General features: G+C 43.5%; 3 protein-coding genes and 1 long non-coding RNA gene across 6 annotated transcripts in view; 3 read left to right on the top strand and 1 right to left on the bottom strand.

Moving 5' to 3' along the window:
• The first annotated feature begins 15,427 nt into the window (after positions 1 to 15,427).
• On the top strand, positions 15,428 to 24,334 carry LOC106570240 (membrane progestin receptor alpha-B). Of its 2 annotated transcripts, XM_045694754.1 has the most exons (4): positions 15,569 to 15,694; positions 19,757 to 19,827; positions 20,388 to 20,635; positions 20,755 to 24,334. In XM_045694754.1, the coding sequence occupies exons 3-4, from the start codon at positions 20,448 to 20,450 to the stop codon at positions 21,671 to 21,673; spliced, it is 1,107 nt and encodes a 368-aa protein (XP_045550710.1). In that variant the 5' UTR covers positions 15,569 to 15,694; positions 19,757 to 19,827; positions 20,388 to 20,447; the 3' UTR covers positions 21,674 to 24,334. The 2 variants fall into 2 exon arrangements, with proteins under 2 accessions (XP_013997816.1, XP_045550710.1); XM_014142341.2 differs by lacking the exon at positions 19,757 to 19,827 and having other exon boundaries at positions 15,428 to 15,694.
• A 5,000-nt stretch (positions 24,335 to 29,334) lies between these two features.
• LOC106570239 (SH3 domain-binding glutamic acid-rich-like protein 3) lies at positions 29,335 to 32,994 on the top strand. Its single transcript, XM_014142339.2, has 3 exons — positions 29,335 to 29,530; positions 30,960 to 31,127; positions 31,300 to 32,994. Exons 1-3 carry the CDS (start codon positions 29,486 to 29,488, stop codon positions 31,363 to 31,365), a joined length of 279 nt encoding a protein of 92 aa, XP_013997814.1. The 5' UTR covers positions 29,335 to 29,485; the 3' UTR covers positions 31,366 to 32,994.
• A 3,185-nt stretch (positions 32,995 to 36,179) lies between these two features.
• LOC106570250 (uncharacterized) lies at positions 36,180 to 37,729 on the bottom strand. Its single transcript, XR_001320630.2, has 4 exons — positions 37,256 to 37,729; positions 36,884 to 36,950; positions 36,647 to 36,790; positions 36,180 to 36,443 (listed from the first exon to the last, which is right to left on the bottom strand). It is a non-coding gene; the product is annotated as an uncharacterized lncRNA (long non-coding RNA).
• A 7,350-nt stretch (positions 37,730 to 45,079) lies between these two features.
• The window catches only part of LOC106570238 (trafficking protein particle complex subunit 9), a 361,123-nt gene continuing 335,957 nt past the window's right edge, over positions 45,080 to 70,245 (top strand). The window contains exons 1-10 of one of the 2 annotated variants that reach the window (XM_045694752.1): positions 45,080 to 45,277; positions 46,122 to 46,266; positions 46,683 to 46,781; positions 47,169 to 47,524; positions 53,743 to 53,888; positions 54,197 to 54,334; positions 55,337 to 55,363; positions 56,922 to 57,043; positions 58,372 to 58,497; positions 67,844 to 68,060. In XM_045694752.1, coding sequence (XP_045550708.1) covers positions 46,138 to 46,266; positions 46,683 to 46,781; positions 47,169 to 47,524; positions 53,743 to 53,888; positions 54,197 to 54,334; positions 55,337 to 55,363; positions 56,922 to 57,043; positions 58,372 to 58,497; positions 67,844 to 68,060 — 1,360 coding nt within the window. In that variant the 5' untranslated portion in view covers positions 45,080 to 45,277; positions 46,122 to 46,137. The remainder of the gene's footprint in view (positions 45,278 to 46,121; positions 46,267 to 46,682; positions 46,782 to 47,168; positions 47,525 to 53,742; positions 53,889 to 54,196; positions 54,335 to 55,336; positions 55,364 to 56,921; positions 57,044 to 58,371; positions 58,498 to 67,843; positions 68,061 to 70,245) is intronic. The other variant, XM_045694753.1, reaches the window with a different exon arrangement.

Genomic DNA, 70,245 nt, shown 5'->3' with positions numbered 1-70,245 from the left:
ATTTTTGTTCTGTATAGATGCACTGACTAACATTCCCCCAAAAGTTCTGCCAAATCGTGGATTTCAGGTGGTTTATGGGACTTTTAAATCCATCAATATTTTCTTTATATTACATAAATAGACAGTTTTGGCTTATGTTCAAGCCAGCACAGAGAGGAGTACTCAGAGGTGGGGTGGGAGTGCAGGTTGCAGGCAGAAGCAGAGGAAGACACAGCTTTTAAAGAAGTTATATTTCTATGGTGATGCAATACTGAAACTGGAAGCAGAGAGGAACCCATGGGATGTGGCTGGGTTCAGTGTACTCCATGCAGCGTCCTATTAAACATGACAGGTGATATATTGTGCGAAGGGCAATAACAAACTACTCAGCAAAAGCAGGCAGACATTGATAAATGAAGGAAGGAGGAAGGAACAGCGGGCTGGTCGTAGTGGAACCAGGGGAATTCTCCAGGAAATGCCACCTCAATATCCAGCGAACACTGGCCCCCAACCATCCTATCCAATTAAGCCACAGGATCTGGAGAATAGCGCTTGCTGGAACTTCATGGCAGCTTGAGGTTCCTTTTCAAGTCAAAAGGTTTGAAGTACTAAATGTCAATATGTGAACCTCTCATCCTCCCAACACTCATATTTGTGATTAGCTTTTATTTTTTTATTTCACCATTATTTTGACAGGAAGTCAATGCTGAGACCAAGGTCTATTTTCCAGATGAGCCCTGTTTAGCTGGTTGGGGAAACATGAAAGGTTTGGTGAGGGTCTATTACAGGTTTTTGTAATCGCTTTGGTACTATTTTCACAAGTATGTGGTACAATTTCACAACTCTTAGTACAAAACTCAAAACAGATCATCAAAAAGGCTGTTTTTCAAAACATTAAGCACATTTTCAATTGACCAAGTAAAACAAATAAAATTACAATGTAACTTTTTCACCAAACCTAATCAGTGTTTCATCTAGAAATACCTTCCAAATGAAGTAATTGTCTTTCACTATGCAATGCTCACAGTACTTTTCAAATGATTCTCTTCTCATTTGTTTAAATAGATTTGACCATCAGCGCAACTGCGCTTAATTCACTTAACCATTTGGTAAACCTATAGATTTTAAACTGATTTGTCTACTATATATGGATTTAGAACTACATAATACATAAATAAAATGTGTGTTTGCAAAGTATAAACATCTAAAGTACATGTAGGACACATGATAACCATACATAATGACTACTTGTTACTGCTAATTGATTTCACATAGTGGTTACCACAATTGGTCACCATATAAAAGGGTGTGTTTGAACACTTGCAATTTCTTTCAACATGGAGCAGGATAGACAGCAAGGGAGAGGAAGAAATGAAAGAGCTTGTGGACAAGAGGCCCATCAGAGAGGTGGGCATCAGAGAGAGGGAGGCAGACGGAAGGGAACTGTTGTGTCTAATGAAGTCCGGGCCATCGCTGTTGACCATGTGGTAAACAGAGGCCTTACCATGACAGAGGCTGCCAGATTAGTTCACCCCAATCTGAAAAGATCAACTGTCAATTCGATCATGAGAACATTTCGCCAAGAAAACCGGTAAGTCAGCAGGATATGGGCCTCCCAAGTGGCGCAGTGGTCTAAGGCACTGCATCGCAACCGGGAGACCCATGAGGCGGCGAACAATTGGCATGGTGTCGTCCGGGTTAGGGGAGGGTTTGGCCGGCCGGGATTTCCTTGTCCCATCACGTTTTTGCGACTCCTTGTAGTGGACCGGGCACCTGTAAGCTGACTTTAGTCGCCAGCTGTAAGGTGCTTCCTCCGACATATTGGTGCAGCTGGCTTCTGGGTTAAGCGAGCAGTGTGTCAAGAAGCAGTGCGGCTTGGCAGGGTTGTGTTTCGGAGGATGCATGGCTCTCGACCTTCGCCTCTTCCGAGTCAGTTTGGGAGTTGCAGCGATGGGACAAGACTGTAACTACCAATTGGATATCATGAAATTGTGGAGAAAAATTGGTAAAAAGTACAATTTTTTTTTTTTAAGTCTGCAGGATATGCACTATGCTTTACCATTACATTCACAATAAATGACATATTGTAATGCATGTAAATTCACAAAACATGTTACAGTATTCTTACAGTATGATCTATTGACAGTATACTCTATTCTACCCTCAGAATTGACAGAAGAACCCATGGTGATGGCCGTGGCAGTGTGCTGACCGACCAGCAGCTGTGTGTGTGGTGGAAAAGGTGAGGGAATTTAATACGGCTGTTCGAAATAAAGCAAGGCTTTGAGGATAACAATGACACCTTTGCCAATGTGCCTACCAACAATCGCCTGCCTTCTGACGAGGCACAACGTATCTATGAAACACATTTACTTGGTGCCCTTTGAGAGAAAAGACAACCGGGTGAAACAACAGCGAGGTGAGTATGTTCAGGTACAGCACTATATACTGTATAACTGTTAATATTTGCACCAGATGCTACTTCACAATATCGTATTGGAACTATACTTTAAAAATCACTAACCAAAATATATTTTTAGAGGGTGATGGTGCTTGATGCTGCTGTGAACCATCACAAGTATATCTTTGTTGATGAGGTGGGCTTCAACCTGGCAAAAACTCGGCGCTGTGGGCAGAACCTCATCGGCCAACGGGTGACCCTCCAAGTGCCTGGACAATGTGGAGGAAACATCTCCATGTGCGCAGCTATATCTGAAGATGATGTGGTAGGATGTTGGCCATTTCTTGGATCCTACAACGCTGCACACCTCATTGTTTCTCAATTAAACAGGCCTGTCAAGGTTAAGGAGTCACCTATGTCATTGTGTGGGACAATGTCAGGTTCCACCATACAGAGGTGGTTCAGGCATGGTTTTGGACCAATCCCAGATCTGTGACCCTATACCTGCCCCCATACTCTTCATTCCTCAAACCTATTGAGGATTATTTTTCTGCATGGTGGTTGAAGGTGTACGATCGCCATCCCCATGAGCGTGCCACCCTGCTTCTGGCAATGGATGAGGCATGCGACGACATCAATGTAGACTAATATCAAGCTTGGATTTGCCATGCCAAAAGGTTTTCCCTGCGGTGCATGAACAATGAGGACATTCACTGTGACTCTGCAGCAGCTAATGGGGATCCTAATAAAAATACCGAATGTGGATGACAATTTTTGGCCAAATGCTCCAGGCAGGCTTGATGCAAATTAATGTGTGCTAAACGTAATGTTTTATTTTCATTCATTGAATTTGTTTAATTTACATTTAACAAAAATATAAAACGCAACATGCAACAATTTCAAAGATTTTACTGAGTTACATTTCATATAACTTCTTCAGGCTAGGGTCTATTTTTCTCCACTTCCTGTCTGACTGACGTGCCCAAAGTAAACAAAAATATAAATGCAACATGCAACAATTTCAAAGATTTACATTTCATATAAGGAAATCAGTCAATTTAAATATATTCATTAGGCCCTAAGCTATGGCTTTCACATGACTGGGAATACAGATATGCATCTGTTGGTCACAGATACCTTTAAAAAAGGTAGGGGTGTGGATCAGAAAACCAGTCAGTATCTAGTGTGACCACCATTTGCCTCATGCAGCGTGACACATCTCCTTTGCATAGAGTTGATCAGGTTGTTGATTGTGGCCTCGTCATGGTACCTCTATGCATTCAAATTGCCAACAATAAAATCAAATCGTGTTTGTTGTACGTAGCTTATGCCTGTCCAGTGGTGGATTTAGGTACGGGCGACATGGGCAGCTGCCCAGGGCGGCATCTTGCCGGGGGCAGCACGGGCCGCCACCCACACAAACAAATGCAAAATGGTGACATTTGCGTGATCGGTTTTCTATTGCTCATTTGCACGTCACGTCAATGATATCATGTCACCGTGTGGGACTGTGGGTCAATTAACCTTGTCGGAGTGGGCGCCATGATTCTAGTTTGTGAGCTAGGCAGGCTGCTTACTGCCTGGGAAGGTCTCCCACTCAGAAGTACGAGATGGGGAGGAGGGTGGGGGTAGGTTGACTTCAGGTCTCCCCACTGGAAGCCCGAGGTATGGCGAGAGGGGGAATCTATCAAATAGCACACCTCTAACTTTGTACAGTACTAATGCAATTAGTCAAATCAGTCACACTACGAAATGCTACCAAATAAACCACAATTCATTCATAATACTGTGAATATATAGTTTCACAGACATATTGTTGCATTTTTTTCTGGTTTGTGTGAAATCGTTCAGAATAATATAAAACCAGTCTGCACACCACCAAGGTGAATTGGTTTAGTCGTGATTCTTGGTTGACAGTGTTGGTGGATGGGTAATGTATTGATGCTCGAGTGCCAAATCAACACATTTGTTTCCATTTGTCTTTGTTACTTTTTTTTTATATTTATGAGTCTTACTTTAGTATATATTATATTTATATGGTTTTAAATGTAATGATTATTTATTTGGTGTTGTTCCAAATGTCTGAATAAAAATTACAGTTAGTGCAGAATGGTGCTTTTTTGGTGGGGGGAGGCTGAAGGGGGGGGGGGGTCACCCAGGGAGCCATACAGGCGAGATCAGTCACTGTAGCCTGCCCATACCATAATCCCACCGCCACCATTGGGCACTCTGTTCACAAGGTTGACATCAGCAAACCACTCAGTCACACAAAGCCATACACACTGTCTGCCATCTGCCCAGTGCAGTTGAAACTGGGATACATCCATGAAGATTGCACTTCTCCAGCGTGCTAGTGGCCATTGAAGGTGAGAATTTCCCCACTGAAGTTGATTTGGACGCCGAACTGCAGTCAGGTCAAGACCCTGGTGAGGACGATGAGCACGTAGATTAGCTTCCCTAAGATGGTTCCTGACTGTTTGTGCAGAAATTCTTTGTTTGTGCAAACCCACAGCTTCATCACCTATCCGGGTGGCTGGTCTCAGACAATCATGCAGGTGAAGAAGCTGGATGTGGAGGTCCTAGGTTGGCGTGGTTACGCGTGGTCTGCAGTTGTGAGGCCGGTTGGACGTACTGCTAAATTCTCTAAAACGACATTGGAGTTTGCTTATGTGTCAAGGCTGGCTCAAGGAAGCAGGAGAGGTAGAGTCAAGCGCAGGAGACAGTAAATTCTTGAACACACTTTTAATACGTATGCACAAAAAATAAAGAAAGTCCAAACACGGCAGGGCAGGGCGCCAAAAGATACCACGCTCCAAAACCCTTATTAGACGTCCAAAATAGGGACGCAGCCCATAAATACCTCTGCGATGATAAAACACAAAACAACCACAGGCAGAGGGGAAAACAAACACACGTTCCTCAAGATTCCACAAACCTGACAAGGAACAATCACGCACAAACACAGACATACTTCGCTAGACTAAATAACCCCCCTACTAATAACTAAACCAAAACAGGTGCGTGCCTAACCTAGACCTAACCAACAGAAAGTGAAACAGAGGATCGATGGCAGCTAGTAGGCCGGCGACGACGACCGCCGAGCGCCGCCCGGTCGAGGAGGGGCGCCACCATCCGTCGGTGTCGTGACATTATGGTAGGGAAATGAACATTCAATTCTCTGGCAACAGCTCTGGTGGACATTCCTACAGTCAGCATGCCAATTGACCACTACCTCAAAACTTGAGACATCTGTGGCATTGTGTTGTGTGACTAAACTGCACATTTTAGAGTGGCCTTTTATTGTCCCCAGCACAACGTGCACCTGTGTAACGATCATGCTGTTTAATCAACTTATTGATATGCCACATCTGTCAGGTGGATGGATTACCTTGGCAAAGGTGAAATGCTCAAAACAACATTTGAGAGAAATAAGCTTTTTGTGCATATGGAACATTTCTGGGATCTTTTATTTCAGGTCATGAAACATGGGACCAACACTTTACATGTTATATTTTTGTTCAGTGTATTTATTTCAAAACGTTTTTCCTTTTTGATTTAAATTCAAATCACTTCCTGAATTGACTGCCTTCAATTCAAATTGACCCTACCCTAATTTCTAAGTCTTAGTTCTTCAGTAGTAATATAGTTTGGAAAGGAATACCACCCATTAGGTTTTTTCAGATAATGATGACTATGTCATTCCTGCCATCAGTCTTCTTTGAGCAACCTCTCCTCCACATCTTCCTATTCACACTAAACACTCCACTTATTTTCTTCCTGGAAGTCACTTTAGTTTGACACTTCAAGGTTTGCTAAGGTTACAGTCAAGCGATGATTGCTGTATTATCTATGGCACTATGTATGTCTACCACACTTTAAACCAACCTCCTCATATCACTGTTTGTCCCCTATACTGTTTGTCAATGATTCATCCTGTACTGGTATTTTGGCCCCTATATGTCAATGTCCTCCTATTTGTCCTATTATGCTCTTTACATGTTGCATTTCTATTTTTGTTCAGCATAATTTCTTACATTTGATTAGACAGTACAACTATGTTGCAATTATATCTGAAAAATATAATTGTTTTTGCATGAGTGATTGTAGAAGACGTCATTGATCACACCTTTGATTACATATTGAATAGATATTATGGAAATTATAGATTTTCTGTACATTTTGTTGGTTAAAGTGTATAGCCTAAAGTGAAAACTGTGTAATGTACTGTACTTTACAGTACTGTAGCATATTACTGTCAGCACTCCTAAAGGCGATTTGAAACACGTGTCTTGCATTTTTTGCTTTTGGATTAACTGGTAGTTAAAATGAATACATAGAAAACATATCCTTATGTTGTGTTTTGGTGATTAAACTAATGTTCTCATTACATTTCACAATAAAATTATTTTTAATCAATGGTTGTGTAGTGAGAGATGTTTGCAATCCAAATGAATGCAAAATGACAGGTTTTGAATGAAAGACTGGCTGCGTTACAAGTGTGACCAGTTTCGAGTTTTGTACTAAGAGTTGTGATAATGTACCACATACTTGTGAAGAGTACCAAAGCAATAAAATGAAAACTGTAATACACTGAAGAGAAAGAGAGAAATAAAGAGAAGGCTGAGGGATCTGTTTTAAGCTAATAGCTAACATTCTGTAATATGTGAAACTCTGCAACCAAATATCATTCTACATCCATAAATAAACCCACTCATCAATGGATTTGCTGTCTTTGTCTCAATTGAGATATCGATTGTGTTGGAGCTTTTAACCTTTATAAGACAGTGATTGAGGTTTTTGGGAATCACAGTGTATCAATCAGTGTACTGTAGGTATCAGACACCAAACCCGTTACCCAACCTCTAGTTTTGTCCACCAGCCGGCACTTGTTGACAATTAACCTGGAGACGAGGTTACCTGACTGACACCTATAGGCTTCCCAATGAAACCACCACTCATATATATCACAACGTGAAATAGGAAAATAGGCAGTACAAAGCAATCCTTAGAGACCACAGTATCCTCACGGTTGGGTCGATGAAAACGTTCATTTCCTTTGGCGATCTGTTTGTGTTTATGCTGCAATTTAAAAGGGGTCATATTGTTTAGGTTGTATAACAGCTGACAGATGTTTTGTGATGATGCTGTCAATACAGACCGGCTCATTGGTTTTCAACATCATCAATAATGAGGAATATTGATTGATAAGGTCCCAAACGTTTTGTTATGAATGTTTTTGCATGGATGGTCATTTCAGGAAGATTAATATATAGAGCAATATATTGCAAGGGGACAGAGCAAGATGTCCTTGGAAGTGTATGTTAAGGTATAGAGTATTCCCATCTAAGAAGTAGATGCACAATGGATGGCCATTACCCTCATTCTAACTCAAACATATTAGCTCACATTGTTGTTATTGATTGATTACCATCAGAAATAAATCCTTGACATGATTTACAAATATAAGAAATAAGAGGCCAATATATGAAAAAAAAGAAGATGAAAAATATGTTAAAAAAAGGGCCATTAAAAGGGACCTAATCAAATGGATTGGATAGATCTTATCATTTCCACAAGCTGCTCTATTTCACAACTCATGAGCGCCAAACACAACCCTACAGAAGATGCTGGAGATATTTATGCTCAATAAAAGTTGAGTACATTCTAAACATCTGGATCGTACAAAATTATATAGAGTCAAAGCTCCATTTTTATCTCACAACCAAGAGAATGAAGAGATACAAATATGTGGGCTCTGCTCTCTCTACATTTCTGCATGTAACCTTCACTGAGTATACAAAACATTAAGAACGCCTGCTTTTTCCATGACATAAACTGACAAAGTGAAAGCTATTATCCCTTATTGAAGTCACTTTTAAATCCCCTTAGTAGATGATGTAGATGTAGATGAAGGGGAGGCGAAAGGTTAAAGAAGGATATTCAAGCCTTGAGACAATTGAGACAGTTTGTGTATGTGTACCATTCATAGCGTGAATGTACAAGACAAAAGATTGAAGTGCCGTTGAACGGGGTATGGTAGTAGGTGCCAGGTGTACCGGTTTGTGTCAAGAACAGCAACGCTGCTGGGTTTTTCACACTCAACAGTTTCCTGTGTGCAACAAGAATTAAATCAAATCATTGGTCCACCACCCAAAGGACATCCAGCCAAATTGACACAACTGTGGGAAGCACTGGAGTCAATATGGGCCAGCATCCCTGTGGAACGCTTTCGACCCCTTGAAGCATCCATGACCCAACAAATTGAGGCTGTTCAGAGGGCAAAAGGTGTGTGTGTGTGGGGGGGGGGGGGGTTTGCAACTCAATATTCAGAGGGTGTTCCTAATGTTTGGTGTACTCAGCGTACATCCATGTGAAAGGAAACAGTGCCACACAGTGGATATATTTTAAATCATTTCAAATGTTCAAATAGTTTGGCACAAAACAGCTTTCTGAGGAAGGGTTTTCCACACCCAGATTAAGCCAACTCCTGGACAAAAACAAAAAAAAGCTCAATGGAAAATCTGAATCTGTGAAACCAGCCCTAAAAGTTATGTAACCTTAGAATCCGTACGGCAGCCAAGCTTGTGTCTGACCAGACGATTCTTTAGGTGTTTCAGATATTTTAACATAATTCTTAAATACAAGGCAGAAAAATAACTGAAAACGCCCCAAGCAATTATCTGAACAAGAAAAGCTTGAATACTGGCTAATGGCGACAGTAACCTACACTTATATGTTTTCTAGGTTGCTGACAGCTGACCATTAACAAATACCTTGAAAGCAGAGGATCAGTAATGGAGGGTAATTCAAGTAAACCCAGTTTACCTTGTCCATAGACTGCTTACACGGTAAAAAAAAACAATGTGTAATTTTGTAATTTGCATTTACTATCCCTTTAACTGTATTTTGCATTTGGGGTTAACCCACCTGTTGTGCTAGATAAGTGTTTTGGGTATACCTACCTACTTACCCACAGAATTTAGGCTTCACCCACCTATGTTTTTACCAAGAAATCTCTCAAGGGATACTTCGGTATATTCTCTATACCATGAAGCAAAATACACTACATGACCAAAGGTATGTGGACACCTGCTCGTTGAACATCTCATTCCAAAATCACAGGCATTAATATGGAGTTGGTCCCCCTTTGCTGCTATAACAGCCTCCACTCCTCTGGGAAGGCTTTCCACTAGATGTTGGAACATTGCTGCAGGGACTTGCTTCCATTCATCCACAAGAGCATTAGTGAGGTCAGGCACTGATGTTAGGCGATTAGGCCTGGCCTGGCATTCCAATTCTTCCCAAAGGTGTTTGATGGGGTTGAGGTCAGAGCTCTGTGCACGCCAGTCAAGTTCTTCCACACCGATCTCAACAAACAATTTCTGTATGGACCTCGCTTTGTGCATTGTCATGCTGAAATAGGAAAGGGCCTTCCCCAAACTGTTGCCATAATGTTGGAAGCACGGAATCGTCTAGAATGTCACTGTATGCTGTAGGGTTAGGAAGCGTGATTCATCACTCCAGAGAACGCGTTTCCACTGCTCCAGAGTCGAATGGCGGCGAGTTTTACACCACTCCAGCCGACACTTGGCATTACGCATGGTGATCTTAGGCTTGTGTGAGGATGCTCGGCCATGGAAACCCATTTCATGAATCTCCGACAAACAGTTATTGTAATGATGTTGCTTCCAGAGGCCGTTCGGTAGTGAGTGTTGCAACCGAGGACAGGCGATTTTACGCGCTGCACGCTTCAGCACTTGCCCGTCCCGTGAGCTTGTGTGGCCTACCACCTCGCAGCTGAGCTGTTCCTCCTCATAGACATTTCCACTTCACAATAACAGCACTTACATTTGACCAGGGCAACTCTAGCAGGGCAGAAATTTGATGAACTGACTTGTTGAAAAGGTGGCATCCTATGACGGTGCCATGTTGAAAGTCACTGAGCTCTTCAGTAAGGCCATTCTACTGCCAATGTTGGTCTTTGGAGATTGCATTGTTGTGTGCTCGATTTTATACACCTGTCAGCAACGGGTGTGGCTGAAATAGCCAAATCCACTAATTTGAAGGGGTGTCCACATACTTTTGTATATATAGTGTAGTACACCCAGAGAACCCTAGGGAAAAAGTAAAACTCAACCAAATTCTAAGAACTAGCTTGGAGCTGCCAAGAACAAATCAAATCGAATCAAATGAATTTATATAGCCCTTCGTACATCAGCTGATATCTCAAAGTGCTGTACAGAAACCCAGCCTAAAACCCCAAACAGCAAGCAATGCATGTGAAAGAAGCACGGTGGCTAGGAAAAACTCCCTAGGAAAAACTCCCTAGAAAGGCCAAAAACCTAGGAAGAAACCTAGAGAGGAACCAGGCTATGAGGGGTGGCCAGTCCTCTTCTGGCTGTGCCGGGTGGATATTATAACAGAACATGGTCAAGATGTTATAATGTTCATAAATGACCAGCATGGTCAAATAATAATAATCATAGTAGTTGTCGAGGGTGCAACAAGCACGTCCGGTGAACAGGTCAGGGTTCCATAGCCGCAGGCAGAACAGTTGAAACTGGAGCAGCAGCACGGCCAGGTGGACTGGGGACAGCAAGGAGTCATCATGCCAGGTAGTCCTGAGGCATGGTCCTAAGGCTCAGGTCCTCCGAGAGAAAGACAGAAAGAGAGAAAGAAAGAGAGAATTAGAGAGAGCATATTTAAAATCACACAGGACACCGGATAAGACAAGAGAAATACTCCAGATGTAACAGACTGACCCTAGCCCCCCGACACATAAACTACTGCAGCATAAATACTGGAGGCTGAGACAGGAGGGATCAGAAGACACTGTGGCCCCATCCGATGATACCCCCGGACAGGGCAAAACAGGCAGGATATAACCCCACCCACTTTGCCAAAGCACAGCCCCCACACCACTAGAGGGATGTCTACAACCACCAACTTACCGTCCTAAGACAAGGCCGAGTATAGCCCACAAAGATCTCCGCCATGGCACAACCCAAGGGGGGGCGCCAACCCAGACAGGAACAGGAAGACCACGTCAGTGACTCAACCCACTCAAGTGACGCACCCCTCCCATGGACGGCATGGAAGAACACCAGTAAGCCAGTGACTTAGCCCCTGTAATAGGGTTAGAGGCAGAGAATCCCAGTGGAAAGAGGGGAACCGGCAAGGCAGAGACAGCAAGGGCGGTTTGTTGCTCCAGCCTTTCTGTTCACCTTCACACTCCTGGGCCAGACTATACTTAATCATAGGACCTACTGAAGAGATAAGTCTTCAGTAAAGACTTAAAGGTTGAGACTGAGTCTGCGTCTCTCACATTGGTAGGCAGACCATTCCATAAAAATGGAGCTCTATAGGAGAAAGCCCTACCTCCAGCCGTTTGCTTAGAAATTCTAGGGACAATTAGGAGGCCTGCGTCTTGTGACCGTAGCGTACGTGTAGGTATGTACGGCAGGACCAAATCGGAAAGATAGGTAGGAGCAAGCCCATGTAATGCTTTGTAGGTTAGCAGTAAAACCTTGAAATCAGCCCTTGCCTTAACAGGAAGCCAGTGTAGGGAGGCTAGCACTGGAGTAATATGATCAATTTTTTTGGTTCTAGTCAGGATTCTAGCAGCCGTATTTAGCACTAACTGAAGTTTGTTTAGTGCTTTATCCGGGTAGCCGGAAAGTAGAGCATTGCAGTAGTCTAACCTAGAAGTAACAAAAGCATGGATTCATTTTTCTGCGTCAGTTTTGGACAGAAAGTTTCTGATTTTTGCAATGTTACGTAGATGGAAAAAAGCTGTCCTTGAAACAGTCTTGATATGTTCTTCAAAAGAGAGATCAGGGTCCAGAGTAACGCCGAGGTCCTTCACAGTTTTATTTGAGACGACTGTACAACCATCCAGATTAATTGTCAGATTCAACAGAAGATCTCTTTGTTTCTTGGGACCTAGAACAAGCATCTCTGTTTTGTCCGAGTTTAAAAGTAGAAAGTTTGCAGCCATCCACTTCTTTATGTCTGAAACACAGGCTTCTAGCGAGGGCAATTTTGGGGCTTCACCATGTTTCATTGAAATGTACAGCTGTGTGTCGTCCGCATAGCAGTGAAATTTAACATTATGTTTTCGAATGACATCCCCAAGAGGTAAAATATATAGTGAAAACAATAGTGGTCCTAAAATGGAACCTTGAGGAACACCGAAATTTACAATTGATTTGTCAGAGGACAAACCATTCACAGAGACAAACTGATATCTTTCCGACAGATAAGATCTAAACCAGGCCAGAACTTGTCCATGTAGACCAATTTGGGTTTCCAATCTCTCCAAAAGAATGTGGTGATCGATGGTATCAAAAGCGGCACTAAGATCTAGGAGCACGAGGACAGATGCAGAGCCTCGGTCTGACGTCATTAAAAGGTAATTTACCACCTTCACAAGTGCAGTCTCAGTGCTATGATGGGGTCTAAAACCAGACTGAAGCGTTTCGTATACATTGTTTGTCTTCAGGAATGCAGTGAGTTGCTGTGCAACAGCTTTTTCTAAAATTTTTGAGAGGAATGGAAGATTCGATATAGGCCGATAGTTTTTTATAATTTCTGGGTCAAGATTCGGATTTTTCAAGAGAGGCTTTATTACTGCCACTTTTAGTGAGCTTGGTACACATCCGGTGGATAGAGAGCCGTTTATTATGTTCAACATAGGAGGGCCAAGAACAGGAAGCAGCTCTTTCAGTAGTTTAGTTGGAATAGGGTCCAGTATGCAGCTTGAGGGTTTGGAGGCCATGATTATTTTCATCATTGTGTCAAGAGATATAGTACTAAAACACTTTAGTATCTCCCTTGATCCTAGGTCCTGGCAGAGTTGTGCAGACTCAGGACAATGGAGCTTTGGAGGAATACCCAGATTTAAAGAGGAGTCCGTAATTTGCTTTCTAATGATCATGATCTTTTCCTCAAAGAAGTTCATCAATTTATTACTGCTGAAGTAAAAGCCATCCTCCATTTGCGAATGCTGCTTTTTAGTTAGCTTTGCGACAGTATCAAAAATAAATTTCGGATTGTTCTTATTTTCCTCAATTAAGTTGGAAAAATAGGATGATCGAGCAGCAGTGAGGGCTCTTCGATACTGCACGGTACTGTCTTTCCAAGCTAGTTGGAAGACTTCCAGTTTGGTGTGGCGCCATTTCCGTTCCAATTTTCTGGAAGCTTGCTTCAGAGCTCGTGTATTTTCTGTATACCAGGGAGCTAGTTTCTTATGACAGATGTTTTTAATTTTTAGGGGTGCAACTGCATCTAGGGTATTGCGCAAGGTTAAATTGAGTTCCTCGGTTAGGTGGTTAACTGATTTTTGTCCTCTGACGTCCTTGGGTAGGCAGAGGTTGTCTGGAAGTGCATTAAGGAATCTTTGGGTTGTCTGAGAATTTATAGCACGACTTTTAATGCTCCTTGGTTGGGGTCTGAGCAGATTATTTGTTGCAATTGCAAACGCAATAAAATGGTGGTCCGATAATCCAGGATTATGAGGAAAAACATTAAGATCCACAACATTTATTCCATGGGACAAAACTAGGTCCAGAGTATGACTGTGGCAGTGAGTAGGTCCAGAGACATGTTGGACAAAACCCACTGAGTCGATGATGGCTCCGAAAGCCTTTTGGAGTGGGTCTGTGGACTTTTCCATGTGAATGTTAAAGTCACCAAAAATTAGAATATTATCTGCTATGACTACAAGATCCGATAGGAATTCAGGGAACTCAGTGAGGAACACTGCATATGGCCCAGGAGGCCTGTAAACAGTAGCTATAAAAAGTGAGTGAGTAGGCTGCATAGATTTCATGACTAGAAGCTCAAAAGACGAAAATGTCATTTTTTTTTTTTTTGTAAATTGAAATTTGCTATCGTAAATGTTAGCAACACCTCCGCCTTTGCCGGATGCACGGGGGGTATGGTCACTAGTGTAACCAGGGGGTGAGGCCTCATTTAACACAGTAAAAAATATAAAAGAACACCCCCTTTATCTTTTGTTATATTTAAAAAATAGCTATTGGGTCTTTCAGCAGCAGAGGAAAATGTCCCCTCCACATCTTTTGGGGAACAACCCCATGAGTAGGGCACTGCGAATGAGGTACTGCCCAAATTGGTACTGTCAACATATTACATAATTGTCTGCACCATTTGAAGGGAGCTTCCAAGCTACAAAGCAGACCTTTGTTGATTATCTGAAGCAGTTCATTCTTAGTTTGTTTTGTACATTGTATATGCTCTGGCAAACGTCTGTGGTATGGTTTCCAATCACGTTTAATATGCAGGCAATACTGAGTGACCGAACTGCAGACACAAATAGGATAGGGCAGTTTTTAAAAACCTGATTGTGTAGCCCACATCAAATGCTATTGCTGATAATACAGAATATTAAACATTTGAAATGAAAGGCACCAAGACCCATAGACATATAACCCCTCAAACATTTGAATAATGCTGTCAGTGCTATGCCATTGACATAGCTTCTCCTTGTTTGAAACAGGTTAAACACACAGGCAGGAAAAGTTTCGTTCCATGATACCACGTTCTGGACACATCCATGCTAAAGAATACCCCTGATGAGCCCATGTTCTGGAGTTTTTGTTGTTGTATTTGCGGTGTTTTATACCATTGGAACTTAAATGACATTTTACATTTAGACTCCACGTAGAAGTTAAACAGCAGGCTAATATCTAGGCAATTTCGTTTTTGATGTATTTAAACTGGAGTTGTCATTTTTTCTTTTTCCGGCTTAAGAGGGTGTGGTTTTTCAGAAAGTCATTTCAGTATTTTGTGCCTCGGTATTCTCTCGAAACCATCAGGTTATAGGCTACTACTGTGTTAACCTATTGAAACAATTTCACCGGCATGTGAAACAACAGAGAGAAATCTAAACTTGACTAGAAACAGTTACATGGTGAATCTTCTGAAAGGCATGAGGGACAGTTCGCAGTCAATCAGACGTCCAACCGAAAGTTTCCCGTAGCCAAGATAAATACCATATTTCTTCTCTCTGTCCTCTGCTGGTAACCACCGCCTACTTACTTGCCATTGGACACGCATCTGTTGCATTCCAGTATATGAGTGGTTGACAAGGCTGACACCGGTCAGGGAGGTGTGACCGACCGGCCGATGACTGTCGGAGGGGCACAGGGACCGAGACAGTCTGACGATCATCACATCTTGAAGCTGAGAGAACCTGCCGACTTTCCTTCGTCTCCAGGAGCCGTCTGGTGTAGTCTAATAAAGTAGGTCTACAGTAGCAGCCTTGAAGAGGAAGAAGAAGACCCGCATGCATTGGTATTTCCTCCCTCTTGTCTTGCGCAATATTCTCTAACTTTTTACGTCTCAGGTTAAACAGTGTACCCAAGAAAGAGCACACATTATTTTAGTGTAGCCTATACCAAATGAAACTGAATGTATGTCAACGTCAATGTTCCCTCAATTATTTTTGGCACTGAGCAAATTTCAGGTCAGCTGAGCGCAAACTTGAACGTTGTGAAAAGTCTGTGCAGCTTCCAGCACGCGTTTTACTGTAAACAGTGGGCGTACAGTTTTAACAGTGGCCAAGTGGTCTTCTGTGGTTATTTGATCACGATGTAGTGGCCTACCATCAAAAACAATGGAGAAAATGCATCCCCTAACATTTTAACATAGAAATAGCTGTTCTATCATTCAGTCTACAGTAGCAGCCAATGTGTGCTGTTCAATGTAGGCCTACATTCAATGATACTTATGAAAAAACAAACATGCAGGGCTTGACATTAACCGGTTTATCCACTTGTCCTTCAGACAAGTAGGTGACTGAAAATGTTGTGGTGTGTGATGCAAGAAACCACTTTACAAAATGAAATGTATTATTATTCCCATACCATTATTACAGAGAATCAGACAAATGATGCTACCCTCTGCCTATTGGTTACTTAGCTTATTAAAGCCTGTCTCAAAATACAACACTGCCCCTTTAAGACCTAAAAAAACTCTTTACCTGACTCGCTTTTCAAAGATGTCTAGAAATGTACACGTTTTGTGCTCTTGTAAGAAGTAATCACGCCCCTATTTGCTGACTACACATTTTATATAACTGGGCTAATAACTCACTAACTAGCACAGGATATGAACAAAAAGTGGCTACATGCAGCTCTTGCTTTGATCTCAAAACAAGCGCATATACTCATGGCCACAGCTGTAAACATGGTCCAGTAAATGGCACAGGTCCATATAGCAATGGTCTATTTGCATATAGGCCTACTGCAGCTCTGATTGGCTATGCCAGAGTATGGGCTGAGTTGTGCACAATCGAATCCTACTCCTATGCCTACAACAAAATATCCAGCTAGGTTCGTTTTGTTTCGGTATGTTGCATTGAAATGGCTAATATTGCTTTGATTCGATCACTATTGCCACAGTAAATGGAAACGTTTATAGTGTTATTTAACAGGGAAAACTATAGAAAGGTCAGTGAAGTTCTTCTCTCCATGGGCAGATATTTATTCTGCGCTTCATGCAGCGGTCTCGGGGCTACTGCAGTTTAGAGGGAACATTGGTCAACATTTTAAGTTATAGTATTAGATGGGGTCAAATTAGTTTTTCTAATTTGTGGAAGAGCGCAGTCAGAAAATATATTTCTCACTGATTGATTGTTTCTCACTGATTGCCACTCCTTTTGTCACCTACCAAAACATGGGAGATGCTGAAGGGAGAGAGACGTATACTGTAGGTTTATGTGAGGTCTTGAATTAGTTATTATTGGGTGTCAACCAGTTGCTGTCAGTGACATTTAAGTTAAGATGAGGGAGGATGATCATTCTTTTTATGAGCATTGCCTTATTTCTATTACAGCATATTGAATGACTTTCATTAATATTCCATTCACCCAGCTCAATGTAATATCAATATGTTTAGGCTACTACATGATATTAGAATTTTCCCTATACCCATCATGAGGTTGCTACAACCTAGATTATGAATGACAGTTTACAACAGGTCGAGAGAGAAATTTGAGTGATCAAGGTGACAGATAGTGATACATTCAATACCACCTTGCACATGCTTGCCTGCATCTAGCTGATATAGGGTGTAATAATTAGTCCAACATTTGCAAACAAGATTATATATATATATTTTTTTTACTTTTTACCCCTTTTTCTCCCTAATTTCGTGATATCCAATTGATAGTAAGTCTTGTCCCATTTCTGCAATTCCTGACTCGGCAGAGGCGAAGTTCGAGTGCCATGCGTCCTGAGAAACACGACCCCGCCAAGCCGCACTGTTTCTTGACCCACTGCTCGCTTAACCCGGAAGCCAGCCGCACCAATGTGTTGGAGGAAACACTGTACCACTGGCGACCGAAGTCTGCGTGCATGCGCCCGGCCCGCCACAAGGAGTCGCTAGAGCGTGATGGGACAAGGACATCCTGGCCGGACAAACCCTCCCCTAACCCAGACAACGCGGGGACAATTGTGCGCCGCCTCATGGTTCTCCCGGTTGTGGACGGCTGCGACACAACCTAGGATCAAACCTGGGTCTGTAGTGACGCCTCCAGCACTGCGATGCAGAGCCTTCGACCACTCCACCCCTCGGGAGGCAAATATTTGTATTTTATCCCCATTTCGTTCCGTTTTCTTCCGTTTTAATAAACGTTGTTCAACAGAATCGGCAGAATGAATACAGACCTGATCACACGCAAACGCAGTTCATTATCATAGCAGCCGCATACAAACAGCATGAGCATCCTTCTCTCATCTACATGCTCTCCTCCTGTCACCTTTTCCCTTCGCTTGTGGACTGCAGTGTACAACACATCAGCTGTCCGTAAACAGGTGAAAACCTTTTCAAGCCAAACCTTCATTTCATAACTGCTACACACAGCCTAAGTCATTGTCACCATATTAGCTAATCAACCTAGCTACTAGAACTAATGCGTTAGTAAACCTGCTACAATCATGCAGTAGAGTGTACAGTTAGCAAGCAGTTTTGCAGTTACACCAGCTGGCCCTGGTGGGAATAAATTAATAAAACCAAAAGCTTACCTTTACTTGGAAGAGGTCCCGTTTTCGATCGCCATAGCCAGCTAGCTAACATAGCATCCCGCTCTGTTTGAGCTGGGTGTTTGAATAGGCTAAACTAGCAGCTGCATTCGCTAGCTAAGTTAAAGTGAAAAAAATGTATCTCTCTCTCTCTCTTGCTTCTCCTTAATTTTTTTTATTAAAAACAAATATAAAAAAACTGTTCCACTATTGTCTTTCTCTCTCTTTGAGTCAGCTACTCACCACATTGTATGCGCTGCAGTGCTAGTTAGCTAGCTGTAGCTTATGCTTTCAGTACTAGATTCATTCACTGATCTTTTAATTGGGTGAACAACATGCCAGTTCATGCTGCAAGAGCTCTGATAGGTTGGAGGACGTCCTCTGGAAGTTGTCATAACTACTGTGTAAGTCTATGGAACGGGGTGAGAACCTAGGAGGATCATGGTTTTGTATTGAAGTCAATGTATCTAGAGGAGGACAGACGCTAGCTGTCCTCCGGCTACACCAGGGTGCTACCCTACAGAGTGCTGCTGAGGCTACTGTAGACCTTCATTGCAAAACTGTATGTTTTTTAATAAATTATTTGGTGACGTGAATATATTTAGTATAGTTTAATCTAAATATGGTAACTTTTTTTAATGCTTCACTTTTTATTTATATGAAATTCACTGAGGAGGAGGGTCCTTCCTCTGAGGTGCCTCCACGGGTGTCAACAATATTTTTCGTCCACAGGTGCCACAGTGTAACTTCCTCAGTCGCATAAGCCATAGGCAAATACTTGACAGTGTTGAAAATAGGAAATGGGTGTTGATTAAATTAGAATACTTGACTGCATATGCCTTGTTATCATGTCATCTTTTTTTAAGGATCCCATTTTTGAAGGTGTTGCAAATAAGTTGCTGTTCATAAGCAACTGTGTTTTATCAGATGTGGGCTTGTGGCCAATATCTGCTAAAAAAGTTACTGTGTAAACATGTCTGATAGTGCTTTGTGGTTGGATGACATACATATGCTGTATGCTTCTGAAAATACATTCTTTCACCAGTTCAGGAAATTAAAACTTGATTGCTTGATTAAAAACAGATTTGCGTGTTTAGTTGGTACGCTCCCATTACTTTTTACATTCTAGTCATTTAGCAGACGCTCTTATCCAGAATGATTTACTGGAGCAATTAGAGTTCAGTTTATACATCACACTGCTCAGAAATATATATTTTCTCTGTTTATCTTCAAGGTTGAAGAGTTCATGTTGTTCTTCCTCCGTTCCTCTCCCTCCAATGTTAACTGCAGATGAATTGCAGATTAAGGCTAACTACTGTTAATACATTGTCAGGTCTGCTGCAGGAATCGAAACATGTCTGGTGTATTCTGGCCTCCTGTCCCAGGCCTTGGTGTTCTAGCCAGGTAGGGCCAGCATAAAGGGTGTCCTCTGTTTGCCTGGTTAAACCAAACTGAACATGCACTCACCAGGCTAGTCCTCTCTACTGAGGTGGCAGCATTTTACAGAGGAACTGTGAAGAAGAGCCCTTCACTTGGACTAGAGACTCATTTTAAAGTAATTGAACTGCTGAAGCAAGTAATGTGATGTTTCTTTTTTTTAAATAATAATTTATTGCTATTTCATTCAACATTCAAAGTTTTCATAGCCTGCGCTGATTGCCAATTGCACACACCCCAAATGCTTATTGTCTTGTTCATTGTTTCCGTTTTTTCATTTCGTGCTGGCATACTGACACAGGTGCACATAATTGCACCTAATTGAAGGAACTTTTTTAACCTGTGTGTCAGTTATGTTTGGGGAGTCCTCCAGCAAAGGTGATGTTTTTACTGCCAATAGTTTTACTTGCGCTGCAGTTTTCAAAGAAATTGTCATTTTGAACCTCTTTTCATTCTTAGTTATTGTTTTTAAGTGTCAGCATTCAGAGCTGGTCTATTCTAAATGTGTTACCCTCCTGCTCTTTCAGTTGCCAGTCTCCTGAAGCTGTCCAGCCAGCAACAACAGTCTATCCGTCAAACCATCCCTCATGGCAACGATCGTCATGGAGCGGATTGGGCGTCTGTTCATCAACCTCCAACAGGTAAGGGCGGTGCCCCAGATGCTGACAGAGGCCGCCCCCTCCATGCCAGGCACACTACGGGACACCGAAGTTCCCGGGTTCTTCAGAGAGCGCTACATCCACGCCGGCTACCGACCACTCCACCAGGGCTGGAGGTACTGTAACATGTACTACAATACCCATAATGCTATGTACATCATATCCGGTTTTATCATAGTAAAGACGTCTCTTAAAGAAGCTTACATAATGGTCTCCCGTCTCCTGATCAATACAGGTACTACTTCCTGTCGCTGTTCCAGCGTCACAACGAGACCATCAACGTGTGGACCCACCTGCTAGGGTCTCTCCTGGTCCTGGTCAAGTTCCTACAGCTAGCTGAGACAGTGGACTTCATCGACGACACCCACGCCTGGCCCCTCCTCATTCTCCTCCTGTCCTCCCTGGCCTACATGGCCTGCAGCACTGTAGCCCACCTCCTGGCTGCCAAATCAGAGTTCTACCACTACTGCTTCTTCTTCCTGGATTATGTAGGAGTGGCTCAGTATCAGTACGGCAGCGCCGTGGCTCACTTCTACTATGCTGTGGAACCAAACTACCACCAGTGGGTCTCCCCAGTCTTCATGCCCACTGCCACCTTCCTCTGCTGCTTGTCCTGCCTAGGCTGCTGCTATGGGAAGTATCGCAACTACAGCCTGCGGGTCTGGGTCCGGAAGGTGGGGCAGGTGATTCCCTCGGCTATGGCCTATGCCTGGGATACAAGCCCGGTGTTCCACCGCCTCCTCCGGTCCCTCTGGACCACGTTGCACAGTGATGACATCGCTGCCCCGGCCAGTGGCGTAGTTGGCGACCCGGCTATATCCTTCCATGGGAGCCAGGTTGCATTCTTCCTGTCCAGTGCGTTCTTCTTCACTAACCCCCTCCCAGAGCGTCTGTTCCCAGGCCACTGTGACTTCCTGGGGCAGGGCCACCAGCTGTTCCACGTCTTCCTGGTTATCTGTACTCTCTGCCAGATCCAGGCCTCTCACCTGGACTACCTGGGCCGACGGCCACTCTACACACAGCTACACGGAGAGGGAGCAGCCACTGTCTATCTGGTGCAGTATGGAGCCACACTGGTGGCCTGTGTCTGCATAGCAGTCTTCATTGCAAGGAAAGTAAAACGGTTGCTTAACTGCAGAGACAAGTCCAAATGAACTGGGTAGGTCACTGTGTAGGAGACTTACAATCACTTCCCAGTGGGCAAAACTGGTTGAAATGAGTTGACATTATTACAGCCAAAAACTTTTGCCCAGTTTTGCCCGCTGGGTTGGTACCAAAGTGATCAATGTGGCCTTGTTCGACTCGACACACACTGCCTTCCTTAGCCTACTCGAGTTTGTTTCTATAATATTATGTTTCTTCTCTCTGTGTCCTTGACGATGATGGAAGTATTCCTATAGCAGTATGTCTAATCTTGTGTCTCAATGCTTCTGTTACACTTGTGCTAGTTTTGTTCCATAATGGTTTATTTTTTTTTACAACAACGTATGTCTAACTACTGCCAAGAAACATTGTGATATGAGTCCTTGTCAGCACTCAGACAATGAAATGAATTGATCTTGAAGGGATAGTTTACTGAAAGTTTATTCACTTTCAAAGTAGTATTATGTTGTTGGAAAAGGAAGCATACTGTGTAATGGGTGTGATTCTGAATATCAACAATACTGCTAACTATTCTTTTTATAGGAGCTTTACATTTTAATGCCAGGCTGATCAATCTATCCACATCTAGAGCACTTTTATAGGCAGACAAATTGACTTACCCACATTGCACTTTTTCACCTATGAGAGTATAAACTGGGTATTTCTCATGTGGGGTCACAAACCAAGGCTGGACTGGACCAACTGCTGAGAAAGTGTATTAATTAATCCGTCAATGTAAACCTTATGTCAGATTAGACATACTTTTCTTGCCACTGTACATATGTGAACCCTTTGAAATCCAGGTAATTCCAATTTGACCTTCATCTAAGTCACAACAATAGACTAACATAGTGTGCTTAAACTAATAACACACAAATGATTGTATTTTTCTTGTCTATATTGAACACATCATTTTAACATTCACAGTGTAGGTTGGAAAAAGTATGTGAACCTCTAGGCTAATGACTTCTCCAAAAGCTAATTGGACTCCAGGTTAGCTGACTCCTGACTCCAATCATTGAGACGAGATTGGAGATGTGGTTAAAGCTGCCCTGCCCTACAAAAAACACTCACACAATTTGAGTTTGCTGTTCACAAGAAGCATTGCCTGATGTGAACCATGCCTTGTTTTTCAACGTTTCTTTAAAAGCCTTGATGTTCATCAGTCCACAGTAAGACAAATTGTCTATAAATGCAGAAGGTTCAGCACTGTTGCTACTCTCCCTAAGAGTGATCGTAAGGGAAAGATGACTGCAAGAGCACAGCGCAGAATGCTCAATGACGTTAAGAAGAATCCTAGAGTGTCAGCTAAAGACTTACCGGAATCTCTGGAACATGTTAACATCTCTGTTGACGAGTCTACGATACTTAAAACACTAAACAAGAATGGTGTTCATGGGAGGACACCACGGAAGAAGCCACTGCTGTCCAAAATAACATTGCTGCACGTCTGAAGTTTGCAAACGTGCACCTGGATTTTCCACAACGCTACTGGCAAAATATTCTGTGGACAGATAAAACTAAAGTTGAGTTGTTTGCAAGGAACACACAACACTATGTGTGGAGAAAAAAAAGGCACAGCACACCAACATCAAAAACTTATCCCAACTGTAAAGTATGGTGGAGGGAGCATCATGGTTTGGGGCTGCTTTGGTGCAACAGAAGTTGGGTGATGCAACAGGACAACGAAGAAAATAGGCCTTCTGGAGTGGCCTAGTCAGAGTCCTGACCTTAACCCAATTGAGATGCTGAGGCATGACCTCAGGAGAGCGGTTCACACTAGACATCCCAAGAATATTGCTGAACTGAAACAGTTGTGTGAAGAGGAACGGTCCAAAATTCTTCCTGACCGCTGTGCAGGTCTGATCCTCAACTACAGAAAACCTTCAGTTGAGGTTACTGCTGCCAAAGGAGGGTCAACCAGTTAATAAATCCAAGGATTCACATACTTTTTCCACCCTGCACTGTGAATGTTTACACAGTGTGTTCAATAAAGAAATGAAAACGTGTAATTAGTTTAAACAGACTGTCTATTGTTGTGACTTAGATGAAGATCAGATAAAATTTGTCAAATTTTATGCAGAAATCCAGGTAATTCCAAACGGTTCACATACTTTTCTTGCTATTGTACACACGCAGTTTATTTTTATAGTAAGCAACTTGTGTAGTCACTGTATTATGTCAACATGCTGTATTATGTCAACATGTTCTTGTTGTACCTTGAGAGTATTTATCTTTTACATAACAGGAGATGACGAAGCCAATCACTAGCCTGGTCCCAGATCTGTTTGTGCTGTCTTGCCAACTCTTATTGTCATAGCGCAAACCGATCTGGAACCGGGCTAGCCTATCGCTGACAAAGCCTTAACAAAGCGAATTAGAATAATGTAAACTTTTATAGTCTTTTCTATATTGGGGGGCAGGTGAAGCTAACAGTGCTCTTTTTCTTTATGTATTTGTCACTTTGCTGTAACAGTTGTTTTTGCTTGCTCACTTTAATCCTAGAATATATTTGCTTAGTAGTTTTCTGGTCTGGAAAAGTCCTGACCTTGTGTTGACTGAGTTTTGAAAGCTACTGTGTAATATTGAACATTTCAATTGACATGGTGTCAAATTATGTATGTAATGGTCGTGATCGTACAGTAATACATGACTAGTTTATAATCTGTAAATTGTTGGTGCATTTATATGTTCCATTGCTACCTTTTTCCTTTTGAGTGACCATGAGGGGGGAAAAGGAAAATGTGTTCCCTCTTACCCTGGCTTCCCAGTGCCAGGACTGGTAAGGACTCTCTCTCTCTCGCTCTCCACAGTGCTGTGATGCAATCCGGCTTTGTTAATGTTTACCCTTTGTCCATTACTCTCTGATTTCCAGTTGTTTTGAAGGCGGCAGAAGTCATGCTGGATTGACAGCATGGTCAATGTGTTCAACCTATTCTAGCCCATGGTGTTGTATTGAATGTTTATCTTGGAAAAGAGACCTTTAAACCCTGACTTGGACCACACACCCACTCCACTGAATAGCAGGAGAGTGATTGCTTTGCAACACTTGCAGTTAGCCACTGCTTTCTTCCAAAACACTGTTTGTTGAATTTGCGATTTCCAACTTTTGTAATGTTTATGGCCGATGAGCACCGATAAATTATAAATAAAATGTATCTTCATAGCATTGAAAAGGATTTGCAAGTAGATTGTCGACGTGATTCATTATGAAGACTGCTTGCTAGCTAAGATTTAGAAAGTATGACGTTGACATGATCAGTCCAATCAAATATAGGTTAGATATAACGTCATTTTATCTGGCCAATGACCATGAGCCTTCTTGGATGGGCACTTCTATTGTAAGTCAATGGCAGCACCCAAGGGGCTTGAATTTTTTAGCTCTTCCAATAGATTTTGTGGCAACGTATTATCCCCATGAGTGACAGAACACTGAGCCAATCACGGCGTAACTAGTGAACATTACCAACCCCTATGCTCTGTATTTTCCACTGGCTGCCCCACCACCACAGAAAGCACTGAGCTAGGCTTAAACACCTGCATTTTGGAGCTGCCTTACTCAAGAAAGCAAAACAAGAGATTGTTTGTATGTGGCTTTATTAACTCAATATTTGTTAGTTTATACATTGCTTGCAAACTGATATGTGACACATATTAATGCCCCCCTAAATAAATAAATATATATATATATATATATATAATGTGTGTGTACCAGTCAAAAGTTTGGACACACCTACTCATTCAAGGGTTTTTCTTGATTTTTACTATTTTCTACATTGTAGAATAATAGTGTAGACATCAAAACGATGAAATAACACATGGAATCATGTAGTAACCAAAAAAGTGTTAAACCAATCCAAATATAATTTATATTTGAGATTTTTCACAGTAGCCACCCTTTGCCTTGATGACAGCTTTGCACACTTTTGGCATTCTCTCAACCAGCTTCACCTGGAATTCTTTTCCAACAGTCTTGAAGGAGTTCCCACATATGCTGAGCACTTGTTGGCTGCTTTTCCTTTACTCTGTGGTCCAACTCATCCCAAACCATCTCAATTGGGTTGAGGTTGGGTGATTGTGGAGGCCAGGTCATCTGACCTAGCACTTTATCACTCTCCTTCTTGGTCAAATAGCCCTTACACAGCCTGGAGGTGTGTTGGGTCATTGTCCTGTTGAAAATCAAATGATAGTCCCACTAAGCGCAAACCAGATGGGATGGCGTATCGCTGCAGAATGCTGTGGTAGCCATGCTGGTTAAGTGTGCATTGAATTCTAAATAAATCACAGTGTCACCAGCAAAACACTATCACACCTCCTCCTCAATGCTTCACGGTGGGATCCACACATGCGTATATCATCTGTTCACCTACTCTGCGTCTCACAAAGACACGGCGTTGGAACCAAAAATCTCAAATTTGGACAGATTTCCACCGGGCTAATGTCCATTGCTTGTGATTCTTGACAGTGAAGAGGCGACTCTGGGATGCTGGCCTTCTAGGCAGAGTTCCTCTGTCCAGTTTCTGTGTTCTTTTGCCCATCTTAATCTTTTCCTTTTTTTTGGCCAAGATTAAGATGGGCAAAAGAACACAGACACTGGACAGAGGATCTCTGCCTAGAAGGCCAGCATCTCGGAGTCGCCTCTTCACTGTTGACGTTGAGACTGGTGTTTTGCGGGTACTATTTAATGAAGCTGCCAGTTGAGGACTTGTGAGGTGTCTGTTTCTCAAACTAGACACTCTAATGCACTTGTCCTCTTGCCCAGTTGTGCACCGGGGCCTCCCACTCCTCTTTCTATTCTGGTTAGGGCCAGTTTGCGCTGTTCTGTGAAGGGAGTAGTATACAGCGATGTACGAGATCTTCAGTTTCTTTGCAATTTCTCGCATGGAATAGCCTTCATTTCTCAGAACAAGAATAGACTGAGGAGTTTCTGAAGAAAGTTCTTTGTTTCTGGCCATTTTGAGCCTGAAAACAAACCCACAAATGCTGATGCTCCAGATACTCAACTAGTCTAAAGAAGGCCAGTTTTATTGCTTCTTTAAGCAGAACAACAGTTTAACTGTGCTAACATCATTTTTAAAGGGTTTTCTAATGATCAATTGGCCTTTTAAAATGATAAACTTGGATTAGCTAACACAACGTGCCATTGGAACACAGGAGTGACGGTTGCTGATAATGGGCCTCTGTAGGTCTATGTAGATATTACATAAAACAATCAGCCGTTTCCAGCTACAATAGTCATTTACAACATTAGCAATGTCTACACTGTATTTCTGATCAATTTTATGTTATTTTAATGGACAAAAAAAAATGCTTTTCTTTCAAAAACAAGGACAGTTCTAAGTGACCCCAAACTTTTGATTTTTTTTAAAAATATATATATTTTTATTTTAGCTAAACACGTGAAGCACAAAACAACTAGAGAACATGACAGGTGGCCACTGCTCCAGGTATAGTTTCCCACTGACTAATGAAAAAAAAATAACATTCACAACAATGCAGTCTTACTAAGACAAGTCAGAAATCCTAACAATTTGCAGGGCATTCACATTCCAATACTTTGTTAACTTCATGGCATTTGTAGAACAGTAATTAAAAAAACGACTTGAAGCCCACACCCTTTTCCTTTCATTATTACTGCAACCTCAAACTCACCCAATGAAATTGCAAGGAAGGATGTAACCGTTACGTCGCTGTCATGTCTGTCTCCAAGCATTTCACGCAGCTCAGCAGAGGGCAGTGTTGAACTCTAGGCGACTGCTTCCTCCATGTGGAGAGGCAAAGCGTCTGATCTGAAACACAAATGATATGTATTGGTATGCCACGAATCCATGTGAATAGTTCAAATATCCATCCATTGTCTCCATATTGTATAGTGTTCCCGTTATATCCCTCGAAATTATGTAACATTTGGAGCCTATTTTAGTAACCCTAGGATTTGGTTTGATCGATGTAACATTGACACATTACAGCCTACTACTTACTGTTCTATGCTCCATCACAGTGCTGAAATGATCATTGTATTTGTCCTGTGCTCTTCATTAATGACTGAAACTGATCCACAGTGTGATAGGCTAACAATCCCATTTCAGAATTTACCAAAGGGCGTTAAGTGCGCAAATTATAATCTTGACACCAGTATACCAATGGGCATTTTAGGCTTAGTATCTGTTTTACTTGTCAGCCTCTCAGTCCAGAATGAGATCTGTTTGTCTGAACACAGTTTCATCTGTCCATATTCTATGACTTTGAGATTACAAAGCTTCCCTTCAACGCTCACAAGCAGTCCCATCTTGATGTAGACACTGATCAATAAATGGATGTTGAATTATGCTGATTGACCAGGCTTGCCAGGACACAGTTTTGGGGGTCTGATTCCAGTCTTGGCCCTCTTCCTGGTTTGTTCAGTGCATTTAGCTACTGCTGCCTGCCAAGCCACCCAGCTCAGCTGCTCTTTATCCCATGTAGGAAAAACCTGAATCAGCAGACAAAGCTGGAGCTAACCCTACGCTTGGACTCTGTCCACATTACCCCTGCTGCCTGGCTCACTGCCCTGCCAGTGATCAATGTCTACATCACCATGCCAAGCTCAACTAGTTTCATTAGCCTACTGTTCACCATTACATCAGTTACACCGAGACCATAGTAGTCTAGATTCAGATTTACAAAGATCTGTTATTTGCTTTCAGTCCCAATGGGAGGTCTTATCATATTCCATTATTGCACCTGAGTTTACCCAATTTACTTGGACAGTGTTTATCACAATAACAAAATGATTGCCTTGAAATAGCCTAGGTGGGGCTGGATTTGTTATGCTTAGTGACAGTCAGTGGAACAGGGACTTTGAGGAGGATTTGTAATCAAGGCACATTGGCTCAGTTGATTGTTGACCAATGGAAGTGAAATCCACCTCATTTGTAATATAATTATGTGATTTTTTTGTTCAGAAACAGCTAATGGAAAATAACATTTAGTAATAGCCTGGACTGTTTAACCCATTCATCAGTGGTAGAAAAGGTACGCAATAGTCATACTTGAGTAAAAGTAAAGATACTTTAAAAGAAAATGACTCAAGTAAAAGTCGCCTAGTAAAATACTACTTGAGTAAAAGTCAAAGTATTTGGTTTTAAATGTACTTAAGTATCAAAAGTAAATGTAATTGCTAAAATATACTTAGTATTAAAGTATAAATCATTTCAAATTCCTTTAATTAAGCAAACCAGACGGCACAATTTTCTTGATATTTTTTTAAATGTTTATGGATAGCCAGGGACACACTTCAACACTCAGACATCCTTTACAAACAAGTGCTTGAATTAGTCAATTTCCTGTCCTGCTAAGCATTCAAAATGTAACTAGTTATTTTGGGTGTCAGGGAAAATGTAAGGAGTAAAAAGTACTTCATTTTCTTTTGGAATGTAGTGGAGTAAAAGTAAAAGTTGTCAAAAATATAAATAGTGAAGTACAGATACTCTTAAGTAAAACATACTTTAAAGTACTACTTAAGTACTTTAGACCATTGCCCTTCATGTTCATATAGTCTCAAACAAAAAAGCTGAAATAAATCTTTATAATTGGATATGGGTAATCATTTTATTCCAGGCTGGTTAACTTTACTACACACTGGACTATATGCCAATAACAGGCTAGATTTACATGTCACAGTCCCATCAAACTACACACAGGACTAAAGAGTTGCACTGGCCCTTTAAACCACACAGCAAATAGAGGCTTTTCAGCCGCGGGAGGCGATTGATCGTAGTCTTCCGCAAGAGAGCTATTCGCGGTTCGTGTGACAACACAAAGGGATATCGAGAATCGCAATCATGGGCGTCAAATTGTATTATACCACCGTTACTGCATCCAGAGAGGTGAGATGAAACGGAGATTCATTGATATATTGTATTCTTGCAGGTGGATACATTTCTAATGGACCCTTTATGGACCAGTCTGAAAGACACACCCAACGCCCTGTCAACGATCCATCCCAGGATCTGATCAGCATATATACAATGCGACTTTTCCATGTTTTAGATCAAGAATGTAATTGTTTGCATGTGTGGCATAATTTATAATTCAGTCCACCATACAATCGCAACGTTTTTTAAGAACGACTTAATTTAGAGACTAACAAAACACACCAGGAAATGCAAACTCACCCCGAAAATGGTGACGGAAGTGATATTGTTCTGCTTTATTTCCTCTGTCTGCGTTTGGCGGTAGATCTCACGAACCTATTCGAATAATGAGGACATGTCAAATGCATATTTTTCGCATTCTGCAACTTACCTGATATAATCGATGCATGTCTAGACAAGTGGAACTAGGTTAGCGTACTTGTCAGCAATGACTACCGTATACCTGCCTGCACGGTGGATGTGAACTATTTGTGCAGTCTAGAAGCATTATAAACAGACATGATTTCGCTTTTAGTGGAATTTCTCAAATTGATACAAATGTTGCAGCGTACTTCCCAAGAGTTTGCATTCGCTCAAGCGTGGACACAATGTATAAATATATGCAAAACATCGCGGTTAAACATCTGGTGTCAATTACAGGGGAATTTGTTTTTCGGTGGCCTCTGCATTGCACTGCCAATTTATCCATAGCCTATAACCATCGAGTCATATGATACACTATATTTTTTAATCGAAGACTTTGAAAATGTTTAGCCGTAAGTTATGTAATTTCACCTCCTCTACGAAAAAGTAAGGGATTCGGTTTGACCCTAGCTTTCCTCTTGTTTTCTAATGGTAATTTTAATCGGCTTTCAGTAGTGCGTGGTGTGCCTTCCTGCCTTGCCCATTGAATGCCAGGATGCATGCAGTTGGTGGGTGAAGTAGATGTGGTTACACATAGCAAACCCACCCCAACTTCCTCACTCCGACCCAACAAGATAGCGTTGCACAATTAATCATCAACCACACATTGGATAAACCCTTTTAGCTTTTAAAGGCAAAGCAGACTACTTAGCCGTTTTCTACTTAGCCGTTTTCTGTCTCTCTGTCAGGATAATCATAGAAGTGCTAATGCTACCCATCTATCTCCCTTAACAGCAGACATTAACAAAGCTCTGACTGTTTGGTGCCTGGTACTACAAGTAGAGCTTGCGCCCTTTTCACACTATCTTACCAAACTCTACCGTGCTGGCTCTGATATGTCTTTTCACATCGTCTTTTTCAGCGCTGTGTTAAATGTGTAATCAGGCCAGTACTACTAAACTCAGTTTAGCTAGCCACAGTAGTGTGAAAAGTGTTAATGGGTCCCTGATCCTGAACTGACCCTCCCCCCCTCCCACAGGTGAAGTCTCAGCAGGCGGAGGTGATGAGGATACTGGAGAGTAAGAGCATCCAGTACGAGCTGATTGACATCTCAGTGGGCGGGGAGGTCAGGGACGAGATGAGAAGCAAGGCAGGGAACCCCACGGCTGTCCCGCCACAGATCTTCAATGAGGACCAGTACTGTGGTGTAAGGAAGGGAGAATTAGTATTTGAGATCTGACAGCGTTGTGTGTGTGTTGAGTGTTTATCTAACGGTATGAGGATAATAAGTATAGATGAAAAACTGTTTACTTAGATGGCATAAGCATGTGATGACCCCTTTATAATACCTTCTACTCTGTTTGGTCTCTTTCCTCCAGAACTATGAGATGTTTTCGGACGCAGTGGAGGAGGACAAAGTGGAACAGTTTCTGAAGATGGCGTGATGAGGAAGAGTCGTGTGTCGTCGTCCCGCACCACACCTCCCCAGGGAGGCTCGTTGACTACCCCTCTGCCCCACTGGCGGTGCCCGCCCTCTTTCTCAATGCCATGATGAATGCCAAATACAACCAACCAATCAAAAGGCACACGCACCCCTTCCCACCCCACCCCGCTGGACTCTTACCTAACCACTGTTGAAATTATTGTGTATGTTTTATACGGCAATTATTATGTTCTCCCTGTTTCTTTCGGCACTGTTTCCCTTTGTGGTCCTTTCTGGTTAAGATCAGGGTTCAAATACTTTCAAATCATTTTCGATTCTTAAAAGGTACTTTTATGAAGCTTTCCTGTAGCAATTGAACCAATAGAAATGTCCAAAAAGGGCAAACCCCACCCAGCCTGGCACTCCATGCAGACAAAAGCAAATGCTTAAATATTTGTATTTGGAATAGTATTTGAACCCAGGCCTGCCTGGTCCGATGTGTTCGTGTCACTAATCAGTCTGGTCTGTGGGATCAATGGAGCTGCCTAATCTAGATGTGTGGTAATTAGGTCAAATAATCTGGGCTGTACATGTTACCAATGTAGGTCCACTAATCAAGAGGCTAACATTCACCAGGAATCGATCTTGGCCTGAAATGACCCTTTTTATTCCCTCTATTGACCTGGTGAAATGTAGTGCACTACGGCTGCGTTTACATAGGCTGCTCAATTCTGATATTTTTTTTCACTCATTCTATTTTTGACCAATCACATCAGATCTTTCCACACAGATCATTTTCAGAGCTGATCTGAAAAAATATATATCAGAATTGGGCTGTCTGTCTAAACACAGCCTATGTAGAGAATAGGGGCCATTTCATACCCAGACCAAAAAAACTGAATACTTGGTTACCATTACTTAGATTTAGCGGTGTTTGTATTTTCCTTACCTGTCCCACTTGACTTCCATGTTGATCATATCGACAGACAAAGTCATTTTCAAAATGTACTTGGGCCGACTGTAGACATCAACATGGATAGGAGAACGTAGCATGGATAATGTGGAAGCCAACAATCACAGAACCCTAAAGAAATCTGAATTGTGTTAGAGACAGAATAAATGAACTGGATTCTACTTTGGTCCAAAACATTTCAATGCTAATGGTGTCAAAGATCCATGCTGGAAAGGTGAGTCCATAGTGGAGAGTTATAGAATATGGTAAAAACAGACAGACAGCATTTCAAAGTGTTAAACTTGGTGCCAATAAATGTGAGAATGTGCTTTACAGCTGGATACAGTCACTTTTGACCTCAATATAGTCTTACTTTTCTCTCCGTTACTGCATTCCAAAGACTGCTGTATTTTTTTAAGAGACCACTTGCGTTTGCTGGGAATTACCTGATCGTCAATCATTGGTCTTACATAGACATAAAATAGACATATTTATAGGACATTGTCGCAGAAATACATAACACTGTTACTGGTACTACAGCTGTACATCCTTACTGTAAGAACTGAGTTTGAGTATTATAATCCCCTGAATTTATAAGCCCCAATGACTGTTCTATCTGTGGTAATGTGTAATTCAATCTCGAACTAGCTTGAAGATGCAGTAAAGACAACTATGCACATTAAACTCTGCCTCACATTCCCACTGTTTTACTGACGTTTGGCTCCTGAGTGGATAAAGCAAGTGTTTCAGATTGAACTGACACAATCTCATCCTTAGATGAAACTAACTCACCACATGGGGAAAGTTGAAGGCCTCACTTTTAGTACTTCAAGTGTCTACTACTCCTCTTTCTTCCAACGGGTTTCTCTTCCATGGGTGGTTGTGAAAAACGTATGTGCCGTTTCATGTGTAGAGTCCCACATCTTTTACCCAGTAGGTCATCATTTTTTAAAATATATATTGCCCCCAATGTAATCTCTGTGCTATAGCATACCTATCATTATAACCCCTGGTTCCACACATACGGACCTTGATTTTCATCTATCTCAGACGAAGTCTGGCAACGCACCACCACACGGATAGTATATCTGGGTAAGTAGGTGTGGGACCTCTATTCTGTTATGGCAGCCTTCACATACAATGTTTGTCATTTGATGGTGGTTGATGTGTTATTGGTCAATGATGTGTAGCTATTCTCTATCAACTATATGTTCAACATTCCATGTCTCTCTCTTCTAACTACTGCTTTGCTTTTGGACCAAAGCCCCTTTGGCCAAAATAAATAAAAAATAAAATATAGGGAATGAGATGCTGTTGTCTTCCAAGAAGATTGGGAAAAAGGGTCAAATAAGTATTATGGTTTAAATAAAAAGGAATAATGGCTAATAGGTCTATTTGTGTTTTAAAATGTGAATCAAGGACTCAGTTGTCACTTTAAAAAATCTAGTTGATTAATTTGGTCTTGAGTGTGTTATGAACATATTCTTCATTGTACAATAAATAGTATTACAAATACGATTGCAAAGCTGTCCAAACAGAGAGAAGGAAAAACATATTGTAAAAAGGACACAGTACATAAAATATACATACAGTATATTCATCAGATACTATATTGATTCAGTGGTATTTTTCTTACGGCTCTCTGATATCTTGATTAAGACAGCCTTTCCATTTGCGGTTCACTTCATCTCATTGAGGAATGTTACAGGGCCCTGTGCCCCTTCAAATTACACCTCTTCAAATTAGTTGATTCAGCTATTTCAGCCACACCCGTTGCTGACAGCTGTATAAAATTGAGCACACAGCCATGCAATCTCCATAGTCAAACATTAGCAGCGTGGAACCTTCATAGGATGCCACCTTTCCAACAAGTCAGTTCATTTAATTTCTGCCCTGCTAGAGCTGCCCCAGTCAACTGTAAATGCTGTAATTGTGAAGTGGACACATCTAACGGCTCAGCCGCAAAGTTTTAGGCCACACAAGCTCACAGAACGGGAGTGCTGAAGCGCATAGTGTGTAAAAAATCGTCTGTCCTCGGTTGCAACACTCACTACTGAGTTCCAAACTGCCCCAGGAAGCAACATCAGCACAATATGGCCGAGCAGCCACACACAAGCCTAAGATCACCATGCGCAATGCCAAGCGTCGGCTGGAGTGGTGTAAAGCTCGTCGCCTTTGGAAACGCGTTCTCTGGAAGGATGAATCACGCTTCACCATCTGCCAGCCCAACGGACGAATCTGGGTTTGGCGGATGCCCGGAGTACGCTACTTGCCCCAATGCATAGTGCTAACTGTAAAGTTTGGTGGAGGAGGAATATTGGTCTGGGGCTGTTTTTCATGGTTCGGGCTAGGCCCCTTAGTTCTAGTGAAGGGAAATCTTAATGCTACAGCATACAATGACATTCTAGACTCTTCTGTGCTTCCAACTTTGTGGCAACAGTTTGGGGAAAGCCCTTTCTTGTTTCAGCATGACAATGCCCTTGTGCACAAAGCGAGGTCCATACAGAAATGCTTTGTTGAGATCGGTGTGGAAGAACTTGACTGGCCTGCACAGAGCCCTGACCTCAACCCCTTCGAACACCTTCGGGGTGAAATGGAACCCCGACTGCGAGCCAGGCCTAATCGCCCAACATCAGTGCCCGACCTCACTAATCCCCACAGCAATGTTCCAATATCTAGTGGAAAGCCTTCCCAGAAGAGTAGAGGCTGTTATAGCAACAAAGGGAAGACCAACTCCATATTAATGGCCATGATTTTGGAATTAGATGTTTGATGAGCAGGTGTCCACATACTTTTGGTCATGTAGTGCACATCTCACGGGGGAAGAGCAGGAAACCACTGAATTTTCTCACACGATCAGAGTTGTTTTCTCACGTGTTGTGATCACGGGTGTGACATGAGAATAAAAGCTGTAAGAACATCATTATACTGCTTGCTGCTTGTAATCGTTCAGTGTACAGGTCCTGACATTGACACATGTTCAGGCACAGGAAGTTAAAACGCCCACTCAGCGTTTCCTGTTCAAGTTGTCCTCTATGTTGATGAGAACTGAGCTGTGACTGTGTATACAGCATGGCTCTGGATGGGAACCGGCTGTGAACCTTATCTGATGCTGCACGTATATCCATCCATCTGGTGCTGAAATAGCAACAGTAATAAGATCCAAGATTAATCATATTTGTGAAAGTGTTCATTTATTTACTATTTATGTATTCATCATGTTGGTAGATCAAATTAAATGTATTATGACCAGGTATAAGTTGATAAAGAACAATTTATTTAGAAACAGAGTGAAATGTACCTCCATCAAGACATGCATTTAATGCATTTCACTGTTGTGCAATTCTGTTCACACAAGCACTTCATAGAAATGTGTATTGGTTTCAAGTAGGCCCAAAGAATTACAAATATTTGTTGTACGATACGTATCAAACTCATTCCATGCAGGGTCAAGTATTTGCGGGTTTTCGCTCCTCTCTTGTACTTGATTGATGAATTAAGGTCACTAATTAGTAAAGAAGTCCACTCACCTGGTTGTCTTAATTGAAAGGAAAAACCATAAACACATAGACACTAGGAATGGAATGAATTTGACAGCCCTGTTGTACGAGAACAAAAACAAACAATGGAGTATGTGTCTTTAGTACGAATCTCATCAAGCTATTTAGATCCAAAACTCTTCCAAATCAAAGGGTAAATCTTACAGATTGTCTATAAAGTATTGTATATGCTTCACATATGTTTTATAGGTGGATAATTATGACAAATAGCAGATATCCAACTAAGGAAAATAATCAAATTATTCTGTCTGTTAATGATAAATTGTTTGTTGTATTGTGTGACAAAGCGTTTCTTCCATGAGCGCAGAGAAACGGGCAGGCAAAGAAAATATGATATGTTTTAATTACATAACAAAAACTCACAATCTTAGGTCTTGTTTATAGATTTTTTTTATGATTCTTTGAATTGTAAAACTATCCCTCACCATTTTGCTGAGTATGTAACAAACTTAACAACCACCACATTCAGCAACTAACATATAAGCATGATATTGGTATACTTCATTCTTTGTACAAATGTATAAGAACATATGATTGTGCCGTGTCTTTATGGCCTCACAACTTCTTCATGTCCAGGCTGAATGGGTTCTGTGTTGAATGAGAGGAAGACGAGTATGAACGTGGGACACAACCAATCAAGTGCTTTAGCAATTAAGAACAAACATCCTGGTTCAGTAGCTTGTCCCGGTAGCTCTGCTGGGACATCCTCTGGGTCTGCAGCCTCCGCTCATCCTCCTGCAGCCTCCACTCATCCTCCTGCAGCCTCCAGGCCTGCTCATGCTAATACCAACCTGTACAGGACGACAAACTCTGCTTCCTTATCCAGCTGGAGTTGCTCCTTGACGTGCTTCAATTCCATCCAGACGTGCACTCTCCAGTCGCTAGTCCTCCTGCTCCCCCTCCAGCAGGACTCCCAGGATCCTGCAGTCTGCCTCCTAATGGACAACAGACACATTACAAGCAGAGGTTGGGTGAGCAGGGATGATCCCACCATGTCAATTCACAGCAGTTAAAAAACAAGGACATACCAGCTTCCCCTGAACCACCTGTGCTTTCCTCTTCAGTTGGGTACGGTACTGGGGGGTCAATCATTGCCTTAGGAAGGAAACAGTTTGATCCATAAGAACAACAGCTTGTTGTGGCTGTTTTTCAGTTTTGCTGGTTTATTTATTCTGTTATTATCCCTGACTGAACCAGTGCTTGACTTAGGCATGAGATCACCGAAGCTGAGCACTGGCACCTCAATTTTTCTACTGCTTGAGCTCCTCCACCTCATAGAATATTAGCTCAAAGTGTTGTGGAGCTCCTGCACCTAAATATGAATGGTAAAGGCACCCAAAATGAGCACTGGCACCTATTTCAGTCCACTAGACTGAACCCTTCCAATGGGAGGCACTTACCCTATTTCAGATTTCTTGCGGCACTTCACCTTCTTCCTGTCCTCCTCCAGCTTCTCCTCCTCATTGGCTATGCCATGAGCTCAAAAAAAGAACCTTTAATTTCTCAAAGGTGGTATATGCAGAAATCTTTCCATTTCCTGGTTGCTAAAATTAAAATAATTTGCCTAATTTCAGTTGTGAGAAAACAGGCAGTCATTGTGTCGCGGATAATTGTAGCATCTAAACCGCTGTGAAATATATTTTTTATAACCAAAAATGTTGTATTTTCAGCTGGTGTACACAACAAAACCGAAAGTAAAGGACACACAAACTAAACTTAAGGGACCGATAGAAATAGCTTACATAGAACAGATCTACCGCTTCTAAGACTTGCTTTCAATGAGAATGACAGATGTATAAACACACATTTAGGGTGCCCAAAAAGTTACATATTGTAGCTTTAAATCAACTTAATGTATAACTGTCATGTCGTATTTGTCCACCTATTGTACAACCTTGTCTATATTGTACCATTTTGGGATACACATCTTCCATGAGTGCAGAGAAACATGCAGGCAAAGATGATTTTATTTTTTTTAAGTCTTTTAAAGAATATTAGGAAATACCTATAAACATAGCAAAGCCCCAAGATTGTAACACTCAACATCCCTCACACCATTTTGCTAAGTATGCAACAAACTTTACAACCACCACATTCGGCAACTGACGATATAATGTTGGAATGCTTTAACATGATCGTGCAGCCTCAGTTTCTTCATGTCCAGGCTGATCGGTTCTGCTCCCAACTCCGCTGCTTCTCCCACTGCTCCCGATACCGCTGCTTCACCTGCAGGGGAGAAAGAACAATGAGCCATATCACTGGGTCTCCCTTCTCTCAATCATCTTACCCAGGCCATTATCAACTTATTGTGTACCCCATAGAAAGTCATTTTATGTGCAGGAAATGTTAATAGTGACTACTGACGTCAACATGAAAACATATGTCACAACATTTATATGGGAGTTATAATTTAGTAATAAGACCACCCCCCAATGTGTGTGATGCTATTGCTTGAATTCAGGCTCATTTCAACAGTTTTCAGTAGCGATCGGCAGAAACGTACCCCATTTCCAGGCATTCTGTTGAAGTGCCCAGATTAGCAGTGATTCCCAATTCTGAGCTCCAGCTGCTACCGTCTCCTCGCCAGAACCTTCCTGAGAAAAGGAGTGCCGATATAGGATCAGTCCAGCCTTTTAGATCCTATGAATAAGATTATATGATCCTGGATCAGCACAGGACAGTCAGACTTCACAAAGCCAAAAAAACAAACACTAAACTGGATGATTGGCATCCGAAATGGCCCATCCATGTTTTTGGCCAATATCTTCATCTAAAACTAAAAATACAACTGTATGTCTGAAGACAGTTCAACGGGCTTATTTGATACTCATTTGAAATACTGTACATTGATCTTGAAGCTATTGAATTAGTTTCCCTCTTATGACCTCTGACACAGCCTGAAGCAAGGCTTCTTTGGCAGATTTTAAGTGTAGCAGGAGACTGAATGAATGTTTTCAGGTAGTTGTACTTGGACAGGCACCCTATGGCCTCATCGATCAGACTCGGTCAACAAGACCCCATAACAGTCCCTTCTTGCTCTGCTTCAAGTCCCTCATGTTGTGGTGAGTTGCTTGGTGAAGCCCATGGCCATGTTCTTTTTTTGCCCTTTGGTTTTTGAGTATAATTATTTAAAGCAGAGAGAACATATGAATGAGTTCTGTGTTGGTTCCGGAAAGGTATCTGGAAACACAATTCTTGATGTCCGAGGACTGGTTTCCTATTATAGCCTTTACTAAGGGGGGTGAACTCAGCATTTGTCGGACATGTTAACCTGAATGAGAGAAAAAAAAATTATATTAAGGGATTCATATTATTTATATGTATATACATTTTTATAAATGTGTGTGTGTGTGTATATTTTTATATATATATATATATATATATACACTGCTCAAAAAAATAAAGGGAACACTAAAATAACACATCCTAGATCTGAATGAATGAAATAATCTTATTAAATACTTCTATCTTTACATAGTTGAATGTGCTGACAACAAAATCACACAAAAATAATCAATGGAAATCCAATTTATCAACCCATGGAGGTCTGGATTTGGAGTCACACTCAAAATTAAAGTGGAAAACCACACTACAGGCTGATCCAACTTTGATGTAATGTCCTTAAAACAAGTCAAAATGAGGCTCAGTAGTGTGTGTGGCCTCCACGTGCCTGTATGACCTCCCTACAACGCCTGGGCATGCTCCTGATGAGGTGGCGGATGGTCTCCTGAGGGATCTCCTCCCAGACCTGGACTAAAGCATCCGCCAACTCCTGGACAGTCTGTGGTGCAACGTGGCATTGGTGGATGGAGCGAGACATGATGTCCCAGATGTGCTCAATTGGATTCAGGTCTGGGGAACGGGCGGGCCAGTCCATAGCATCAATGCCTTCCTCTTGCAGGAACTGCTGACACACTCCAGCCACATGAGGTCTAGCATTGTCTTGCATTAAGAGGAACCCAGGGCCAACCGCACCAGCATATGATCTCACAAGGGTTCTGAGGATCTCATCTCGGTACCTAATGGCAGTCAGGCTACCTCTGGCGAGCACATGGAGGGCTGTGCGGCCCCCCCAAAAAATGCCACCCCACACCATGACTGACCCACCGCCAAACCGGTCATGCTGGAGGATGTTGCAGGCAGCAGAACGTTCTCCACGGCGTCTCCAGACTGTCACGTCTGTCACATGTGCTCAGTGTGAACCTGCTTTCATCTGTGAAGAGCACAGGGTGCCAGTGGTGAATTTGCCAATCTTGGTGTTCTCTGGCAAATGCCAAACGTCCTGCACGGTGTTGGGCTGTAAGCACAACCCCCACCTGTGGACGTTGGGCCCTCATACCACCCTCATGGAGTCTGTTTCTGACCGTTTGAGCAGACACATGCACATTTGTGGCCTGCTGGAGGTCATTTTGCAGGGCTCTGGCAGTGCTCCTCCTTGCACAAAGGCAGAGGTAGCGGTCCTGCTGCTGGGTTGCTGCCCTCCTACGGCCTCCTCCACGTCTCCTGATGTACTGGCCTGTCTCCTGGTAGCGCCTCCATGCTCGGGACACTACGCTGACAGACACAGCAAACCTTCTTGCCACAGCTCGCATTGATATGCCATTCTGGATGAGCTGCACTACCTGAGCCACTTGTGTGGGTTGTAGACTCCGTCTCATGCTACCACTAGAGTGAAAGCACCGCCAGCATTCAAAAGTGACCAAAACATCAGCCAGGAAGCATAGGAACTGAGAAGTGGTCTGTGGTTACCACCTGCAGAACCACTCCTTTATTGGGGGTGTCTTGCTAATTGCCTATAATTTCCACCTGTTGTCTATTCCATTTGCACAACAGCATGTGAAATGTATTGTCAATCAGTGTTGCTTCCTAAGTGGACAGTTTGATTTCATAGAAGTGTGATTGACTTGGAGTTACATTGTGTTGTTTAAGTGTTCCCTTTATTTTTTTGAGCAGTATATATATATATCTCTTACATGTAGGCCTGAATCAACATTCAATTAAAAATAAATGACTAAAAGTTTACCAATAAATAATTTTCACATTGACTGCCTGCCTGAGTGATATCTCTATTCATACCTCTCTTTGTCTGGCACACTCAAACCTCACAGAACAAGGGTGTATTCTCAAGGAACTACACTTAACCGAACGGAAGGAAACAGAACCAAACGGTGAGGGATCTACCTGAATTTGCCCAAATGAAACTAGATTTTGTTGCTAAATGTTTGCCGTTGCTAAACGTTTTGCAACAGTGTCCAACTAATGAATACACCCCATATGTTGTGTGCAAGGGTGCATTCAGTTCAAAGTATACTGCGTTGCGTGGTGGTTTGTACGGAACGACACGTTTCCCCAAAACGGTGAGCACTGTTCTTAAACGGGGGTAAGTTCATAACGGAAATCATTGATGATTTAAGAACCAAAACAGAAGCAAACAGAGCAAAATCCCTCCCACTTTCGTTCCGTTTATGAAACGTTTTGCATCAGAATCTGCAGAATGAATACGCCCCAGCCGTTGAGGTACGTTTGCTTCAGTTTGGTGGATGTGGCGAGGTGTGGCCTGATCAATATAGGTGTGACCATTTGAAATTGCAAAACTTGTCAGTACACCATACACACAAACACTGTCTGGGTCATCATAATCAGGATATTATTTAACTGGTCATTCAGTACAGCACCGTTTATCTAAATGCTGAACACCGTTCTGTCATACTGAACACACCCCTGGGAGAGCAGCTATTTAAACTGGCCTGCCTGGAAGGAGCAAGGCCCATTAACTAGCCTTGAAAGGCTCCTTTCAGGATTCCTGTCTTTCCAGGAGGCTGTTGTTCAGACTGACCTCCCAGGGAGGAGCCTTAGTTGACATATACCAAAGTGACTTACAGTCATGCACACATTTTTTACATGTGTATAGTCCCAGGAATCAAACCCACTATCCTGGCATCACAAGTGCCATGCTCTACCAACTGAGCTACAGAAGACTGTAATTCTGGCTGCAATTCAGAACTCCGTCTTCCTTTGATACAGCTATTTAGACTGAGATGCTATTTAGACTGACCTGCCTGGGATGGGAGTAGCAAGAGGCTGCAATGGAAGCCTAAATTACCTGTCTGGCCTTTGAGGCAGTTGTTAAATTAGTGTCCAAAATATACATTTGCCAGTGAAGTCATCATAAAAACTTCCATGTTAAACATATTCAGTTTAAATACCCATGGTTGCTGTACCTTCACCAAAATATGTACTTATCTGGCTTCGTTGCAAAGCCACATAAGAATTAATCTGCATAGCCACTGGAAGATATTTGGGGGTGCTAATAGATTTTGTGTTGTTGTAGAGAATTCACATTTTCCACGGGGTGATACAGCAACCTCAGCACCCCTTCATCCCGCGGCTATGTCTGCAGCTGCATGGAGTAAAGCTTGCTGGCTAACGTAAGCTGGCTTGCTAACAGGAGAGCTAGATCTTTGCTGGCTGTCTATCAGGAGTGCTATGGTAACAACATCTTACTTAGCTAAGGTATAGCTTGCTTTTCTCATTTTATTTCACTTTTATAACTACTGGTCTACAAAAAGTATAGCTTCATTTTAGCACTTAATGTAGCCTTGCACAAGAAGAGCAGCGATGAAGGCGGGAACGCTACTGCTGCAACTCCTTTGGCAGATTGCAACCAAATGAACATGTGCATACACTGTCGCCTACTGTACTGGAGTGTGAGGCCGGCCACGACCTACCTACACACCTGTTACTCTAATAGCTAGTCCTGTATTTCTAATAACATAAAATAAAATAAAGTCCTACATACCTCACTAACCCCCATCCAACCTCTCTTACCCTATCAAACACTCCCTATCTAAATGATACAGTTCACACAATATAATATACACTCATCACACATTCTAGTGTCAGGTTTTCTTAAAGTAACTGTCCAGTGAAATTCTCACTACCTTTAAAAGTTTATATTCTGTTAAATTTGGGTTAACTTTGGGTATCCAAATAATGTTTTTGACTCTCAATTTATGTACACTGAACAAAAATATAAACACAACATGTAAAGTGTTGGTCCAATGTTTCATGAGATTAAATAAAAGATCCCAGAAATGTCCGATACGCACAAAAAGCTTACTTCTCTCAAATTTTGTTTACATCCCTGTTAGTAAGCATTTCTCCTTTGCCAAGATAATCCATCCACCTGACAAGTGTGGCAGATCTAGAAGCTGATTAAACAGTATGATCATTACACAGGTGCAACTTGTGCTCGTGACAATAAATCAACAGCCTGATCAACTCTATGCGAAGGAGATGTGCGCACAGCAATTGAAGGAGTGGGACAACATTCCAAAGGCCATAATCAACAGCCTGATCAACTCAATGCGAAGGAGATGTGTTGTGCTTCATGAGGCAAATGGTGGTCACACCAGATCCTGACTGGTTTTCTGAGCCACGCCCCCACCTTTTTATAAAGGTATCTTTGACCAACAGTATTCCCAGTCATGTGAAATTCATAGATTTCAGCAGTTCCTCCTTCCACTTGTTTTTACCTCCTTTTGAGTTTTTCAGAAGTCAACTATAGATTTTAATTTTGATGTCATGTTGGCTCATTGGCGGTCTACTTGCATTAATCATTTTAATGACTGGTATACGCCCACACCATTCCGTTAATGGGGTTTGTATGCCTACACCATTCAAACACAGAAAAGCTGCTTTATAACATACTTAATTAGACTTTTTGGGAAGGAAAACTATTCCCTTACATGGTAATTAACTACAGGTCATATTTCATTGAAATCCAGAAACACTGGACAGATTATTTTACTTTAATAGTAAACAAGCATTTCAGCTGTTAACCTTCATCTGGGATTTTATATATTTCAAAACGGTCGTGTATGGGTTCAGAGACCAATTATACAACATAAAAACGTGATGTGATTGGTAAATAAGTTGCAAAAATCGGACCACTAGGAGGAGGGTTTGGACATTTATAAAACCCTCCTTCCTATTAGACAAACTGTAGACCAGCAACCAAATCTAAGGGCAGAAACGAATTGGTTATACGTTTAACATAAAATAAGTACTTGTATCATTTTATTGTGCTGTAAGAGTTACTGAATTTCATTTTCATGGGTGAGAAGATACAATGTATACGAAACATACATTTAGCAACTTTGCAAATATATTTCTGCCATTCAATGTAATATCCGGGTAAATGCTTTTCTATTGCCAATGGTGCTAGCAAATCAAAATTCCAGGTTGCACAGCAAAATATTTAGGAGCATGGGAGCCCACAGTACCAGTAGTGGACATAGGAGGGCAGTGATGCACGCTATTCATATTCTGCCATAGTGGCTGATAGAGAATAATGAAAACGGTCTGGTGGGGAAAAGATGAGGAAGATTGCAGTGGGCCTCTAAAGAATCCGGACAACAAAAGTTTTGTGTTTTGAATTTCAGCGTAGAGCATCCGTCAAAGGATTCATCTCGGGGGTGACGACGGATGTTCAGGTTGAATATCTGAAGAGAAATCCTGGTGTGGTTGGTGGACCCTGCAATTCACCCGGCGTCTGACCTGCTAGGTGAATGTAGAAAAATAAGAACGTCTGACGGTCCCGTTCTTTTTAGATAAAGAGAAAATGACTACGCATGTGAAGCTTGGTGCTGTAAGAGCTTTCGTCCCCAAACTACTGCAGTGTAAGAATTGTAAAGGATTTGGCCATGTTTCAAGTGTGTGCAGATGGACAGAGTATACTGAAAAACTGTGTGTAGAAGGACAACGGTGTTGTGGTGGGGATCATGATCCTCAGTTCCTAGAGTGGCCTGTAAGGGTGAAGGAGATTGAGGTGGCAAAAGTTAGAGCGGCCAATTTAATCCCCTATGCGGTGGCGATTTAAAGGAATTGAGAAAACAAGTGATGCTAGTGAAGATATGGTAGTGGATGCACCACAGTCTGTATTAAATGTTTTCTGCCAGTCAAAATATACCCTGTGTTAAAAAGGTGGATTTTGTGGCATTCATTGCCACAGTTATAAACTGTACAGCACAAGTCTCAAAGAAGTCTAAGAAATGTGACATTATTGTGGCTGTGGAAGAAAAGTTTGTGGGACTTAAGGATTTGACATCTGAAGACTTGCAAGTGGTACTGGCTCCGGAAGACCCGCCTTCCCAGGTTCCCCTTGAGCCTGTGTAGGGATCAGATCTGCTTTTGTTTTTTTAACACAAACGTTGTCAGATTTTGTTTGTTATTATTTGTTAGTTTTGTAGTATTTTGGTAGTTTGTTCAGTTTTTTGGGACTCCTGTTTCTATCCCGGACAGTAGGTGGCAGGATGCACATTAAATTGTGCGATCGCCAATATACCATATAAGAAGAAGATAGAGAAGAAGAGTTCATTCAGGAAGCTCTGTTAAACGTTTTTGGATCAATATATATCAAGGTAACATCAATGAAACGCATACATTATGTGAATTCTTGGCATGTTTTGGTAAATAATTATGCTGTTTGTGGCAGAAGAGTCAGCTAGCCTAGCAACCATGTGTCATACTAATGTTAGCTAGCTTTCTAGAGACTGTCAGTGTAGCTAGCAAGCTAACTAACTTGGTAAGGCAGCCATTCTGTAAACATTGATGGCTGAAATAATTCAATTTCTGAATATATTTGAAGTTGAATGTATTTTACTGTAACAAAGGTATATTAGCCATCAGGCTAGCTACTGTAGCTAGGTTGGTTAGAGCTGCTAGTACAGTGTTCTATCTTTGTTGCTACCTAGGTAGAGCCTTTATACACCAGATTGAAACTCGTGGATGGGTGGGTGGTTTTTATGAATGGGCAACACGTCACACTCGTGATGTATGTAGTTTGCAATTCATTCCAACGGCTGTCTTGTCAATACTTGTAAATAGTACCTAAAATAACTCCCATGATGACATGTTTGGTCACCATACTGAGAGTTGACAAATTGTGTGGGTGCAGGCTTTTGCTCCAACCAAGCAGTAACACACCTGATTATTGTCAGAATGCTTTAGAATCAACTGGCAGTGATTTCAAACCTTGACTGTGGAATGTGTGGATGAAATGTAGTTAGGTGTTGAGGAATTAATAAAATAATATTGTAGCCTGACCGGGACTTGAACCCTGGTCCAGTGACTGTCAAGCCAACATCTTAAACCCCAACGCCAAGAGGTCTGAACCACTTGATGAGGTTGCTAGGTGTTGGGTAAGGTCTCTACATTACCCCCTTCCTTTGGTTCTCTCCCTCTTCCTTTCCCTCTGCTCCTTAGAGCCTATGAGAAGGAGATGAGTATCCCAGATTACATGCAGTGTGCTGAGGACCATCAGACGGTCTTGGTGGTGGTCCAACCAGTGGGCATCGTCCCTGAGGACCAGTTCTTCAGGATCTACAAACGCATTGCCTCTGTGGCCCAGGTAAGCATTCACTATGTGTACTCACTATGTGTACTAGCTATGTGTGCGTCCCAAATGGCACCCTATTGCAGGGCTAACACTGGTCAAAAGTAGTGCGCTAAGAAGTCGTGCTTCTACATTCTGCTTCTACATCTGCATTGCTTACTGTTTGGGGTTATAGGCTGGCTTTCTGTATAAGCACTTAGTGACATCTGCTGATGTAAAAAGGGCTTTATAAATACATTTGATTGATATAGGGAGTAGGGTGGCATTTGTGATACAGTCTAGGCCTATTTCTTATTATTTATTGAAATATGTAACCCCGTTCACTTTGTAGTTTTTTTTTTATGTCATTTTTTTTACCATTGAATCCTGATTGTCAAATGATCCCTTTTTTGTTCTGTGTTTTGTCTTTTCATGGTGTTGGGGGAAAAAAGGTGTCCACCCAGGACTCCCAGAGGAACCTCTATATCCGTTACCGGCACCACTACCTCCCTGAGAACAACGAGTGGGGAGACTTCCAGACACATCGCAAGGTTAGTTGCTTTGTGGCTCTTATTTTTCCTGTTTGTTGCTTTAACTAATGTTTATTTGGGTTTCAGAAATGCACTTTGTTGTTTGTTATGTGTCCTTTACAGCAGCCTTTCGCAAACCTCTCCTTGGGCCCACAGCTGTTCCATCTATTTTAAGTATTCCACAGTTAGCATACCTGATTCAACTTGTCTATTAATCATCAAGCCCTTGACTACTTGAATTAGGTGTGCTAGTTTAGGGCTACAACAAAACTGTGAAACGTCTGGGAGTTCCCAAGGCGAGGTTAGAGAAGCACTGCAGTGCGGTGTGTCTTTTTGTCCTGTGCGTGACATTTCCCCTCAGGAATAATAGTATTATCTGTCTATCTATCTCTATTCATCTCTATCTAGGTGGTGGGCCTCATCTCCGTGACGACCTGTGGTTCAGCTAAAGAGTGGCCCCAAACGTCGGACCGTTTCCACAGCCAGAAGGATGTGTTCGGAGCCACGCTGTACGACTCACGGCTCCTGGTGTTCGGGCTGCAGGGGGAGATAGCAGAGCAGCAGAGGACAGATGTGGCCTTCTACTCTAGCTATGATGACTGTCCCGATGTGGAGAAGAGGGTGGAGGACTTTGTGGGGTCCATCTTCATTGTGCTGGAGTCTAAGAGGCTGGATAGAGCCACAGACAAGTCTGGGGATAAGATACCACTGCTTTGTGTTCCTTTTGAGAAGAAAGACTTTGTGGGACTGGACACTGATAGCAGGTGAGTTGTCTTTTTTTCTGCACTCTATTCGGGTTTTATAGGTCTGGAATCATCTACATGTTTTGCTGCTTATATAGTTTTTCAGCTGGTCAATGAATTTGGAATTAACAAAGTTGGTTATTAAAAACGTTCTATGAGCCTGTACTGTAACTGCTGAATTAAGAAATAGTCTATTAGGTTTACACTTTATTAAATGCCTCAATTTGTCAAGTGAAGCCTAAAGGTTGTTAGATGGTTTTTACTTGGCTGGTTGTTCCAAAATGCTGGAGAAAGTCTGACCTCAGTGTTTCTCTGTGATGTCCGTCGTCAAGATCGCCTTGTCATTACATTAGTGTTGCTAAGGACAAGAGTCAATGTTGCGTGTTTATTTCCTCGTTGAAAAATCGGTTTATTTTTGCTTCTTTCCATTTTATCTTGGTTACTTTATTTGTTTTTCTCATTTGTTTCTTTCATACTGTCCTGTGAGTTTATTGTTGCGTGTGAAAAGGTGAGATGCTGTTAGACACATCGCTTTAGTTAAGCCCATCCTAGTTCCAGCTTAAGCCCACTCCTAAACGAGACACTCCGCCCTGGCCCCATCCCCTACCCCAGTGCTCTTGTGCATGGGTTCATAGCTTAGATCCAAACTCATCACTCCTCTCAACTTTGTATGAAATAAAATCATAACAACTAGAGTTCTGAAGGAGCTGATAGTTTGGACATGCAGAGTACAGAACACTGTCAACGACTGAGGCTTGTGAAGGTTGGTTCACTTAAATGGTGAGGATAGCCTATCTATTCTATTATGTGCTTGTAAAGGTTTGTCCAGGCTTTCAGGAACATGATGATTGGGAGGTTGTTACCTGACCCGGGCTTGACTGAGTGAATAAGGTCTATGCTCTAATTCTTCTGAAGCATCACACATTCTATAACATGGTTGTCATATCTTCTACGATATTCTGCTGCTAGTACACTATAACATGGATCTCATATCTTCAGTGGTGGATTTGGGTATAGGCGGCATCTTCCCGGGGGCAACATGGGGCGCCCGCACAAAAATTCTGATTGGTGACATTTGCGCGATTGGTTTTCTATCGTTCATTTACACGTCACGTCAATGATATCATGTCACCGTGTGGGACTGTGGGTCAATTAACCTTACATTTACATTTTACATTTTAGTCATTTAGCAGACGCTCTTATCCAGAGCGACTTACAAATTGGTGCATTCACCTATAATATCCAGTGGAACAACCACTTTACAATAGTGCATCTAAATCTTTTAAGGGGGGGGTTAGAAGGATTACTTTATCCTAACCCAGGTATTCCTTGAAGAGGTGGGGTTTCAGGTGTCTCCGGAAGGTGGTGATTGACTCCGCTGTCCTGGCGTCCTTGTCGGAGTGGGCGCCCTGATTCTAGTTTGTGAGCTAGGCAGGCTACTTACTGCCTGGGAAGGTCTCCCACTCAGAAGTACGAGATGGGGAGGAGGGTGGGGGTAGGTTGACCTCAGGTCTCCCCACTGGAAGCCCGAGGTAGGGGGAGCGGGGGAATCTATCAAATAGCGCACCACTAATTTTGTACAGTAAATCAACGTTTATTTGTCAAGTTCGCCGAATACAATAGAGAATAACCTTACAGTGAAATGCTTACTTACAGGCTCTAACCAATAGTGCAGAAAGGTATTAGGTGAACAATAGGTAAGTAAAGAAATAAAACAACAGTAAAAAGACAGGCTATATACAGTAGCGGGGCTATAAAAGTAGCGAGGCTACATACAGACACCGGTTAGTCAGGCTGCTTGAGGTAGTATGTAGACATGGTAAAAGTGACTATGCATATATGATGAACAGAGAGTAGCAGTAGTGTAAAAGAGGGGTGGGGGGGGGGCACACAATGCAAATAGTCCAGGTAGCCATTTGATTACCTGTTCAGGAGTCTTATGGCTTGGGGGTAAAAACTGTTGAGAAGCCTTTTTGTCCTGGACTTGGCGCTCCGGTACCGCTTGCCATGTGGTAGTAGGGGTACAGTCTATGACTGGGGTGGCTGGGGTCTTTGACAATTCTTAGGGCCTTCCTCTGACACCGCCTGGTGTAGAGGTCCTGGAATGCAGGCAGCTTAGCCCCAGTGATGTACTGGGCCGTACGCACTACCCTCTGTAGTGCCTTGCGGACAGAGGCCGAGCAATTGCCGTACCAGGCAGTGATGCAACCAGTCAGGATGCTCTCAATATTGCACTAATGCAATTAGTAAAATCAGTCACACTACGAAATGCTACCAAGGCTAATCTGAAAACAAGGCTCCCTAAATTTTATCAGCATATCGAATGCGTGACCCATTTCTGACCACCATTTCTGACCATTTCTGACCCTTGCTCCCAGCCTATAGACAGAAACTAAACAGGAAACGCTCATGTCTGTTCAACGCTGGTCTGACCAATCTGATTCCACGCTTCAAGATTGCTTCGATCACGTGGACTGGGATATGTTCCGGATAGCTTCGAACAACAACATTGATGTATACGCTAATTCGGTGAGCTAGTTTATTAGCAAGTGCATCGGTGATGTTGTACCGACGGCGACTATTTAAACCTTCCCCAACCAGAAACCGTGGATTGATGGCAGCATTCGCGCAAAACTGAAAGCGTGAACCACTGCTTTTAATCAGGGCAAGGCGACCGGAAACATGACCGAATACAAACAGTGTAGCTATTCCCTCCGCAAGGTAATCAAACAAGCTAAGCGTCAGTATAGAGACAAAGTAGAGTCGCAATTCAACGGCTCAGACACAAGAGGTATGTGGCAGGGTCTACAGACAATCACTGACTACAAAAAGAAAACCAGCCCCGTCGCGGACCCGATGTTTTGCTCCCAGACAAACTAAACAACTTCTTTGCTCGCTTTGAGGACAATACAGTGCCACCGACACAGCCCGCTACCAAAACCTGCGGGCTCTCCTTCACTGTAGCCAACGTGAGTAAAACATTTAAACTTGTTAACCCTCGCAAGGCTGCCGGCCCAGGCGGAATCCCTAGCCGCGTCCTCAGAGCATATGCAGACCAGCTGGCTGGTGTGTTTACGGACATATTCAATCAATCCCTATCCCAGTCTGCTGTTCCCACATGCTTCATGAGGGCCACCATTGTTCCTGTTCCCAAGAAAGCTAAGGTAACTGAGCTAAACGGCTATTGCCCTGTAGCACTCACTTCCGTCATCATGAAGTGCTTTGAGAGACTAGTCAAGGATCATATCACCTCCACCCTACCTGACACCCTAGACCCACTCCAATTTGCTTACCGCCCCAATAGGTCCACAGACAACGCAATCAAACTGCACACTGACCTAACCCATCTGGACAAGAGGAATACCTATGTAAGAATGCTGTTCATCGACTACAGCTCAGCATTTAACACCATAGTACCCTCCAAACTCGTCATTAAGCTCGAGACCCTGGATCTCGACCCCGCCCTGTGCAACTGGGTCCTGGACTTTCTGACGGGACGCCCCCAGGTGGTGAGGGTAGGAAACAACATCTCCACCCCGCTGATCCTCAACACTGGGGCCCCACAAGGGTGTGTTCTCAGCCCTCTTCTGTACTCCCTGTTCACCCATGACTGCGTGGCCATGCGTGCCTCCAACTCAATCATCAAGTTTGCAGACGACACTACAGTGGGAGGCGTGATTACCAACAACGACGAGGCGGCCTACAGGGAGGAGATGAGGGCCCTCGGAGTGTGGTGTCAGGAAAATAACCTCACACTCAACGTCAACAAAACAAAGGAGATGATCGTGGACTTCAGGAAACAGCAGAGGGAGCACCCCCCTATCCACATAGACGGGACAGTAGTGGAAAAGGTGGAAAGTTTTAAGTTCCTCTGCGTACACATCATGGACAAACTGAAATGGTCCACCCACACAGACAGCTTGCCTCTTCAACCTCAGGAGGCTAAAGAAATTCGGCTTGTCACCCAAAAACTTTTACAGATGCACAATCAAGAGCATCCTGTCGGGCTGTATCACCGCCTGGTACGGCAACTGCTCCGCCCACAACCGTAAGGCTCTCCAGAGGAAAGTGAGGTCTGCACAATGCATCACCGGGGGCAAACTACCTGCCCTCCAGGACACCTACACCACCTGATGTCACAGGAAGGCCAAAAAGATCATCAAGGACAACAACCACCCGAGCCACTGCCTGTTCACCCCGCTATCATCCAGAAGGCTAGGTCAGTCCAGGTGCATCAAAGCTGGGACCGAGAGACTGAAAAACAGCTTCTATCTCAAAAACAGCTTCTATCGCCATCACAGACTGTTTAACAGCCATCACTAACATCGAGTGGTTGCTGCCAACATACTGACTCAAATCTCTAGCAACTTTAATAATAAAAAATTGGATGTAATAAATGTATCGCCAGTCACTTTAAACAGTGCCACTTTATATAATGTTTACATACCCTACATTACTCATCTCATATGCATATACTGTACTCTATACCATCTACTGCATCTTGCCGATGTCGTTCGCCCATCGCTCATCCAAATATTCATATGTTCTTATTCCTTTACACTTGTGTGTGTATAAGGTAGTTGTTGTGAAATTGTTAGATTACTTGTTAGATATTACTGCATGGTCGGAACTAGAAGCACAAGCATTTCGCTACACTCGCATTACCATGTGTATGTGACCAATAAAATTTGATTTGAAATAAACCATATTTCATTCATAATACTGTGAATATGTAGTTTCACAGACATATTGTTGCATTTTTTTCTGGTTTGTGTGAAATCGTTCAGAAGAATATAAAACCAGTCTGCACACCACCAAGGTGAATTGGTTTAGTCGTGATTCTTGGTTGACAGTGTTGGTGGATGGGTAATGTATTGATGCTCGAGTGCCAAATCAACACATTTGTTTCTATTTGTCTTTTACTACTTTTTGATTTCGATGAGTTATTCATGTATATGGTTTTAAATGTTATGATTATTTATTTGTGGTGTTCCAAATTTCTGAATAAAAATTACAGTTGGTGCAGAAGGGTGCTTTTCTTTTTGTCGGGGGGGGCTGAAGGGGGGGTTCTCTCAGGGAGCCATACAAGCTAGAACCGCCACTGCATATCTTCTACTAAATTCTGTGTCTAGTACACTTTACCATGGATCTCATATCTTCTACTAAATTCTGTGTCTAGTACACTTTACCATGGATCTCATATCTTCTACTATATTCTGTGTCTAGTACACTTTACCATGGATCTCATATCTTCTACTAAATTCTGTGTCTAGTACACTTTACCATGGATCTCATATCTTCTACTAAATTCTGTGTCTAGTACACTTTACCATGGATCTCATATCTTCTACTATATTCTGCTGCTAGTACACTTTAACATGGATCTCGTATATCCGTGATTCATGGAGGGATGCATCACCTTCAACTAGGCTTATTATTGCACCTACTTATGAAAGCATGCCTTGAATGTGGTATCCATGTTCTTCTAAGCAGACCATACATCATGTATTGCTCATCATTTTATTTCACTAACTAGGCTAACAAATGGTAACATAGGCATCGTTTGTTTTCATCCGAACAGTTTAGGCCCAACTCATTATTCTGAATCTAAACAATATGAGCAAAGCAAATGTACCATAAATTCACTAATAACGTGGAAGTCAACCCCATTTACCTCAATTGACACATAATGTTCTCTAGGTAACAGAATACAAGGTGGGTTTGACCCTAGACCTTCCCAGTATCTCAGGCTCCAGTAAAGAGTTAGACAGAGGTCTTAAACTGGCCCCCTTTTCTTCTGTTAGAATTTCAAACGGTGATGTTGTTGTCGTCCTCTTCAATCCTTGTGTGTTTAATGTGCTAGACTTCAGGATCAGGGTCGTTGGGATTATTTTTCTCTATTGGGTTCTCCCCTCCCCAACCCCTGTCTCCCTTGCTTGTGCTGTCCCACCCCACACACACCACTTGTAACTGATAAGATTCATTCAACACTGAGTCTCCTCTGCTAGCACCCAATGGGACCTGGGTAAGAAAATACGTTATGCTTAAAGAAGGACTTTTATTTTGGAAACCATACGAATGAGAGAGACAACAAAATATAGTTTTTTTGTGAAAATTATGTAAGAAGTAAACCCTACTTGGATACTTGTTTGCTGTAACGTGGACAAAGTTGTATTGTAAATGGATACCTCTACGACAACTGACTGACACTAGTTGATGTTTCTTTCCCTCCTCCTTAGGCACTATAAGAAGCGTTGCCAGGGCCGTATGAGGAAGCACGTTGGGGACCTGTGTTTGCAGGCAGGCATGTTGCAGGATGCCCTGGTCCACTATCACATGGCTGTGGAGCTGCTCCGTTCTGTCAATGACTTCCTCTGGCTGGGGGGTAAGACTGAGGAGGAAGACGTGGCTCTACTTTCAAATCCAATAAAGCAGGGGTGGATACCCTGCAGGTTTTTGCTCCGACCCTACTATAACACACCTGATTCGACTAATCAGCAGCTCACCACGACCTTGAAGGCAATCAGGGGTGCTACAACAGGGTAGTAGCAAAATCCTGCCAAGCCCAGTAGCTCTGCAGGAGGAAGGATCATCACCCTTGCCATACTGTACATACAGAATGGCCTTTAGTCAACTTCTAATGGAGGGTATTCTGTTTCATTGACACATCTCCCTTGTGTCTTGGTTCTCCAGCTGCGTTAGAGGGCCTGTGTTCAGCCTCTGTTATCTTCCACTACCCTGGAGGAACAGCAGGGAAGGCTGCTGGACGCAAACCCAGCCTGGCACAGGGCCAGGGCCAGGAAGCCGACGCAGGGAAGAGACACCGGCCAGGTAAGCAGCACTCCTCTCTCTCGCGTGCTCTCCCTGTGTGTGAGGTTGGGGGTGGTCTTCTCCGTAGTGATATTTGTGATGGGGCCGAGGTATTCAAGCAGTGAAAGATACTTATTTTTTTTTTTTTACTTCTTGTTCGGCCAAGCCAAGTAGAGGTATGGGTGAGGTAGAGGTATGGGTGAGGTAGAGGTATGGGTGAGGTAGAGGTATGGGTGAGGTAGAGGTATGGGTGAGGTAGAGGTATGGGTGAGGTAGAGGTAGAGGTATGGCTGTCTGTACGTCTGGAGAGGAGGGGTTGGTGGTACGGTTGTAATGTGGATTGTATTTTACTGTGTGGAGGTTGTGGTGTTTATGGGGAGGGGGGTGTCTGTACGTCTGGAGAGGAGGGGTTGGTGGTACGGTTGTAATGTGGATTGTATTTTACTGTGTGGAGGTTGTGGTGTTTATGGGGAGGGGGTGTCTTTAGTGTAATATCTCATTAAACACAACTTGTGTTGTGGGACAGTGGAAGATGTCCGGAGGTTTCTGAATGAGCTGTGATTATAGGATGGTTGGAAGGAAGCGGTCTCCCTGGCTATTTGACGTGTGGCCCAAGCAATTGCAGCTAGTACTATGACAACACAAGTTTTGCTACGCTTTTCTCAGTCCAGCTGCTTCTGTTGTTCTGTGCCCTGGACAACTTTACCTGAGAAATCCAGTGGCCCCCACAACCTAACCCATTTGTTCTGAACAGTATTTCATATCTTATTTCCTTTCACGTCTTTACTTAATATTATTAACAAGTCAATTACTTTAACCCCTAAATAACCACACATATTTTGCTTTAGTGTATTACTGAAGTAATTAGAAATAGTATACACTACGGCGGGGACTGATGGGGAAAGTCACAAGGAACCGTTTAAGAAGCGGCTCGTTTGGGGACTAACATTGCTTTCAGTAACTTACTGCACTGTGTGAACCTGCGTTCTCTCTCTGTGTGTCTGTCTCTGTGTGTTACCGTAGGGGCGCAGGAGGTTCTCATAGACCCAGGTATGGTATGACACTAACAGGGCAGCCCTGCATAGCGTTACACCTAGCTAGACATCTCACCTGCCTGTGTTTGCCTGCTGTGGCTCTTTTCCCTCTTACTTGTTGGTTTTATGCTTTTTGTGACGACAACCTCCTAACTTGGTCCTGGATCTGTTAGTGCTGTCTTACCAACTAAGGCCAGACAACACAAACAGATCTGGGACCAGGCTATCAACCCATTGCACTACATCTGATTCCAACGTTTTATTGTTTCCACCACTGGTACATGAAAAGTGATATTATTTTCCCGCCTCTTAAGGCAGGGGTTGTATTCCTGTTATTCTTGTCAGCGTTAATGTTGTTGGGTGTTCATGCTTGATTACATCATTGACCTCTTCTCGTCAATGAATGGTAACCATTTTAAATCCTAATCAACAACAAGATATCCAGCACTATAACCTCCAATTTAGATGAAAAAAGTAATTCAGACATGCACCAGAGGGTGGCGATGTTGGTATTGTAGTACTGCTTATTGAGGCATCCAAGCTATTTGTCTGTTCTTCCTGTAGCCTCAAGTTACAATGTAGAACTGTTCAGTGTGAGGCATTTTGGCCAACCTATCAGTAGGATATGTTGCAGAAATGAAGCTCTTATATGTTACCTTTTTAGGGACTGGGGTTGGTTTTACTAGACCATTCAAGGGGTCTGTGTAAAGTGTGTAGTTCTGGGTCTAGATGTAACATGTTGCACATTTTTCAAACACTTAAATGTTTTTGTTGTTGTAATATAATCCATTTAGCAGATGCTTTTATCCAATGCGACTTACAGCCGTGTGTGCCTAAATTGTTTACGTACGGGTGGTCCCGGGAATCGAACCCATTATCCTTGCGCTGTAAGCACCATACTTTACTAACTGAGCTAAAGAGGAGCACTTAGCAATGTTTTTATTCAAACCAAGTTACAGTACAGTGAGTGTATACGTTTCTAGTATGTGTGTGTGATCCCAGAGTAGTCTTATGATTCACATGTAACGCAGTGTCATAGTGACATCGCCGCGACACCGTTGCTATGGACCCAGCTAGCGCCGTTTCTAGGCAATGTTTTCTCAATACAAAATCTGTATTCAAATCACATAGGTAGACGAGAGATACTACTCCTATTTCAATTGAAACGCTTCAAACTACTGAGCACATTTTGATCACGTAACAGTGCGCAGTGACCCGCTAAAGGACTTTTATTTATAGATAGATTGTTTTGTATTTCCATATAAAAGTGAATGCTGTGCATGTGGCAATTATTGAGCGTTGTCTTGATATCTCGGTGTTTGCAACGCCTGTCGACGCTGCATTAAGTGTGTATGCTCAGGTAAGCTATACTCAGTGTCTGAGTAAGTTACTGTTGATTGTTGTGACTTCGGCCATATGCATGGATGTGAACAGCCAAGTGGTGGACGGGTCTGATAACATTGACAATATTCCCAGTCATTAATGTCATTTTTTTTGCCGCCTCCTCTTTCTCGCTCCTCCTTTTCTGTCTCTCTCTCCCTCTCCCCTCCCTGTCTCTCGCTCTTGCCCCCCAGGTGCCCTCACAGCAAATGGGATCAGTGCAGACACCAGCAGTGAAATCGGCCGGGCCAAGAACTGCCTGAGCCCTGAAGACATCATAGAGAAATACAAGGAGGCCATCTCCTACTATGGCAAGGTATTGGAAAAGACAAGAAGTAGATTTTCCCACACACACTATTGAATGCTCCTATCTACTTTGTTCCATCTCCTGCTATGGCAAGGTAATGGACAATAATATTTCAAAAGCACTGTACGTACATCTAGCTAATTTTCATCTGCAGGGTACAAAAAGTATAAATCCTAGGAAATAAACAGACACACACACACACACACACACACACACACACACACACACACACACACACACACACACACACACACACACACACACACACACACACACACACACACTGTTGAATGCTCCTGCATACTTCATTACATTCAACGTTTCAACAACAAGGTTCAGTGTTTGCGCTTTGCAGACCGATGCTGTTTGCAGAGAGTATTCCATTATCCACTATCCAGTTTGCAGTTCTCAACATGTCCACCAGGGGTCAGTAGCTCACTAGGTATCAGTGATGGTTGGGCAGTCTGCAGCAGCAGAGAGAGGCTGTGTGCACACTGTAAACAAACTACTACATGCTGACTACAGGAGAATGTCTTAGTGCACTGAAGTCAACATTGGAAAGCTTAGCTAGCGTGATGTCACTGTCTGTTACAATTAGCCAAATGGAAGTGTGGGGCCATCTCAAATGTCATATTACCCCAACAATTGAATCCCCCCCAAAAAAAAATGTAGAGCATCATTGCCATTAAGACTAGACATTAGTTAATTGCATTGTTAGTCTATTAGTAACTATACTTACTGTTATAACACAGGTATACATGAAGAAAAACGAACAAACAAAGCTAAAAGATTGGGATAAAACACAGATGCGTAACATCCATAACATCCCAGTAGACCTTCTGAAACTCTGCAGTGTTTTATTGCTACTATTATAATAGGATTTTTGCTTTGAACTTGCTTGGCCCTTATACATGTAACTAGTTCACTCCAAATTAAATTACATTTTATCTCGACACGACGGGACCATTCAGATATTAATTGAATTTTAATAAGGAGACAAGGGTGGCTGGCTGGTTGTGTGAGAGAGAAGTGAATGGAGTCCAGTTTCTACTTCAATATAACTACGAGGTGGGAACCCGGAAGTCCCCTGGAAGAACCATGTGGCGTAAAGTAACAATGAAGGACAGAGGTTCCGTATCAGCCCATGGACTGTGATCAGTAATCTCACGCCTCTGATACAGATGTCTGTATTTGAAAGAGACCGATGATGCAATACATCTGTTCAGAATATTACGCAGGGTGGGAAAGGTCACAGAATTCCTCATTGGTTAGTTAGGTTTTCCTTATGCTGAGACTGGGCCGTGTCTGTTCTTATCGTCTCCATCTCCCTCCCCCAGTATAAGAATGCAGGTGTGATAGAGCTGGAGGCGTGTGTGAAGGCAGTCAGGGTGCTAGCCATTCAGAAGAGGGCCATGGAGGCCTCAGAGTTCCTCCAGAATGCTGTCTACATCAACCTGGGACAGGTAAGTCCTCAGCTGACATGTAGATGTACCTTTCTGGGGGGAGAGAACCGTCATACTGGTCTCAAACACACTGTAAGGGACCAGAGTTTTACCTAGTCAAGTCCCATGCTTACCACTCATATTCAGGAAAAACTCTGTGCCCCAGTTGTCGTCTAACCAGGGTCCAGAGTTTTACCTAGATCATGTAGTCAGGAAACACTCCTTGCCCTATGGGAAACCAAAGGGACTGCCTGTCAAACCCCAGGTCCCATAGAGCCTGTCAACCCCCAGGTCCCATAGAGTCTGTTAACCCCCAGGTCCCATAGAGTCTGTTAGCCCCCAGGTCCCATAGAGTCTGTCAACCCCCAGGTCCCATAGAGTCTGTTAGCCCCCAGGTCCCATAGAGTCTGTCAACCCCCAGGTCCCATAGGGTCTGTTAGCCCCCAGGTCCCATAGAGTCTGTTAGCCCCCAGGTCCCATAGAGTCTGTTAGCCCCCAGGTCCCATAGAGTCTGTTAGCCCCCAGGTCCCATAGAGTCTGTTAGCCCCCAGGTCCCATAGAGTCTGTTAGCCCCCAGGTCCCATAGAGTCTGTTAGCCCCCAGGTCCCATAGAGTCTGTTAGCCCCCAGGTCCCATAGAGTCTGTTAGCCCCCAGGTCCCATAGAGTCTGTTAGCCCCCAGGTCCCATAGAGTCTGTTAGCCCCCAGGTCCCATAGAGTCTGTTAGCCCCCAGGTCCCATAGAGTCTGTTAGCCCCCAGGTCCCATAGAGTCTGTTAGCCCCCAGGTCCCATAGAGGCTGTTAGCCCCCAGGTCCCATAGAGTCTGTTAGCCCCCAGGTCCCATAGAGTCTGTTAGCCCCCAGGTCCCATAGAGTCTGTTAGCCCCCAGGTCCCATAGAGTCTGTTAGCCCCCAGGTCCCATAGAGTCTGTTAGCCCCCAGGTCCCATAGAGTCTGTTAGCCCCCAGGTCCCATAGAGTCTGTTAGCCCCCAGGTCCCATAGAGTCTGTTAGCCCCCAGGTCCCATAGAGTCTGTTAGCCCCCAGGTCCCATAGAGTCTGTTAGCCCCCAGGTCCCATAGAGTCTGTTAGCCCCCAGGTCCCATAGAGTCTGTTAGCCCCCAGGTCCCATAGAGTCTGTTAGCCCCCAGGTCCCATAGAGTCTGTTAGCCCCCAGGTCCCATAGAGTCTGTTAGCCCCCAGGTCCCATAGAGTCTGTTAGCCCCCAGGTCCCATAGAGTCTGTTAGCCCCCAGGTCCCATAGAGTCTGTCAACCCCCAGGTCCCATAGAGTCTGTCAACCCCCTGGTCCCATAGAGTCTGTCAGCCCCCAGGTCCCATAGAGTCTGTTAGCCCCCAGGTCCCATAGAGTCTGTTAGCCCCCAGGTCCCATAGAGTCTGTTAGCCCCCAGGTCCCATAGAGTCTGTTAGCCCCCAGGTCCCATAGAGTCTGTTAACCCCCAGGTCCCAAAGAGGCTGTTAGCCCCCAGGTCCCATAGAGTCTGTTAACCCCCAGGTCCCATAGAGTCTGTCAGCCCCCAGGTCCCATAGAGTCTGTCAACCCCCAGGTCCCATAGAGTCTGTTAGCCCCCAGGTCCCATAGAGTCTGTTAGCCCCCAGGTCCCATAGAGTCTGTTAGCCCCCAGGTCCCATAGAGTCTGTTAACCCCCAGGTCCCATAGAGTCTGTTAAGCCCCCAGGTCCCATAGAGTCTGTTAGCCCCCAGGTCCCATAGAGTCTGTCAACCCCCAGGTCCCATAGAGTGTGTCAACCCCCTGGTACCATAGTCTGTCAGCCCCCAGGTCCCATAGAGTCTGTTAGCCCCCAGGTCCCATAGAGTCTGTTAGCCCCCAGGTCCCATAGAGTCTGTTAGCCCCCAGGTCCCATAGAGTCTGTTAGCCCCCAGGTCCCATAGAGTCTGTTAGCCCCCAGGTCCCATAGAGTCTGTTAACCCCCAGGTCCCATAGAGTCTGTTAGCCCCCAGGTCCCATAGAGTCTGTTAACCCCCAGGTCCCATAGAGTCTGTTAGCCCCCAGGTCCCATAGAGTCTGTCAACCCCCAGGTCCCATAGAGTCTGTTAACCCCCAGGTCCCATAGAGTCTGTTAGCCCCCAGGTCCCATAGAGTCTGTTAGCCCCCAGGTCCCATAGAGTCTGTCAACCCCCAGGTCCCATAGAGTCTGTTAGCCCCCAGGTCCCATAGAGTCTGTTAGCCCCCAGGTCCCATAGAGTCTGTTAGCCCCCAGGTCCCATAGAGTCTGTCAACCCCCAGGTCCCATAGAGTCTGTTATCCCCCAGGTCCCATAGAGTCTGTTAGCCCCCAGGTCCCATAGAGTCTGTTAACCCCCAGGTCCCATAGAGTCTGTTAGCCCCCAGGTCCCATAGAGTCTGTTAACCCCCAGGTCCCATAGAGTCTGTCAACCCCCAGGTCCCATAGAGTCTGTTAACCCCCAGGTCCCATAGAGTCTGTCAACCCCCAGGTCCCATAGAGTCTGTCAACCCCCAGGTCCCATAGAGTCTGTTAGCCCCCAGGTCCCATAGAGTCTGTCAGCCCCCAGGTCCTGTACTCAGACACCTGTCACTGCTGCTTCCCTGTGTGAGGAACACCTGCCAACACACAAGTCCCATAACTTGACACACAGGAAAGCTCCTCTGACAGGTGCCTGAGGCCATCCTGCGAGGGACTGAAAGCCTGCTCTATTCAGGCAGTCACACAGTGTGCTCTGCTCTGTAGGCCTGTCTCTCTGGAGGGAAATCTCACTTGAGTCTTGGACGATTCTGCCAGTGTGCCACCACCTCCTTTCCGTTGTGCAGTGACTGATCATTCTCCTAACCTTTCCACAGATTTGTTTTATAAATCAAATTTAACTTTTCCAGAGATTTGTTTGGAAATAAGTATAACTTTGTGTTATCGTCAAGGATTTATAATAATATATGCCATTTATTAGCAGACGCTTCTGCTAGGGCCTCCTGAGTGGCACAGTGGTCTAAGGCACTGCATTGTAGTGCTAGAGGTGTCACTACAGACCTGGGTTCAATCCCAGGCCCAGGATCCTCCCAGTTAGGGGAGGGTTTGGCCAGGGAGGGACTTGTCTCATTGTGCTCTAGCGACTCCTTGTGGCAGGCCAGGCGCCTGCAGGCTGACCTCTGTTGTCAGTTAAACTGTGTTTCTCTAGAAGAAAATGAAACGCACACCTATTAAGGCAAGGTGCTGGCTCGCAGAGTAGACAACTTGAAAATAAGGGAGAGCCGCACACTCTAGGAGCTCAGATGCAAAAATGTAATATCCAACGTTTCAACAGCCAAGCTGTCTTCATCAGGGTATCATCACAAACACTGCAGGGTGACTCGTTTATATAGTGTCAGAAGACACACAGGTGTCTGTAATCATGGCCAAGTGTGGCCTAATATCATTGGTTAATTCTCAAATATAAAAATGGCATACAAAGAACAGCATACAAAACAACAAATGGATAGCATACGATCATAGATTCATTTTAGACTACACAAGCTTACAAACAATTACAATGGCAAAGTCACAATAATCACAAGAATGGCTTCAGATCAAAGTCTACGTTGGGACCGTCTTTAAATTAAAGATCCAGGCAGCCTCTCGTTTTAACAATAAATTATCGAGGTCACCCCTTCTCCTAGGGAGGGTGACATGTTCGATGCTAGTATAACACAGAGACGAAATCGAGTGATTTTCTTCTAGATTATTCTGTTACCCAGTAAACAGCACCCAACCGACAAAAAAGCTCTAAAACGATGCCGAATGATCATTCTTTTCCTGACACTGGTCAAAGACCCAAACAAGATGACTTTGAATATAGCCAAAGGGATCGTGATAAGATCATTGTTTTTGACATGCCGGGGGGTAATTCTGACCTCTCGAAAGAACCGTTACATTTATCTAAGCGCCAGACGAGAACGCATCTACATATAGTCACTCTTAGTGATTATGTGTGTCAAGGCATTATTCCACGGGGACTCAGGTGGCAAAAAGAGCCATCATTGGGACAGGGCACAGATGATTTCTGTGAGCGCTGGTGTGCCATCCTGAACAAACGCTCTATTGATTTAATGACATTAATTGTTGACCAGTTGAAAAAGGATTTTATTGAAATGGATAATACGATTAAAGACAAACGCACAGCTGTACAAATAGCTGTTAATGATGATGGCATATTCAATGAACTGATGAAAACTAACCAAGCGCTCCAGGACAAGTTGTCTACAGAAATAAAGGAACTTATAATCAAGAAATTCAACCAAGACAAAAGAGACAAGGCCGAGGATAAAGTCTACTTCTGGAGAAACCCTGACAGAGGAGGTCCTGCTCCTCCTCTCCATGACAGACGCAGGAGGGATGCTGCTTACTTCCATCCACCCCCGTCTGACCAACACTCTACAACCAGCGCCTCATCGGCTTCCAGTGGCAGTTTTTTACTCAACGAGAGACTGGGCCGACGGAAGCGCGGAAGGTGGCCGTGGACCGACGAGATGCCGCACCCGACGGGGTAAGAAGAAACGACTATCAGAGGCAGAGGAGACCGTTCACACGGTCCCAGAACCCACGGGACTGAGTGTCTTTAATTTAGCAAGATATTGAGCCCTGCCCATGTCTCTTTGCTTAATAAAGGGTTATCTTTTGTGCCTACAACCCAGTGCAACGATTTTGATGTTAAGGTAGACATGTTTAAGTTTTTTAGAAACGTTTAAGGGAATACTTTAGCTCCCCTAATCATGATGTTTCTATTGAACCAGTAGGTTATTCACCTGCACATACTCCGACTCCTTTTAGAAGTAACAGTTATTTTGTACCTCCAGCCAATCGCAATCATTCTATTGAGACATATTGCAGACTGGTAGAAAAAGATGTTGTTCATCTCCTTAAGAACAAACAGGAGTCCAAGTCTTTCCATAATTTACCTAAGGATGAAAAACAAGCTTTGCTTGATGTACAATCTGATACGTCAGTCCTTACCCGTCCTGCTGATAAGGGTGGGTCGGTGGTACAATCTGATACGTCAGTCCTCATTCGTCCTGCTGATAAGGGTGGGTCGGTGGTACAATCTGATACGTCAGTCCTTACCCGTCCTGCTGATAAGGGTGGGTCGGTGGTACAATCTGATACGTCAGTCCTCATTCGTCCTGCTGATAAGGGTGGGTCGGTGGTACAATCTGATACATCAGTCCTTACCCGTCCTGCTGATAAGGGTGGGTCGGTGGTACAATCTGATACGTCAGTCCTCATTCGTCCTGCTGATAAGGGTGGGTCGCTGGTACAATCTGATACGTCAGTCCTCATTCGTCCTGCTGATAAGGGTGGGTCGCTGGTACAATCTGATACGTCAGTCCTTATTCGTCCTGCTGATAAGGGTGGGTCGCTGGTACAATCTGATACGTCAGTCCTTATTCGTCCTGCTGATAAGGGTGGGTCGCTGGTACAATCTGATACGTCAGTCCTCATTCGTCCTGCTGATAAGGGTGGGTCGGTGGTACAATCTGATACGTCAGTCCTTATTCGTCCTGCTGATAAGGGTGGGTCGGTGGTACAATCTGATACGTCAGTCCTCATTCGTCCTGCTGATAAGGGTGGGTCGGTGGTACAATCTGATACGTCAGTCCTCATTCGTCCTGCTGATAAGGGTGGGTCGGTGGTACAATCTGATACGTCAGTCCTTACCCGTCCTGCTGATAAGGGTGGGTCGGTGGTACAATCTGATACGTCAGTCCTCATTCGTCCTGCTGATAAGGGTGGGTCGGTGGTACAATCTGATACGTCAGTCCTCATTCGTCCTGCTGATAAGGGTGGGTCGGTGGTACAATCTGATACGTCAGTCCTTATTCGTCCTGCTGATAAGGGTGGGTCGGTGGTACAATCTGATACGTCAGTCCTTATTCGTCCTGCTGATAAGGGTGGGTCGCTGGTACAATCTGATACGTCAGTCCTCATTCGTCCTGCTGATAAGGGTGGGTCGGTGGTACAATCTGATACGTCAGTCCTTACCCGTCCTGCTGATAAGGGTGGGTCGCTGGTACAATCTGATACGTCAGTCCTTACCCGTCCTGCTGGTAAGGGTGGGTCGCTGGTACAATCTGATACGTCAGTCCTCATTCGTCCTGCTGATAAGGGTGGGTCGCTGGTACAATCTGATACATCAGTCCTTACCCGTCCTGCTGATAAGGGTGGGTCGGTTGTACTCATGGATAGGACAGCTTATGTAAATGAGTGTCATAGACAACTGCTTGACAACACCTTTTACAAGAAACTCAGAAGTGTCACTACTTCCCAATTTCAGAATACTATCTTTACTGTCCTAGATGGGTATTTAAGTTCTGGTCAGATAACCAAAAAAGTACATGACTTTTTGGCTATTCAACACCCTAAAATTGCCACTTTCTATACTTTGCCGAAATTATACAAGAATGTTACAAAACCTCCAGGGCGCCCTATTGTATCGGGCATTGATGCAGTAACGGCCCCTATTGTAGCGGGCATTGATGCAGTAACGGCCCCTCTATCTACTTTTGTTGACTTGTTTATTAGACCACTCGCAGAACAGCTCCCCTCCTTTGTAAAGGACACCAGCAGTATGATCTCTATCATTGAATCTCTTGATCCTCTGCCTGAGAACACCTTGTTAGTTACTTTTGATGTTGAGTCGTTATACACTAATATTCCACACGAGGGCGGTATTGAAGCCATGGAACATTTTCTCCTGCAACGTGACCCTAATGAACTACCTTCCAGTGCCTGCATAATAACATTGGCTGAAATAGAGCTCACACATAACTATTTCATGTTTCTAAATGATTTCTTTATTCAGACGAAGGGTACTGCTATGGGATCCTCCATGGCTCCTAACTATGCTAATTTGTATGTGGGTTACATGGAGAAACAGTCTATTTTCAACCCTCTCAAAAATGTTTTCTTGCCTTATATCATTATTTGGAAACGGTATATTGATGATATTTTTGTTCTATGGAGGGGTGATGCAAAACAGCTCCAGGCGTTCCATGCTTTTCTTAACTCCTGTTCTGAACATTTGAGATTTACTATGCAATCTGATACACGTCAAATCAGTTTTGTTGATCTTCTGATCTTGTGTGAAAATAATGTTCTATACACTGATCTTTACAGGAAACCTACTGATCGTAACAGTTTGTTGAGCGCTGACAGTTGTCACCCACTTCCCTTGAAAAATAGTTTGCCCTACAGCCAATTCTGTCGAATCAAAAGAATCTGCAAAAAACAATCAGATTTCGACAGAAATATGGCTGAGACACACAGAAAGTTCAAAGAGAGGGTGTACAAAAATGATCAGATTAATATTGGCATTGATAAAATTCAAAACAAAACGAGACATGACCTTTTTTAAGGTCAGTCTCGCAAAAAGATGCATTCTTGCGTTCTAACTACCCGCTATTCAAAGCGCTCTGAACAAATTAAGGGAATCGTTCACAAACATTGGCACATTCTAAAATACGATGATAGTCTCGGTAATGTGTTTTTGGACCTTCCCTTGGTCGTATTCTCGTGGGGCAGAAATCTCAGAGACCAATTGGTACACTCTGATTTACCACCCCAAGATATCCCTGACCATCTATTTGTGCCCCTACTGGATGGAAATTACAAGTGTAATGGCTGTGCTCAATGCAATGGCACTTATAAATGTAGATCCTTCAAACACCCACAAACAGGGAAATCGATCCCAATCAAAGGTGTTATTACGTTCTCCAATGAGGCAGTTATTTATCTTATAACTTGTCCTTGTGGTAAAAATGATGTGGGTAAAACAAAGCGTGAATTAAAAGTACGTATCTCAGAGCATCGTAGCACTATTAGGTGCAAAAACTTGACTTACCCAGTTGCGGCCCACTTTTTGGAAGCAAACCACTCGATTTCGTCTCTGCGTTATATTGGCATCGAACATGTCCCCCTCCCTAGGAGAAGGGGTGACCTTGATAATTTATTGTTAAAACGAGAGGCTGCCTGGATCTTTAATTTAAAGACCCTTGCTCCCTTCGGTCCCAACGTAGACTTTGATCTGAAGCCATTCTTGTGATTATTGTGACTTTGCCATTGTAATTGTTTGTAAGCTTATGTAGTCTAAAATGAATCTATGATCGTATGCTATCCATTTGTTCTTTTGTATGTCCTTTGTATGCCATTTTTATATTTGAGAATTAACCAATGATATTAGGCCAAACTTGGCCATGATTACAAACACCTGTGTGTCTTCTGACACTATATAAACGAGTCACCCTGCAGTGTTTGTGATGATACCCTGATGAAGACAGCTGGCTGTTGAAACGTTGGATATTACATTTTTGCATCTGAGCTCCTAGAGTGTGCGGCTCTCCCTTATTTTCAAACTGTGTTTCTCTGACACACTGGCTTCCGGGTTAAGTGGGCGGGTGTTAAGAAGCGCAGTTTGGTGGGTCATGTTTCGGAGGACGCATCACCCGACCTTCACCTCCGAGCCCGTTGGGGAGTTGCAGTGATGAGACAAGATCGAAATGGGGGATATATGCTAAATATATTATTATTATTATAAATCCTTGACAGTAACAGAAGTTATGCAGCTTATTTCCAAATGAATCTCTGTAAAAGTTCAATTTGATTCAGAAAACAAATCTGGGACAACCCGTACATAAAATGTATGCACGCATGACTGACTGTACGTCTGACATTTTAGGTACGGGTGGTCTCGATTTAAATGCAGTGTTTCCATGTGTGTGGTTTAAATATTTCAATCTAAATAGTTTCAATCTAATAAAATCAATCCATCACCAACCAATCAACCAACCAACCAATTAACCAACCAACCAACCAATCGTGCTTCTACACCTGCACTGCTTGCTGTTTGGGGTTTTAGGCTGGGTTTCTGTACAGCACTTTGAGATATCAGCTGATGTAAGAAGGGCTATATAAATACATTTGATTTGATCAACCAACCAATTAACTAACCAACCAACCAACCAACCAACCAATCCATCACCAACCAACCAATCAACCAACCAATCACCCAACCAACCAATTAACCAACCAACCAACCAACCAACCAACCAACCAATTAACCACTTAACAAACCAATGAACCACTTAAAAAAACAAATTAACACGCAAATTAACCACTTAACACACCAATTAACCTGCCAATTAACCACTTAACCAACCACTTAACCAACCAATTAACCACTTAACCAACCACTTAACCAACCACTTAACCAACCAATTAACCAACCAATTAACCACTTAACCAACCAATTAACCACTTAACCAACCAATTAACCACTTAGCCAACCTATTAACCACTTAACAAATTAACCAACAACCAACCAACCAATGATCTCTGTTTTCTCAGCTGTCTGAGGAAGAGAAGATCCAGCGTTACAGCATCCTTTCTGAGCTCTACCACCTGATTGGTTTCCACCGTAAGTCAGCCTTCTTCAAGCGGGTAGCAGCCATGCAGTGTGTGGCCCCCACCATCCCAGAGCCTGGCTGGAGGGCCTGCTACAAGCTGCTGCTGGAGACCCTGCCTGGATACAGTCTCTGCCTCGACCCCAAAGACTTCAGCAAAGGTACCCAACTGGATGTGCCTCTACTCTGTGTCAAAACTGTCCCATACACTGTAAGGTGATCCCTACAACTTTATATTATCAATAAAACACACACACAAGCACAGACATCTGTTTCAGTAAGGTCAGTACTTAGCAAGAGATTGAATAACATTGCCTTGCCCTGAGCTTTATTTAAAGGCTCTTCTCTTCAAGAGCTCTTCTCAGGGGTGATACGTATTCCGGGCACCACTTTGCGCAAAAAGACACACAATTGATTTGAGACCTGCGCTGACCCAGACCCCCCCCCCCCCACACACACACACACACACACACACACACACACACACACACACAAACACTCTCTCAGGGTCCTTAGGATAAGCTGCTGTGCACTGCAGGCTCTTGACCCTCACCCTGCTCAACCCACTTCACCACGAGGGACTGGAGCATAAAAGAAACACTGACAGAGAAAACATTGAGTCCTCTATCTCTACTGTGATCCTCTTTCAAGCACTCACTAGAGAAGAGTTTCTGTCAGGCACAGAGAGAGAGACGTTGTTGTTGACCTCCACTTCACTGCTGTGGAAAACAATTGTGAGAGGTAGTCAAACGATTATGCTGTAGTGTAGGTGGGAGTGAAGTGTGTGTCTGTCTGACTATGGATATCGTCCTCCCTAACTTTGTTTACAAGACAAAGCAGAAAAAGAAAGAAAGAAATGTTCCTCATAAGGCAGCATGACTTTCTACTACGACCAGGTCCCTGAGACCTTCAGCCTGAGGAGAGGTATCAGATTTGAGTTTATTGAGCTGGGAGGAGAAGAGAGCTGGCCAGGCCCCTGGTGCAGGAGGCTAACATCAGAGAGGGAATGGGGCTCAATAGTGTATTCCAATACGGCCTGGTACAGGCCTGGCCGGCAGAGAAATGAACAAGCAAATCGGTTTTTAATTGGCTAGGGAGCCCTCTCAGTACTCTCCTCTTTACCAGGCTGAGAAGACTTTCTCTTTTTCTCTCTCTCTCTCTCACTTTGTTTGGAGTTAACACTATTTCAAAGACCACAAACTCCCAAAAAGGCATTTAGCTGCCATGCTTTTAATCCCTGCTGCACTGTTCATGTTATAATGACAGAAGGGGATGACAGTAGTATCAGACATCACCTTACAGGGAACTGCTAATTCTCCTACCAGAATGTACAGTGCCTTTTGATGCAGGCAGTCTGTGACAGGGTGGTGCGTGTGTGTGTTTGTGTGACAGGGTGAGGATTGTGCGGCGGAGTGTCATTCTCATGGTGATGCTAATTGGATTCCACGACACCTTGAATATCGCCTCGCAAATACCACAGAAGAAGACATTTAGCTGAAGGAAAAGGAGGGAGGGGGAGAGGGAAAAGGAGGGAGGGGGAGAGGGAAAAGGAGGGAGGGGGAGAGAGAAAGGGAGGTAGGGAGAGAAAAAGGGCGGGAGGGGGAAAGGGAGGGAGGGAGGGAGGGAGGGAGAAAAGGAGGGAGGGAGTGAGGGGGAGAGAGAAAGAGAGGGAGGGAGGGAGGGAGGGAGGGGGAGAAAGATGGAGAAAGAGAGGGGGGAGAGAAAGAGAGGGGGGATGGGGGAGAGGGAGAGAGGGAGGGGAGAGGGAGGGAAGAGATGAAGAGAGGGATGGGGGAGAGAAAGAGAGGGATGGAGGGGAGAAAGAGAGGGAGAGGAGGGAGGGAGGGGAGAAAGAGGGAGGAGGGAGAGGGAGGGAGAGATGGTGAGAGGAAGAGAGAGAGGGGGAAGAGGAAGAGAGGGAGGGGGAGAGAGAAAGAGAGAGAGGGAGGGAGGGAGGGAGGGGAGAAGGGGAGAATGAGGGAGGGTGAGAGGAAGAGAGAGAGGGGGAAGAGGAAGAGAGGGAGGGGGAGAGAGAAAGAGAGAGAGGGGAGGGAGGGAGGGAGGGGAGAAGGGGAGAATGAGGGAGGGAGGGAGAAAGAGAAAGAGGGGAGAAAGAGAGGGAGGGAGGGAGGGAGGGGAGAAAGAGAGAGGGGGAGAGGGAGAGAGGGAGGGGAGAGGGAGGGGAAGAGAGATGAAGAGAGGGATGGGGGAGAGAAAGAGAGGGATGGAGGGGAGAAAGAGAGGGGAGAGGAGGGAGGGAGGGGAGAGAGAGGGAGAGGAGGGAGGGAGGGGAGAAAGAGGGAGGAGGGAGAGGGAGGGAGAGATGGTGAGAGGAAGAGAGGGAGG

Source organism: Salmo salar, chromosome ssa14, assembly GCF_905237065.1.
Source record: "Salmo salar chromosome ssa14, Ssal_v3.1, whole genome shotgun sequence".
NCBI classification, from domain to species: Eukaryota; Metazoa; Chordata; class Actinopteri; order Salmoniformes; family Salmonidae; genus Salmo; species Salmo salar.
This window is presented reverse-complemented; position numbering and strand designations above follow the sequence as displayed.

Bases quoted from the DNA above. Each gene is read 5' to 3' on its own strand.
- LOC106570240 (XM_014142341.2), top strand. From the start codon at position 20,448: ATGGCAACGATCGTCATGGAGCGGATTGGGCGTCTGTTCATCAACCTC. The intron at 20,636-20,754 runs GTACTGTAACAT...TGATCAATACAG, and splicing joins CCACTCCACCAGGGCTGGAG to GTACTACTTCCTGTCGCTGT.
- LOC106570239 (XM_014142339.2), top strand. From the start codon at position 29,486: ATGGGCGTCAAATTGTATTATACCACCGTTACTGCATCCAGAGAG. The intron at 29,531-30,959 runs GTGAGATGAAAC...CCCCTCCCACAG, and splicing joins CCGTTACTGCATCCAGAGAG to GTGAAGTCTCAGCAGGCGGA. The intron at 31,128-31,299 runs GTAAGGAAGGGA...TCTTTCCTCCAG, and splicing joins ATGAGGACCAGTACTGTGGT to AACTATGAGATGTTTTCGGA.